The 59,931-nt window shown below is 34.6% G+C and overlaps 3 protein-coding genes across 3 annotated transcripts; 2 read left to right on the top strand and 1 right to left on the bottom strand.

The window, feature by feature from the left end:
- The first annotated feature begins 11,706 nt into the window (after positions 1 to 11,706).
- LOC121246141 (protein ECERIFERUM 26-like) lies at positions 11,707 to 14,900 on the top strand. The gene is made up of 2 exons (XM_041144157.1): positions 11,707 to 12,264; positions 13,753 to 14,900. Exons 1-2 carry the CDS (start codon positions 11,824 to 11,826, stop codon positions 14,659 to 14,661), a joined length of 1,350 nt encoding a protein of 449 aa, XP_041000091.1. The 5' UTR covers positions 11,707 to 11,823; the 3' UTR covers positions 14,662 to 14,900.
- Positions 14,901 to 36,939: 22,039 nt separating this feature from the next.
- On the top strand, positions 36,940 to 37,668 carry LOC121247347. The gene has a single exon (XM_041145710.1). It carries the CDS (start codon positions 36,940 to 36,942, stop codon positions 37,666 to 37,668), a length of 729 nt encoding a protein of 242 aa, XP_041001644.1.
- Positions 37,669 to 44,780: 7,112 nt separating this feature from the next.
- On the bottom strand, positions 44,781 to 46,753 carry LOC121247542 (chaperone protein dnaJ 20, chloroplastic-like). The gene is made up of 2 exons (XM_041145897.1): positions 46,196 to 46,753; positions 44,781 to 45,507 (listed from the first exon to the last, which is right to left on the bottom strand). Exons 1-2 carry the CDS (start codon positions 46,673 to 46,675, stop codon positions 45,358 to 45,360), a joined length of 630 nt encoding a protein of 209 aa, XP_041001831.1. The 5' UTR covers positions 46,676 to 46,753; the 3' UTR covers positions 44,781 to 45,357.
- Between the last annotated feature and the right edge of the window lie 13,178 nt (positions 46,754 to 59,931).

Below are 59,931 nucleotides of genomic sequence, written 5' to 3' on the forward strand. Positions count from 1 at the left end.
TAAATTGTGAATGAATTATTACTCTATCACTACCTTTACTTATTGTATTGACATGTATTGATGTGTGTAATTGCTTGTGCAGAGAACAGTGCCACTATTTATGACTGTCAGTTGGACCGTTGGTCTATCAAATACCGCAAATGGTGACCCGCGGGCCAAAGTCTTTTAATATATGCAAATCATATATGAATAATTATATCAAAAGATAAATCAAGGCCCAGCTTTATCTATATATATACAAGAACAACGGAGAAGGAAGAGAGACTGGATAAGAAGAGAAGGAAAGAACAGATAAGAATCAGAAAAATTGCACAATAAAATTATATTATGCAACACAAGATAAGGAGGCGGTAGAACCAGCCAAATGCATATATGTTATGCAAAAATAGATAACGAAATTAGTAAACATATAAGCTTTTATTGAAATTACAAAGCTTAAAATGTACATGTACAAGGTAGTACTGATTTGCACTTACAGAATAAGGAGTTCTCAATATAGAGAGAAAAGGATAGAAGGGATTTCTCCGGAAGATGAGTTATGCCTTAGTATAATGTAAGGTTCTCCTTTTATAGCATAAGGAGTTTCTGTTTACAATGATTAAAGTAAAATAGTAAAAGTAAATCCGTGAGTGAACAGTGGGAACTGTTTAGGCACGGGCACAGGTATCATCATTATGTCTTACAGCTGTCTCTGTGGGCTGCTGCTTTCGGCTTAAGATGACAAATAATATGGTAGTCGGCTTTTATGTCTTCCAGCTGTCTCTATGGACTGCTGCTTTCGGCATATGTTTCGTGAGCAGATGAGAAATAGCAAGAAAGCCAAATATGAAATGGAAACTTTTTGTAAACATTTTGGCATTCCTACTATAGCTACATGAAAAAAGAAGCATAAGTATTCTAAACCACATGGTAGTATCAGGAGAAAACCCCATGATAAATTTTATAAGAAAACTTATAAAAAACTATTTTCTAAGCCATTTTCTAAGAAAAAGAAATCCAAAGATTCTTTTACCAGATGGCTATTTCTGAAGGCAAAATTAGACCCATCCAACGAGCCATTGAATTTGCTGACAAATTCTCTAATGTCATTACTGACAAAAAATAATTGCAGAGATTCTTAGAATCTCTCAATTATGTTGGTGATTTCTACAAGAATATGAGGAAACAATGTTGTCATTTGTTCAAACGACTCATTTCCAATCCTCCTCCTTGGACAGAAATACATACTAATATGGTAAGGAAAATTAAGGCACATGTCAAAACTCTTCCGTGCCTTGGTATCCCTATTTCAATTCTTTTAAAATTGTTGAGACAGATTCCTCTGACATTGGTTATGGTGGCATTCTGAAACAATCTGTTTCACCAGGCTCTTCTGAACAAATTGTTCGCTTCCATTCCAGAGTCTTAAACCCTGTACAAGAAAAATATAGTACTATTAAAAAAGAAATTTTATCTATAGTACTATGTATTTCTAAATTTCAATCTAATCTTCTTAATAAGAAGTTTTTAATGCGCATTGATTGCATGAGTGCTAAATTTATTTTAGAAAAAGATGTTGAAAACATAGCATCAAAACATATTTTCGCACGATGGCAAGCTATTTTAAGTGTTTTTGATTTTGACATTGAATTTATCAAAGGCACTAATAATTCTATTCCTGATTTTCTTACCCGTAAATTCTTGCAGAGATCCAACCATGAGCAAAAAAAAAAAAAAAAAAAAAGAAAAACAGAAAACAAATCCTCCCCCACCAATACCCAGTATAAAACTCATCAAGAATGAGTCTGGATCAACTCCTATGCCCAGTGCTCCCTCCACAGCATTGGATATTGCCAATAGGTTCACCCCTCTTGGTAAAATTGTGCAACCAGCGACCTTTGCGTCAACGGTTTCTATGACCTTTGATCCATATGCGAAAGCAATTGCATCAAAGGAAACTACTCCTATTACTTCTCATTTTTCCTTCCAAAAGGAAAATCTGAATATTTGCGCAAACCTTTTGTTTCCAATCTGTTCTATGTAGAACCAAACAGGTTTGCATACACAGATGTATTCAAACTTGCTTCCTCCTATTTTCCTCCCAATTTCCACTGGATACCTGAAGATTCCTCAAAAAATTTCCAGTATTATTCCAGTATTTTAATCCTCACCAATTCAATTGTCATAAAACCTATTTATGACAAAAATAATTCCACGAAATTGATTTACCACAGTGCTTATATCCTCCGAGTCATGACAGAGGCAGAATGGGAAACAAATCCCTATACTCCTAAAAGACTCTCAGACACAGCACTTTTTTTTACTTATTTTGATTATATTACTGCCTGGAACTGTTTCATGTTCTTCCAGGTACCTAATATGAGCCACTCCTGGTTCATTAATTTTGATTCGAGATTCAAATGAACTTTTTCTCTTTGGTTTCTCCAATGGTGGAACCAATTCGGTTTAATCCCCCAGAATTTCCCTGAGCAGCTTTTCCAAGCTTTCAAACATTATACCATGATTGTCGGCACCAAGCTAGATCGACACTCAGCTATGTTCCCTTATAAACTCCATTTCTGCAGAAACTACAAACTTCCGTGGATCTTTAAATGGAGTTATGAGATAAATGCTAATATCATATCCCGTGCTTATTTCACAAAATGGTGGGATAAATTTAGATATATTGAAAAAACAATCGACCAGATGATCAAGGACTTTCCACAAACTGTACCTAATTTGCAGGATAAAAAGAAATTCCCAGCCATCAAGACCGGATCACCCGCTCCTGGATATCCACTAATCCAGTTCCCTGTTTCACCAACAACATAACAGCGAGGAAAAGCCACCAGCTTATCTTCCAAGAAATCCTCAAAGTCTAAAAAGAATAATGACATTCTGGATAGACTTGATAAAAATGATTTAATTAAAATATTAGAAAAACAACTATCAAAGTCTTTGAGTAATAATTCTGAAGAAGACAATAATTCAGAAGCATCATCAGAGGCTTTATACAGCAATGTATTTGGTCACGATTCAGAAGATACCCCAAGGTTGACTGATGACTGATCTCAAAGAATTTGTCGACTTATGCCAAAAGCAGCAGTCCACAGAGACAGCTGGAAGACATAAAAACTGACTACCATATTATTTGTCATCTTATGCCGAAAGAAGCAGCCCACAAAGATAGCTGGAAGACATAATGATGATACATGTGCCCGTGCCAAAACAGTTCCCACTGTTCACTCACAGATTTACTTTTAATATTTTACTTTAATCATTTTAAACAGGAACTCTTTATGCTTTAAAAGGAGAACCTTACATTATGCTAAGGCAGAACTCATCTTCCGGAGAAATCCCTTCTATCCTTTTCTCCCTATATTGAGAACTCCTAATTTTGTAAGTGCACATCTGCACTACCTTGTACATGTACATTTTAAGCTTTGTAATTTCAATAAAAGCTTATATGTTTACTAATTTCCTTATCTATTTTTGCATAACATATATGCATTTGGCTGGTTCTACCGCCTCCTTATTTTGTGCTGCATAATATAATTTTATTGTGCAATTTCTCTGATTCTTGTTCTGTTCTTTCCTTCACTTCTTGTCCAGTCTCTCTTCCTTCTTCGCTGTTCTTGGTATCAGAGCCATCTGGTATCTAGTTGTTTTGTAATTACTTCTCTTCATTTCATTTGTTTTGTTTAACTTCATCAGCGATTTTCTATTTTGTCTGGTTCAGGATCGTCTTTTATGCATAGACCGAGAACCGTAGTAAGACCCGTTTGCCAGAGAGTGTTGAGGGCAGTTAGGTTCATAGGTTGAGTGGCAAGAGCGGTAAGTTCGCAGGACCCTGAGATGAAACTGACTGGTTAGATTTAGGACAAAATAAATAGAATGTTTAGATCTAATTCAACAATTAGTTCCAGGTCGGGTTTGCCGCCTGACATTGTTAATAAAGAAGACTGCACTTTTGAAGAGGCAGAACCCATTATGCTGGAATCTTGGAAGATTCCAAAATTGAATGTTAATACAATTTATCAGACCTCTTGGGTCGAAAAATCGTTTCATACTGCTTTTAATGTTCGAATTGTCGAACAAACTAATGCTTTTTTAAAATCACAAAAAAAATGTTATCTTTTCAGTAAGGAGAAGATAACTGAATTTTTAAACAAAGGATATAAATATATCCATTTTGGATCTGTTCAAATTGCTGCCAAACTTTTAACAAGGAAAGGCATCAATGCATCTGTTTTATTTTGTTTAAGGGATTCCAGATTCAATAATTTTGAAACAAGTATTCTTGGAATGATCCAATCCTCTTTAACAGATGGACCAGTTCATTTCAATTGTTATCCTGATTTAACTCTTTTGCTAGATGATGAGAATATTCTTAAAGCTTTGACTTTGAATATTTTAACATCGGGTTATGATATGATTGAGAGAAGTAAACCCTTTACTTTGATTTTTCGGATTTACTATCGTCTTTTAAAAACGAATTTAAATTCAAAAGCTATTGTAAAACCCAACCAGGGAAGCACTCTACTAATCTAGAGCTCAACCCAGGATGCGGATGTTCAAACCCCAAAGATATTTTTTGGAAAGATATTACTCTTCCCAAATGATGGACTTTGGAACAAGAAGTTCCTCCAATCCCTAAACACCCTGTTGAATGTAATCCTGATTACATCCGGTAGTACATGGATGAAACTGTTAAAATTAATTTTGATCAGTCTAGCACTTCAAGCCTAAGAAGAAATTCTTTTGCTAAGTCTAGATCTTCTTTTGATTCTGTTTCGAATATTCCAGAGAGAAGAGATCAATATCTCGAACAATTTCTGGAAGATTCTGTCCAAACAGCTCAGCCAGTTAATCCTGTTTTAAAACTGAACGGACTTCTACATCCTCTCTGGTTACTTCTATATTTTATTCCGCATAGGATGCTGAATCCTCTAAGGATAAAGCTGTAAATGATAAGCTGATAAAGAAGAAAATTCATCTTTATCACCAACGGCTTCGGATGGTAGCTTCTGTAGCTCCCCTTATTCATCATAGTTTAACTGTTTTAAACAGACCATTTGAATTTGACCTAGTAGCTCTTGTAGAAGAATACAAGCTTTCAAAAAACCATGATAGGAGAAAAGCCTACCATGCAAAGTATTCTGACAAAGAGAAACTTCGAGTCAAAAAAAAGTGGAAAGAAGAAATGAATAAGCAACAAAAGCATAATTTTTTCTTCGATTTTGTCGAAGACTATTATGTTTCTAACAATACTTTAAATGTTGTTAAAACTGATTTTGTCAAGAAAGAAGGAAAGATGGTAATCCAAGCTAGCCATCCACCTTTGGAGACTATATTCATTCCTTACAAAGGAATTGAAGTACTTGTTTCACCTTTCAAAATCCCTGAAACTGTTTCCAGAGACCCTAAAAAGGACAGGAATCTGAAAGAAACAAAAAAGGTTATTTCTCAAAATAACTTTATGAATCTTACTTTTCATACGATAGGACAACAATTTGATCAGATTGAAGAAAATGTAGAAAAATCTGATCCTAATCCTTTGGTTTTTACTAAAGATCAGATAAAGAAAACTTCTGAAAAACCTTTGATTATCTTACCAGAGAGTCGGGCCAAAATGGATTTTAAAACATCTCAAGCCAAAACTCTAGATAAGATAGATCAAATGCTTTCCGATCTGAAGAAAGAACAGCCTTCGACTAGTGCTTTAACTAGCAAAGAAGTAGAAGAAGTTCTTATAGAAACCACAGATGAGTCATCTAACGATCACTCTTCTGAAGAAAATGATCTTGATTTACTTGAAAAGAATTTTCAAGATCTTACTTTAAAACCTGAGATTGCCAGATTTTCTTCAAAATGACCCAAACCAATGAGTCTGACGAAGAACTGGTATTCCAGACCTACTCCTCCTGATTTACAATTTGAAGAAAAAAATTTTCAAAACCAATCTTCTTACTCTTCTGACAAGGTTTAAGAATGGAATATTGATGGATTTTCTGAATAAGAAATCATCAATACCATGAGTAAAATATCACTTGTTGCAAATGCTTATATTAACAACAATATCAGACAACCTGATATTGTTATGATTTTAACACAAGGATTTTACAGTATTTTACGCAATTGGTGGGATAAGCATCTCACTGCTAATACAAACGAAACCATTCAGAATGCTGTTAAGCGTAATGATGAAGGGTTACCTATTTTTGATGAAATTATTGGGTCAGCACAACCCGATGGTATTAATACCTTGATTTATACTATTTTAAAACATTTCATTGGGACACCATCAGACATAACTAGTCGCGTCAGCGATCAGTTGAATAATCTAAGATGTCATCAGATGTCAGATTATAAATGGTACCAAGATGTTTTTATTTCCAGAGTCATGCTTCACGATAATAGCCAGAAGTCATATTGGAAAGAAAAGTTTATTGATAGATTATCTCGTTTGCATACAAAGTGAAGGATGAACTCACTAGTACTTCTCGGTCTCTCAATTACGATGAATACACCTATGGTGATATTTGCAACGTAATTAAGAAACTTGGTATTAGTATGTGTAATGATCAAAGAATGCTTCGTGAGTAGATGAGAAAAAGTAAGAAAGCCAAATATGAAATGAGAACTTTTTGTAAACAATTTGGCTTTCCTACTATAGCTCCATCAAAAAGGAAACATAAGTATTCTAAACCTCATGGTGGTATCAGGAGAAAATCCCATGATGAATTTTATAAGAAAACTTATAAAAAATCATTTTCTAAGCCATTTTCTAAGAAAAAGAAATCCAAAAATTCTTCTCAAGAAAAATATTTTATTTGTGGCAAACCTGGACACTTTGCTAATAAATGTCCTAAGAAAGCCAAAAAACTAGAAAAGAAGCTTAATCAGTTAGATATTGATAAAAATGATAAAGAAGAACTATTTCAACTCCTTGAAATAGCCTCATCTTCATCATCTGATATCTTCGAATTCAGTTCTAATGATTCAGAATATCACTCTGAAACTGGATTACTTGATCATACTGGTCCAAAACTTGGTTGCAATTGTAATGATACTTGTTGTAAGCCTAAAGGCAAATCAGTTAATGTTTTGACTAAGGCTGAGGAACAAGAAAATCTTTTGCTAACCTTGATTTGTCAAATTACAAATCCTGAGTTTAAAGAAGAATATCTTCTTAAACTTAAGAAGACGATGGTTCATCAAGAACCAGAGCCTTCTAAGCAAAGGATTAGTTTTCAAGAAACGTTGGAGAGATTTCAAAAGAAAAAACCCAAGGAAATTTCTACTTCTGATTTACAACACGAAATAAATCTTGTTAAAAAAGAAATCATTGAACTCAGATCTGAGATTAATAATCTTAAATCTGAAAATGAGATTTTAAAATAAGAATTTTTAGTGTTCAAAATTGATAAACAACTTGATCAGGATATTCCTTCTGATAATGAGCAAATAAATGATTATGGTTCAAGCCAGCATAGGTCAGCTCCTAACAACCAGATTTGTTTGATCCACAATACTATTCATCCTAAATGGTTTTCTCGGGTTACTATTGTTGTTGCCCATGATTTCTAATTTTCTGTTGTTGTTATGATTGAATCCGAATCAGACCTGAATTGTATTCAAAAAAGACTCATTCCTAGCAAGTATTTTGAAAAATCTACTGAAAGATTGTTTTCGGTAAATGGACCTCAGATGAAGATCAATTATGAGCTACATAACGCTCATGTTTGCCAAAACAATATTTGTTTTCAAATTCCTTTTGTTTTAGTCAGAAATATGTCTGACAAAGTAATTTTAGGAATACCTTTTATTTCTTCTTTATACCCATTTTTTACTGAAAAAGATGGTATTACTACCGACCATTTTGGACAAAAGGTCAAGTTTAAATTTGCTTCTCGTTTTGAGATTGATCAAGATAAAAGTTTGAAATATTTGATTCTTGCAAAAGAAAAACATTTGAATTTCCTCCAACAAGAAATCAAATATAAAAAGATTTCTGAATAATTATATTCCCCTTTACTTCTTTCAAAGATTGATGATTTTAACAAGCGTCTTGTTATTGATGTTTATTCTGATTTACCCAATGCCTTTTGGTATAGAAAGAAACACATCGTTTCTCTCCCATGTATCAAAAGTTTTGATGAAAAAGATAATCCCACTAAAGCTAGGCCTATTCAAATGAATAGCCAGACTTTAGAATTCTGCCAAATCGAAATTACAGATCTTAAGAAAAAAGACATAATTAGAGATAGCAAGTCCCTTTGGTCTTGTTCTGCTTTTTATGTTCAGAAAAATGCTGAGCTAGAAAGAGGAACCCTTCGTCTAGTCATTAATTACAAACCCCTGAACAAAGTCTTAGAGTGGATTAGGTATCCTATTTCCAATAAAAATGACTTAATTCATAGGTTGAGTGATGCAGTTGTCTTCTTCAAATTTGACCTAAAATTGAGTTTTTGACAAATCCAAATAGCCGAGTCAGATAGGTATAAGACAACATTTGTTATACTTTTTGGTCACTACGAGTGGAACGTGATGTCATTTGGCCTAAAAAATGCACCTAGTGAATTCCAAAACATCATGAACGACATCTTTAACTCATTCACTGCTTTCACCATCGTCTACATAAATGATGTTCTTGTTTTTTCTAAATCTATTGATGAACACTAGAAACATTTGAAATCGTTTCTAGACATTATTAGATATATATATATATATATCTAAATCTATTGATGAATACTGGAAATATTTAAAATCATTTCTAAACATCATTAGAATCCATGGTCTTGTTGTTTCAGCAAAAAAGATCAAATTATTCCAAACCAAGATTAGATTCCTTGGTTATGATATTTCTGAAGGCAAAATCAGGCCCATCCAACGAGCCATTGAATTTGCTGACAAATTCCCTGATGTCAGACTCATTGGTTTGGGTCCTTTTGAAGAAAATCTGGCAATCTCAGGTTTTAAAGTAAGATCTTGAAAATTCTTTTCAAGTAAATCAAGATCTTTTTCTTCATAAGAGTGATTATTAGATGACTCATCTGTGGTTTCTATAAGAACTTCTTCTACTTCTTTGCTAGTTAAAGCACTAGTAGAAGACTGTTCTTTCTTCAGATCAGAAAGTATTTGATCTATCTTATCTAGAGTTTTGGCCTGAGATGTTTTAAAATCCATTTTGGCCCGACTCTCTGGTAAGATAATGAAAGGTTTTTCAGAAGTTTTCTTTATCTGATATTTAGTAAAAACCAAAGGATTTATATATTTAAGAGATCTTATCATCATTTATTCATGAGACAAATTTACATCCATAATCAGATACATACAGAGATATCCTCATATCAATCATTACCTCATAAACTAGTTAATGCATTTGGAGCTCTACTAATACACTATTTCCTTTTGTGACTAGTCTGATCTTCACTACTGCTAATACTCTCTACAGAAAAACGTCCAAGAGACAACATTTTGCGTAAACAGAAACTCAACCTCACATTTCTTAGAAAGAAAGGACCCAACCTCTACAGACAAACATCCAAAAGACGAACTCCTTTTTTTTTTTTATTAAACAATAAGGAAAACAGTGATATAGATGCGAAAAATGATGGATTACAGTTTGGATCACTTCCAGTAAATTTCAAACTCTGTAACGACACGTGAAGACAACACACTAGTCTCTTTTCAATTACAAAAATCAGATCTGAAATATCTAATGGTGGAGATTTGGGTGATCTGGAGCATGTGGCGAAAATAACTGTATGAAAGGGTGACACATGAGGACCATACGCAGTTGTGAGCAGCGTGTGAGGACCACGTGGGTGATTTTCACAAAACTGCCAATATCCTTCAAATGATTTGCGGCATGTGAGTCTTCTTGTGATGCGCGTATCTCTCAAGAGTTACCAAAAAATTGTAGATCTGTCTGTTTCGACCTTAAAGAAAACAAAATAAAGTAATAAAAGAGAATTACTTTGGTAGAAAAAAAGGGCAGATGAAGAAATGAGGAAATGAGAGAGAGCAAGAGGAGGAAACCGATGCCTCTGCCTCTTTCTCTTCCGGCAAAAATAAGTTCTGGAGGCTCTTTACTAGAGAGAGAAAAAAAGTTGACCCTAGAATCTCTTTTTTTCATATATCATCTTCGGCGGGCTTTATATATATATATATGTATATATATATATATGTATATATATATAATATGCGGCAAACAAAAAAAAAAAAAAAATCAATGACAGGTTTAGTTGTTAAATTAATTTTATTGATCAAGTAAGAAAAGAGCACCAAAATAGAGATGGTGATCAGCTATATTTGTAGGTTTTTTGGTATCAATCCTTTAGTGAAATTCTTATAATTATTAGAATAATTATATATAATGCTACTCCTGAGAATTTAGAAGTAATAATCGCATGACATTATTGATATGATGCAAGTATCGAAACTTGTTATATCGAATATTAAAAAAGATTAATGTAAATGTCTATGATATTAGCATAGGGAGAGCTGCTACGTAGTACGTACCCTGCCATCTGCTTTGTCTCTAATGTAAAGGTGTGTTGGGGGAAGCTATAGGCATCTTTGCATATTAAAGTATTTCTAACATTTTGTAAATGGTATTAGGGTGGTTTGATGCTTTATTGGCTTTAGAGAAATGAGAAAAAAAAATTAAAAATAAATAATTTTTAAAATAAGTGTTGTATTAAAGTTTGTAAAAATGAATAAATAAAATTAAAAAGATGTTTGAACATAATTTTTTAATATAATTTTTATTTTGAGATTAATAAAAGTTGTATTGATACTTGTAAATGTTGTATTGATTTTTATATTTGAATAATAATTAGATGAAAATTTTAGAATTTTAAATAGAAAAATATTTTATATTTAAGTAATGTTTGAGAATAAGTTAGGAAAAATTTTAGAAATTTTAGGAATGTTTGGTGTTATCCAAACATGTCCTATTTTGATGCTTAAAGTATCTCAATAAGTATGAAAAACAGGAAATCCACCGAGACTTTGACATGACAGTGAGTCTCGATAGGTATTTTTTTTTTTACTTAATGATTAAGAAAATATTTTTAATGATGTGAATTTTTTTAATGTTTAAGGGTATAAGAAAATGCATGAAAAAATGTTAAAAAAAAAAAAAAAAGAAGCCAAATGGTTTTCTCAGCAGAATTTCTTGGGTTACATCCTCCGTAGGTGTATCACAATCCGATAAATATTGTATTAGAGTTTGCGTAAGTTAATAGATAAAGTTAAGAAACTATTTGAATATAATTTCTATTTTAATGTTTGTAAAAGTTACATGAATTTTTGTGTTTGAGTAATTATTAGATTAAAAGTTTAAATTTAAAATAAAAAATATTTGATATTTAAGTAATATTTAAAAATAAAATTATAAAAATTCTTGAGAATTTTGGTGTCACTCAAACGTGCCCATCTCTCCCACTCCCTTCAAATATTTGAGCATAAAAATTATATAAAAATAAATTCGATTAAACTAACTTCGAGTCACTCTCCCACGCTCGAATATTTAAATCAAATTTCTGATTTAAATGGACAGTTCCGATAAAATTGAAGAGGAGAGAGGTAGCTCACGACGGACCAGTATTAAATGCAACAAGTAGCCAGCATAACTGCTTCAGTGTACAAACCAATCTTAATATCACACGCAACAAGAACCCATAAAATCTCCCACCGGTCACCGATAAAGACCCCTCAAGCCTTCAGCGGCTCAGCCCTACTTATACACCACAGGTTCAGGCCTCTAGCACCAAATTATCCTCTCTCTCTCTCTCTCTCTCTCTCTCTCTCTGAAGAAAGTGAGAATTAAGAATCATGGTCAACACCAAGGTGGAAGAAGAACATCATGTTTTGGTCTATGGCATTAGGCTTTCCTCGGTAGGGCCAGGAAGATCGACCGGTTCGGACGTTGTTCATGACCTAAGTGGCATGGACATAGCCATGAAGCTCCACTACGTAAAAGGGGTTTACTTCTTTAGCAGCCAGGCTGCCCAAGGTTTAACCATCGCGCGCATTAAGGAATCCCTTTTCCATTTATTCTGTGAATACTACTACTCCTGCGGTCGCCTCCGTAGAACGGAGTCCGGCCGGCCTTACATCAAGTGTAATGACTGTGGGGCTCGATTCATCGAAGCTCAATGTGACAAAACCGTCCACGAATGGCTACAGATGAAGGATTCGTCTGTGCAGAAGCTGCTAGTTTCCCAACAAGTCATTGGCCCTGACCTCTCTTTCTCTCCCACTACTCTCATACAGGTGTTACTTAATCTTTACATTTCTGGTTATATATTCTAGGGCGCGGTATCGTTTGGTTACGGTGGAGAAAAGAGAATTATATGAATAGTACTATTCTTATATTATATTTTTAAATATATTCTATTTTCAAACATAACTTAAATATACAATAATTTTAAATTTTTTTATCTAATTATTATAATTTTTTTAAACTTTCAAACAAAACATAAAATACAAAAAATACAAAATTTTTAAATTTTAAAAAATATCATATTAAAAATTTATATTCAAACAATTTTTTGACTTTATAATATTTTTAATATTTTCTCTTTTATCTTTTAAAACATAATAAATTATCTTAATTCAAATTATTTCACTATTATTTACAAACTTTTTCATTACTATACACTAATATTCTGATATATTCTAAGTGCCTATTTAAATACTTAGAATATCTCAATATATTTATGAATAGTCGTGAAATAGTTTAAATTAAGATATTTTATTGAGTTTTGAAAAATGAGAGATAAAAATTTGAATAAAAATATTATAAAGTTATAAAATTGTTTGAATATAATTTTTATTTTAAAATTTTAAAAATTAATATTATTTTTTGTATTTTGTTTGGAAGTTCAGTAAAATTGTAATGATTAGATGAAAAAATTGAAGATTTAAAATTGAAAGTATTTTGTGTTTGAGTGATATTTGAGAATGAATTAATATTTGAGAATATCTGAGAATATAATATGAGAACAATTATGTTGTCAAACGGATGTACGGCCCGGTTTGTATTCGCAACCCATCTCAACTCAGTTTAACTCATCTCAACTCATATCACTACTATTCATCAACTTTAACTCACAAATCTCACTACTATTCACAACTCATCTCACTATTATTCACAATTCATCTCAACTCATCTTCAAATCTAAACGATACCAAGTCATGTCCAAACAAACCCTAGTAGCTTTTTTTTTCTTCACAAAAGGGGAGGCGGGGGCGACATAGCAACCCTCCCTAGCATGATCATAGTCGCCCTTCTCCATTATGAAATATCCGATTTGAGTCATAACTATTGTCTCAAAGACGAGCTTGTCACTATAGCACTCTCAAAGTATCCAATTGGTCCAAAACTCATCTTATAGCCCAAAGGTCAGATTTTAGTATCACAAATAATTTTAACTTATGTCCTGACTTGATTTCAAAACTATGAAATACCATCTCCTATAGTCAGTTAGCCATCTCAAAAAGCAGACTGCAAGTATTTTTTCTAAAACCATCCTTGCCCCCCTCTAGAAGATTCAAATCTCTTCTGGACCCGAAAGAACTAGTTCGAAAATCTAAAGTAAAATTTAATTTGACAAGGATGCATGGGTAGTGGGTACTGTCAGAGCGAGACATGAAAATATGAAAGGTGGTCCATAGTTGCTATAGTGTTTTTTGATATTCTTACAAAAACTTTCATGTTTTTATCATTATATATTACCATTATTATATCTCGAAGTGCAGGTAACCCATTTTAAATGTGGAGGGATATCTCTCGGCCTTAGTTGGGCTCACGTCCTTGGAGATGCATTGTCTGCTTCAAATTTCATAAACAAATGCGGCCAAATTATTGCCAGTATTGGGTCGATCAACATGCAGCCTAACTTTCATAGCTCATCAGGTACATCGTTCAAACATCAGATATCCAAAAGCCCGGCGCCACCACTTTCACACGGGCCACTTTCGGTGAAACAGGTCGATCCTGTCGGAGATCACTGGATAACTGCCAATAGCTGCGAAATGGATACATTTTCATTCCATGTAACTGCTGCCCAGTTAGCTACTTTGCAGTCAGAGATTTCTGGTCAAAACCAAACTGAAAAAATGCCAATTTTTGAGTCTCTTTGTGCCATTATATGGCACTCCATAGCCAAAGTTAGAAGAGGGTCGATTCAAGCAGAGATAGTGACAACCTGCAAAAATGATCCAAGTGCTAAATTGGCCATTAATGGGATTGTCACCAACACCCAAATTATAAGCACGGTTAAGGCAGACTTCCCTATAGCGGAGACTGACCCAAAAAGATTGGTGAATTTGCTAGTCAACGAAGCTGCGGACGAAAGAAGAGAGATTGAAGAACTGGTAGAGAAGGATAATGGGTTATCAGATTTCATTGTATATGGAGCACGTTTGACGTTTGTGGACTTGGAAGAGGTTGATTTGTATGGGTTTGAGTTGAACGGACATAAACCGGAATTCGTGTATTATACTGTCCAAGGCGTTGGAGATGAAGGGGCGGTTTTTGTGCTACCAGCGGGGCCGAAAGGTGCCGACGAAGGAAGGATAGTGACAATAACCTTACCGGAAAATCAAGTGCCGGAGCTGAAAGTTGAGTTGGTAAAGAACGGTCTTGGTGGCCATGACCTGGCCTAGGTGTGTTAATTTGGGTTCCCAGTTACTTATCAAGAAACAGTCGTATTCATTTGGCAGGTTACTGTGAAAACTCATATTCCTCTCACCAAGAATATAGAAAGAGTACTAGTAGTACTATTGTGTTTCGATCGTAAGGGTTTTGAAGGAGTGTTTTTGGTGTTTTGACGGTATTTCTTTTAATAAGAAGTGTTTTTGTATGGTACCATGCATGCACTTGTGTGTTCTTTAAATTGTAACTATTTTTTGAAGTTTTATTGAAAGGTGAAAATTGAAACAAAAAAGTCCCCATATTATAGTGTATGTTAATCATATTTGTGTAACTGTGTGTATATCATATTTGGTACTATTGAGATTTTATTGTCGGTACTTTTATTTTTTAGATTGTAATTTTAAATTTGTAGTTAGTTTTTTTACCTTTTATAAATATTGTTTATATTTTAATATTTATATAAAATCAATCATGTCAAACTCATTGAAACGGGTCTGTTCAACCTATTAATGTAAACGGATTGAAACGAGTTGGATCTAGCCATATCGTGTCAATCTATTTCATATTCAGTAACAGATCAAAATAAATTGTATCATGTCAACTCATTATCTTAATGAGTCGTATTAGAGTTTAAAATTTTGACATAAAATCTTTAACAAATCGTATTTAGATTGATTCATTAAATATAATATACATATCTTAATACGATCCATTATCACAATTTAACACCCCTCATAAATAATAACGTTTTCCTCCATCTTACTTGTGGTATCCCCCGGTCCGCCATCTATGTCAGGTGTATTTTATTCATCCATCGGAACGATAATCAATGGAGGACTTGATGAACTTTACTCTATCATGGTGGTAATAATTGCACATATACAGAAGGCTAGATCCCCTGCTCTCAAGGGTAGCTAGCTCGTGCATGCAACGGCCACATGTGGAGACGAGATCATGATCTCCCTCTCTAGCTAGTGGCCCACATCATGTCGATTTTTCCCTAAGATCAGATGAAGATCCATAGTAGTACCACACATATGTTCATCAAATTTTTTATAATTTTGAAATACATTATGGGACTCTTTTTAAAAAGTTGTCTAGGAAGGCATCTTTTAAAAATACATTTGAAGATCAACATCCAAACATATTTAGGAACTCCTTTCCAAATGTACTAAAGCTATCATTCCATCTTCCATTCCTAGCGAAGCTCAATTTTGGAGTTTATTTAATTTGGGAGCTGACTACTCCTCTTCTTCTGATAAAAATATAATATAATAATTAAATCTTATCTTTTCATATCAATTTAAATTTGGAATAAGTTGTGATTTCACATGGTATTAGAGTAGAAATCCTGAGTTCAAATCCTAACTCTACACTCCACTCTATTTAATTAAGTATTCCACGTGTTGATTCCACTCATTGAGGAGGGTCTAACCCACACGTGAGAGAGAGTGTTAAGAATATAATACAATAATTAAATACATATCTTCCAATCAGTTTAATCTTTTGGAACAAATAATGATTTTATATCTTCTCTTTCCCCTTCTATAAGATAGGTACAAGAGATATATTTCTTTTTCTCTTCATGTCTTCACTCACTTATGGCTATTTGATTTATATAAAGCTTATACACTTATTGTTAATATTGTTATCGTGCGTACAGCTTGTTCATGGTATCGTTTTATTGTTATTAATGAACATAGACACAAAGATCATAGAACCGCGATCGATCTTCAGACAAATTAACCAAGATCAAATACATGATTTCATTAACATGTATATATATATATATATATATATATATATTCTAATAATGATTTGCCTCTCCCATTTAAGGAAGATTTATTGCTGTTGCAATCACCCCTACCAGTATGAAAAGAAGCTACCACTTATTGAACACATCTCTCTCTCTCGAACCCATCTCCCTCAAAGCTCTCGTTACTGTTCTGGCTCGAGGGGGTGGGAGTTTCAGCTCCTCCCCCCTCCCTCCTTCTCTCCCCACCCCCGTCCCCTCTGTGTAGAGCTTCATTTTTGATTTTGTGTTTTGTAGGCTAAATAAGGGAGAATCGCGGATCTGGTACTTCCGGCGACCATAGATCAGCACGCGCCTCTCTATGGCATTGCCCAGCCACCGATCTTCAAGACTACCGAAGGCGGCCCCAAACGGAGCGGCGAGTTGCTCGCACGTGCAGCCAAAAGAATCGGAGGCGTTCGGCGAGTGGCTTCCTCGCGCCGCCGGGAGGCCCTCTGCCAAGGCCATGTGCGGCCCCGCTGGGGTCTGTGAGTCCGGAACCTCCTAGATCGGTCGTTGGTTTTCTCCCACGGTGGCGCGTGTACTACACGCGCCTCCACAGCCGCTTGGAGCTTTGTCTCTTCTGTAGTTACAGTTGTTTTCTTTTGTAATTTTCGTGTCCTGTGAAAAAGATAAAAAAATCCAAAAATTTTGTCCCTTCGAACCTTGGTCCGATAGGTGTGATCCTCCCTCTCCGCTTAGGCGGTGTATGGGGTTGGTGCACCCTACTTTGTGTAGTCGGGGTATGGATTTTGTCACCTGGTTACTGTTTACTCTGTCGGGGACAAAGATATGCACGACAGATCTCTTAGACTTAGGTCTTTAGAGTTCTGTCGTCTGGGTTAGACTATGCCAGTCACGAAAGTGTACTGGGGAGTTATTAACGTTTTAACTGACTTGTTTAAGTCAAAATTGTATGTCCTCTTTTATGAATGAAATGTGATCCCTTATTAAAAAAAAAAAAAAAAAAAGTATGAAAAGAAGCTACCAAAGAAAAATCAATTGAGGGTTGATTATGTTGAACCTTAAGTTAGTGAGCAAGTTAATGCCCATTTAAGTCGGCCTCAAGGGAAACTGCATCAACTCATATTATGACTGATTTCCCCATTAAATCATAAACTTATTCTATTATGAAAAAAGATGAAGTTTGAAATCATTTTAAGGTTTACGTACATCCTTAATTAGCTAGGCGCGGCGTTGCTCCATGGCATGCATGACTGGGTTAATTTGAAAGGGATCGATCGGAGAAATGAAACAAGAAAAAATAAATGTTTAATTAACTAAGAATGAATTCAATTTGATGATGAGCAGTACCAGTTGACCTAGCTAGCTAATTGTTAATAACTTGAGATACGGTTTGATGCATGTACATGTGTGCCATCAACAAAAACCATGATCATGTGATGAGACATTTGAGCTTCTTAAAAAGAGATAGTTGTCTCTTCATCTGAGCTGAATTGAATTAGGCGGTTCTTCGAGGTAGGTGGCTAATTTAAGCGGTACTTTTTTTCTTTGGTTTTTTTTTTTTTAATAAGAAAATAAATTTCATTAAATAAAAATTAAGACATTTGTCACGCCAGCTTGAAAACTTTAAGCGGTACTTCGAGGTAGGTAGCTTATTGGGAAGGGAAAAAAAAAGTAGGTAGCTTATTGAATTAGTTGACTCTTAAAAGAGACGGTTGTTGGTAGGTAGCTATTTGAGGAATTAATTCATTGAATTTAGCGGCATTCTTGAGCACGTAACTGCATTTAAACGTTTGAGTTATAAATAATAATATTTTATAAATTTTATTAAAATAAATTTAATATTTATAGGTTAAAATGAGTTTAATTTTTAAGATTAAAATATATGAAGTATATTAAGATGTGTTTAATTTTTTTATATAAAATTGAAAAAATAATGGGTCACATCAATAATTAGTTTGAAATGAGTTGAGTTCATATTTCAAATACAACCATAGCTATATTTGAATGTTGAAATGAGTTGAGAATAACAGTATTTTATAAATCTTATTGAAATGAGTTAAATTTTTTAAAATTGAGATGAGTTTAACTTTTTTTTAAGTTAAGATGTGTTTAATTTTTTTAAATTGAAATAGGTCTTAACTTTTTTTTAGATTTAGACTGGTGAGAGAGAAAGAGAGGTCAGGGCCAATGACTTGTTGAAAACAGAAGAGCTTAGCATATGTTGTAGAATCTTCCAAAATTATTACAACATATTGAATAAAAAAGGAAAGTGATTTTGTCATAGAATCCCAATTCTCTAGAAGTCGAGCTCGCGTGACACTAGTGGCGTAATCTGTTTTTGAAGTACGTCACCGATTTTTCTCAAAGTAATGCTCCGAAGAATTTTTCAAATAAGAAAGATATTGCTTTTATTCTATGAAGAGATTTTGGGACGAACTAACTTCCTATCGCAACAAATCTGACTTTTAGGGATGATATTATATATTAGTTTGAACGCGGGTTGTGGAGGAAAGTTGTATACAACTATGGTGGGAGGGTTTGATATCTCGTTCGAATGTTAATTTTACGTTCAAATAAGATGTGTAAACCGTTTGAATGCTCTGTTTTTTTTTTTTTAATAAACAGAACAATTTCATTCCAATTTCATAAAACATCCTTACATTACAGCATGATCAAGCCACATGGCATGACCTGCAAACTCAGGGATAGCACCTCCACCACATCTGAAAATCCAATACATTCTATACGTACCTAGCTAAACAATGAGCCACACCATTACCTTCTCGATGTACATGCTCGATGATCACTTCCTGAAAAAGGCACATTAGACTCTTTACCTCTATAATTAAATTACCGTTAAAAGATGGAGACTCCTGGTCAGCTTTCAATTCTTAAACAATCAGCAAACAGTCAGACTCAACAATTAATTTAGGGATTCCCAATGGAATGCACATTTGCAATCCTCGAAATACAGCAAGTAACTTAATGGTAGATGGTTCATTCACTGCAGGTTCAGAGACAGTTGCTGCCATCACCACCTTACCATTGCTATCACGTAAAACCATTCCAATTTCAGTCTTTTTATACTCTGTGAAGACCACTCCATCAACATTGAGCTTCAGAAAATTAGAAGGAGGTGATATCCATCTGCATAGGTTCTTCCCATCTGCTGCATTAGAAACCTTTAAAACTAAGAAAGATTTGTACAAGGAAATAGCCATATTTACTGCTACATAGGGAGTGATGTTCTCACTTTCCATCTTCAACTTATTCATTCGATACCACATGCCCCAACACAGCACAAACATGAGGGTAAAATCTGCTTCACTACCAGTAATTAACACACCTTTCACATTATCCGTAAAGCCTTTATCATGTTGGAGCCTTAAACCCATTGGACCAAACTGCCGCCACATCTCACTTAACTGAGGACAAAACAACAATGCATGAGTAACATCTTCATCCTTTTCTCCACAGAAACAACAGCCTCCTTCCACTTCAATTTTTTGATGCCTGAGATTTTTTAGTGTAGGCAAATATTCCTATAGGCTCACCATGCAAAAGTTTTAATCTTCCTTGACACATTCATCTTTCATAGCTTCTTGCACATGTGCCTATCTTGCACCTACCTGGATGGTTTAGCTATCTCCCTCAAACTCAAAGCTTGAAATAGCCTATAAGCACTTTTCACAGTAAAACATCCACTTACTTTCTCTGTCCATATCCATTTATCACTACAAGATATAAAAGGCAATCTAATCTTCAAGATTTCCTCATCTACCATTGGATCAAAGAGAGCTCTAACAATATCAAACCAATTTCTTGTGTCCTTACAGATAAGGCTATTCACAATTGCATCCTCTTGAGAAGCAGGAAGCCCATTCTCAGAACTCCTTAAGTTTTTATGACCTAGAACCCAATAATCCTTCCAAATAGAAATAGAGACTCCAGACCCTACCCGCCAACGACATCCCTCTAGTAACCATTTCTTTGCTACAAAGATCTCACTCAATGTGTAAGAATGATGCACCCCCAACTTCGCTTAAAAGAATGTACTATTGGGGAAATATTTAGTTTTATAAATCCTTTGCAGCAAAGACCCCTCATTTTGTAAAATTCACCATCCTTGCCTAGTCAAGAGAGCCATAAAAGGAGTGTAAACTTTTAAACCCTATCCCCCCTCTGAATTTTGAAGCACATAAATGCCGTCAGCTTAACCAATACATTTTTTGTTCATTTCCCCTACCAGAACCTAGACGTCATTCCTTCCAATTCCCTACATAAACCCAAAGGTAGCTTGAAGCATGACATAGCATATGTAGGTATCGATAAAGCTACTACCTTAATAAGGACTTCACTTCCTCCCTGTGATAATAATTTCTCTTTCCAGCTTTGCAGTTTATTCCATACTCTCTTTCTTATGTCAGCAAAAGTAAGAGATTTGGACCTCCCAACCAAGTTAGGCAGCCCAAGATACTTATCATATTGTTTGAAAGTCCTAACACCCCACAAATTCAACAACTCCCTCTCTGTTGCCCAGCATCCACATTCTTAGAAAAACCCACATCAGTTTTTCCTTATTAACCTTTTGTCCTGATGCCGCCTCATATTTCTCAAGCACCCCCTGAATATATCTGGTAGTTTGCACATCAGTTTTACAGAAAATTATGCTATCATCCGCAAACAACAAGTGGCTCACAATAGGAGCCCCTCGGCAAACCTTTATTCCCCTTACTAGTTGTTTACTCTCAGCATCATTTAACAAAGCAGTGAGACCATCAGTACATAGAAGGAAAAGGTAAGGGGAGAGAGGCTCCCCTTGCCTAAGCCCCCTAGTAGAAATAATAGGACTATGAGGCTATCCATTAATCAAAATAGAAAAGGACACAGTTGTCACACATTGCATAACCAACTGCACAAAACCATGAGCAAATCCTAGTTTAAGCATTATTTTTTCTAAAAAAACTCCACTCCAACCGGTCGTAGGACTTGCTCATATCCAATTTAAGAGACATATAACCTTTTTACCATACCTTTTGTGCCTTAGATAATTGACCAGCTCGTATGCTACTAGCACATTATCCGAAATCAGCTTACCCTTAACAAATGCACATTGAGAATCTGATATAACCGCAGGAAGATGAAGATTGAGCCTATTAACAATAACCTTAGAAACCAACTTATAAACCACATTACACAGATTTATTGGGCGAAAATAAAAGACTAAGTCACAAGTTTTTTTCTTTGGAATCAGGCTGATAAATGTATGATTAAGGTCTCTAGGAAAGTGGCCAACATTCAAAGTATGCAAGGTAGCAGTAGTCACAGAACTACCCACAATGGGCCAATATTTTTGCAAAAATAAGGGGGACTTACCATCAAGGCCTAGGGCTTTAGTAGGATGCATCTGCTGGAAGGCTGCTTTTACTTCATCTGCATGATAAGGCTTGGACAAATCTGAATTCATCTCTGGTGTCACCCTTTGATGCACACATGCCAAAACTTCCTCTTGGTGCCTCTGTGGAGTAGAAGTGAAAAGCTTAGAAAAGAAATCAACAAATAGTCTATCCCTCAGAGCACCTTCCCTTACAACACCCATTGCATCCTTCAAGTCTTTGATAAAATTCCTCTTTCTTCTGCCATTTGCTTGAGAATGAAAAATTCGTGTATTTTAATCACCTTCTTGAAGCCACTGGACCCGATATCTTTGCTTCCACATGACTTCCTCCCTCTCAGTCCATAACTGAACTTCTTGTCTAGCTTTAGTCACACCCATACCGTTAGGTTGCAAAGAATCCCGATCTTGAGCCTATTGTAAATTGCGCTTAGCCAGGTCCAACTTTCTGAAAACATTCCTAAATGATTGTTTTTCCCACTTAGATAAATGTTCCCCACACCTCTTCATTGACCTCATCACACCCTCCATTCTACCCCCGATCCTCACCATTATTCCACACTCGATCAATAATCTGATAACATTTCTCTTTACTCATCCACATAGCCTCAAACCAAAACTGTTTGGTTACCATTTTTTGACCCTCCACCTCTTCAGATTCAAACCACACAGGTAGGTGGTCTGAATGAGGTACCACACCATGCCTAACCACAAATTAAGAGTACAAAGCACATAATTGATTATTCCCTAAGAACCTGTCCGATAGCTCAGAAATGGCTCGAGTACCCTCTCTACCATTACACCATGTAAATTTTGGACCTCTAAACCCCAAATCACGCAAAGAACAGTCGAGTAGGACATTCTTAAATGCCTCCATTTGGGACACTGAGCATGGTCTACCCCCCCCCCCCCCCCCCCCAATCTCCTCTTTTCATTGAAGTGCAATAATTCATTAAAATCACCCCTACAAGCCACACCAAAACTTAGCCGTCTAATTAGATTCCAAGTCAAATGTCTATTTGCCACTTCAGGATTAACATAAACACCAGTGAATTTCCACTCGGACCTATCCCCATCCTTAATCAAAGCATTAATGTGATTCTTAGAAAAAGATTGAATACGAACACACAAATCCCCTTTACACAATAAAGCTAATCCACCACTTCTACCGACACAATCAACCGTAAAACAGTGAGCAAAGTGCAATCTACGCTTACAACGTTCCATAGCTCGCGCCTTAAGCTTAGTCTCCTGAAGAAAGACCAAATTGGGATCTTCTTTCATGATCAGATCACGTAAAGCTCGAATTCCCTATGGGTTCTTAGGCCCATGGGAATTCCAACACAGAGTTTTCATGGCTGACAGCAAGGCTGGACTCCAGCCTCTACCAATACTTCAATTCGAACCTCATGGAGCTGGTCGCCATCATCCTGTGAGAGAACCCCACACTTCTGCCTCTTCCCCTCTAAAGATGCAATCTCCAAAGAAGGAAATAGGGATGCCTTCCTCTTTACAGTATTACCTTAATCCGAAACAGAGCAATTCCATGACTGAGCGAACAATTTCCTGGGTCTTCCGTTTCCACTTCCCAAGTGCCTTACTAGAATGTTTAGAAGGCCCTAGCTCTACCTATAAGCCTCCCGTAGCGAAACCCGTAACCATACTATCAAGGCCCACAACCGCCCCCTACACACATGGCCACAAAGCCAGCATCTTGACTTAAGTGTTTGGCAAGGCCCACATTCAACTCGGTAATTCCTTCCTTAGCCCAGCCCACGATATCGGCATTCATCCCTGCCAACGATTCCAGCACCTTCTCCGAGCCATTATTATGAAACCCACTCACCAAGCCACCTGTAGGACTCAAACATTTCTTAGGATTACCCACAACAGACTCTCGGATACTCCGCTCAGCCAAATTACTTGCCTTAATGAAGGAGTTTGAAAATTCTAAAAAATTAGCAGCCAAAGGTTCTGAAACTACTGTTACTATAACTGCCTCCTAATCAGTGCGTGTTTTATGGGAAACAGGGGCCATCACCCCCTCCGCCGCAGATGATTGATGACGGCCTGACCCCTCAATGGATTTGCCTCCACGACCAAGTCCACACAACCATTGACCATAAGGAAAAGGACCCTGATGTGAGTCGTAGCTTCCCCTTTGATCACAGTCATGTTGAGCATGACCAATTCTTCTACACATGTAGCAAAAATCAGGTAATCTCTCATACAAGAATCTTACCCAATAAGGCACACTAGCACCAACACACAATTTCTTACCCCTTAGTAGATGCTTCATAATATCCATACGAACCTGAATCCACAAATACTCGCCCCATGCAAGCTCCCCCTCCAGTAGGTCAATTTCCTTTACAATACTTAGCACATTTCCAATCAATTTACCCACAGCTCATCATGGGCCATCAGAGGCAGGTCGTCAACTCATACTCATAGTCTCATTCGAATGCTCTATTTCATTCGAACAGTGATGAACAATATTTAAATGAAGTTGTTTTGGAAATTTATTGAAAACCATTGAAAAATTTGAAAAATAAGCATTAATATTGAGTTTATTAATTTTATATCTAAAAAATGAAAATTCTACAAGGCCCGAGTTACTATTTATGATAAATAAAGATTGATGATATGTGTCGGAGAAGTATCTAAGTAATTATTACATGAAACTTGAGTACGTAGCTTGAAAAAATGAAACAAGTAATGAGATGTTGAGATCAAACTAGCCACTTAAATAATTATTAAAACAACAAAGCTTATTAAGTGAAGATTATTTTCATTTGGATACGGAAAAATAAAATTAATTGGAAATATACATTAATATTTTTTTTATCAACTGCATAAAAAAGTACGTACAAGATTGAGTAAAATGTCACGTAAGCGTATATATATATAAATATATATATATCAATAATTTGCAAATATAATAATTTTTTCTTCCAAGAAACCCCCTTGTTTATATAGCAAAATGATAAGATAAAAAAAATACGATACAAAGTATCTAAAAGTAACAAGGTCCTTGCAAATGTTCTCATAAATATAAAACTAGTGAACTAGACATCGATTGCATCTCGCTGGTACTAGTTCCCGCAACATCTATATCAACACATGCATCCGTAGTAGCTTAATCATGCTTAGCATCATCCCGTGCGGCCGCTACATTGCGAGTCTTCCCCAAGTGGCCCTCACTCTTGTTGAAAGTGATCCTATTAAGCGACCCAATCTATAGTTGCCTCCACTCTGTTAAAAGCACATTCACCCCCAATTCAATGAGTAGGTTGGAGACCATTGATGTATATGGTAGACTACCACCAGTCAAATATGATGACTCTGATTAGATCCAAATGAGGAAGCATAGAGGTAGATCGATCGGCTGCCCTCGTACTATTCGTAACATAAATCGAGCTCGATCCATGCTGAAACCTATATTGTGCTTTCAAGGATCAATATTGTGTGAGATAATCAACTGCAACATGCACAAGAAATCTCAACAATCAACCTATTTAATGACCTTATTGCCATCATATTGAGGAGCAAAGGAGTCTAGCATCATTTGACGAAGTTAATCATCTGCTGGACCCTCATATGCTAGAGTCTGGTCCTCGAGATCATCATCATTGTGTGTCCCTACAACCAGAGGCAACGTATATAAGATATGCACCTACCTCACGGAGGATGTGGAGGAACCTAGTGATACTGTCTGATGAGAACATAATACTAACTCTCTGAATCGTGAATGTAACGGACTCTTCATTAGCCTCCATCTCTAATATAGCCCGATAGAATTAACCAACCAGGGGCGGCCCAATGCACACGGTGGCCTAAGGTAAGAATTTAAGATGAGAATAATTTTAAAAAAATTTAATATAATAATACAAATAAACAGACATTCTGATTCTATAGTATGCAATTTTTATTTATTTATTTTTTTTGTGTAAGTTTCAAAATCATAACACTTTTCTTTTTTAGATCATCAATATTATTTAAAGTTGAGATTTTTTAAATTTTCAAATTTTGTATTCTATTCTTATTTACTATGTATCTCAAATAACTACGCTTTTATGTTATAAGGTGTTTATTGGACATATTGATTTAATTTATTTACAACTCATAGCAAAATGTTAAAAGAATATATGAGGTGTGTTGATTACAATACTAAACTTTTTTAATATCTCTTTTTCTATAAATTTTATTTTTTAAAAGAATATAAATGGCTTGTGTCAATTTTTTTGAACAAACCAGGGGCTAGTTTCAATTTCAGTTTTTGAATAAACCACATTTGAGGCTTTTTGGTGGGGCTTAAGGACTAGGGGGCCTTAGGCAAGTTCCTTAATCGCCTTGCCTTTGAGCTGCCCCAGTAACCAACCATATGTGGATAGGCCACCGGCTTCTGTTCACAAATCAAGCCCCATCCTCTGTCATTAATGATGGACTCCAGACTCTTTCCCTCGCAAACGAAATCACGAAAGTCTTCTAGTATGATCTCTCGCCCAACTAATATAGGCCTCATCTTATCCCTAGCCTCCCTACCATGCTTCCTTTCAACGTATGCTATAAATCCATTGTTGAGGAAACAAAAATATGCATAGAAATCAATAAATTGTAATTGTAAGTATAAACTGAGCATTGTTCGAATAAACATGACAACCGTTTGAACGTAATTTAATAGTTTGAATGATAGAACACAACGTTTGAACTATATTGAGATACTGCTCGAATGGAGAGTTAATGCATTCAAATATCTAGTGAGTGCACTATTCAAACAAAACATAGCCTTCGAACCATAAGGCTTCATGTTTGAACAAGTTAGACCTAAGTTCGAAAGTATATAAATTTATTCGAACATCCACATCATATGGACAGTTTTCACGGGGAGGACATACAACTTGAACTATTATTTAAATGGTTCAAACTAAAATGAATATGTTCGAACTAATATCGTAATTGTTCGAAGTGGAAGTTAGGTGCCAGTTCGAACGGATGTTGTAACATTCAAATGAAAATAATTGTTGTTTGGCTATTCTAACTATTCGGATAATATGGTTACTGTTCAAATGAACAACCCTCATCAATCATCATCCATGGATGAGTCGATGAGGCCTGGTTTGTATTCGCAAGTTATCTCAACTCATCTCACTACTATTCATTATTATTCATCAACTTTAACTCACAAATCTCACTACTATTCACAACTTATCTCACTACTATTCACAACCCATCTCAACTCATTTCAACTCATCTTCGAATCCAAACGATACCTCAATGTCGATACACTAGCCAATGATTCATCAAGAATCATTGGTTTTGATCACACAAATTACTTCAATGGAGTGAAACATAGATCTCACTCCATCACTTCAATGGCCAAACACCATGTGTGGCGGCCAGAATACACAAAAAAATGGTCAGGCCTCACCATTCGGACCGAACCCTATTTACAACACGAAATATGCCAAATTCAAGCCTATTTACAACGTAAACTCAACGGATTAGGATTTCTAACCTGTCAAATGGTAGCCTTGATTCGTATATGCGGCAGAGAGTGGCGTTGTGAATGAAATGATTTGTTCGAAGTACGGCGTTTTAAATATCTCTCTTGACCCAGGTCTATTCGAACGTCTAATTTATGTGTTCAAATTTGATTTTATGAGTTCGAACACACATTTTGTGTTCAAACAGTATCTTTGTAAAATTGCCAACTTGCCAGAAAAAATTATGATTATATATTTATGTTGTGACCCAGGTCTATTCAAACAAATTTAGCATTAGTTCAAACGGTTTTAATTAGATCATGAAAAATACAATGGATTTTGTTTAAACAAAGATTAATGAGAATATAATAATTATATGAATAATGATATATTAATATCTTACAAATAATCTAAATTGAATATTTTGGCTTATTGAACACTTGTGGAAGAAATTAACAACTTCGGATATTGGTTAAGTTCCTTCCAAGATTTAATAATTATAGTATTTTTCCTATATAATATTATGTTAAAAAAAATAACAAATAACTTCATATTACATTTTCTCTTACCTTCATTTTTTACTCTCTTTACATTTATCAAACTTGCTATTCTAATATATATGCATATTAAAATTCAATTCCCTATATATATATATATGTATTAAATACATAAAATAAAAATGCATTTGGTTGCAAGACTGTGCCGAACTCAGTCTAAATTTAAGCTGAGTCTAACATTCAAACACCTAACTCTCAAATTACTAACTCATCTCAATTCAAAACCTCCTTATACGTGAAGCCCACAATCTTTTTCAATGTAACATATCTTTATACATGGGACTCACAACCTTTTTCAACTTCCCATAAAAAGAACTAAACTCATCTTAACATCAAAACTCACTTTAAACTCAATTTAGATGGGCTCCACATAACTTCATCTACTACTCAACTCACTACTATTCATAAAGAACTGAGCTCAGTTGAGTTCAACTCAACTTCCAAACACAACCTAAGTCTCTTAGTATAGCTATTGTATATCTATTTTAAACTATCGCTGAGGCTGAGGTTGAGATGTTATAATTCTAGTTGTTGTAAGGCCTCACTAAGGTTGAGGTGTTACAAGAGGTGTCTCCATAGAGAAAGTACGAAAAAAGAAGAAAATTAAAATTGATTTTCCTGATGATCACACCAGTTGTAACAGTCCTCCAGAAATTTAGTGGATGAATTTCTATAAACCTTAGGAATATGGTCCGAAAATATTTTACAAATCGAACAACCGCTTAGGTTTTATTCTGTCAGCATAGTTAGTTTTCTTACTCGCTATAGTGGCAAAGGTCCTTTCTTAATTATTTGGAGTATTTACAAGTACAAGTTTGATAAACAAATTGCACCATTAGTCCCAAATGATTATTTAGGATTTTACGGTGCATTGTCACATTTCACATTTCTAGAGTGATTAGTACCCGAGAACACCTTTTGACTTAATCGAGACACTTAGGAGTCTAATATTGGGTAAATACACCCGGGATGATATCATGTGGCACCAGGTTCAGACAATTGTCAAATCACTATCTGGATTGTCCAAAACAGCCTTAGGGAGTTTTTATTGGACACTTGGCAAGATCCTATCCACACTTGGTGAATAGTGTAGGACACTTGGCACAAGGATGAATCATGTGATTGAAATGTGATGGAATGGAAGACAAATCAAGCCATATGATCATGCCACCTAAGCTAAACACTATTTTATCCAAACAAACACTTTATGCCAACCAAAAAGGGTTTCAACCCTAGTGAGATCCCAAACCATTGATATCCAACTGAAACCCCAAATCTATGGAAAAAAACTAAAACCCTAATAGTTTCCCAAACCCCAAACCACTCGATTTTTGCTTAAGTGACTGATCACTTAATTAAATCACTTTTATATACTATTAACCACTCAAATCCATGTTATTGTACTCTCATTTATTGTTTTATACTTTGGTAATTTTATTGGGCCAAGAAAAGTTGGTATTGGGCTAGATCAAAAATGAAACCCTAAACCAAACCCCATTTATACCCTAACGTGAGGCCCATAAAAAACCACCAGCAATGCAAAGCATATTGAGGAAGTTACCCCCACCACCCAAGGCAGTCATATGGCTGACATGTCAGCCCAAATAGTGCATAGATGGGAGGCCAAAAAGCCACCAAAAACCGCCCCACCCCTCTCATCCGTAGCACCTGATACCATGGGCTGAGTAGCTCGTAGTTTTGCCCACTATTTTGGCTGCAAAACCCTCCATCAAGAGGTCACTCAACCATCTCCCATCATCCCTCTCTTCATGTAAAGGAAACATCTTGAATTTCCCTCCCCCTTTCATTGGTTTTCATTCACTTATTTTTTGAGAACTCAGGTGAGAGTTTCAGACAAAGTTTCTAGCAGTTCTTGCATTGCATTTTCCAACCCTTTGTAAGTCGATTTTCATGAACCTTCTTTGATATGATTTGTTAGTCTTTGAGTTTAATTTCCATTTATATATTTTTTAGAAATTTTCATGGAGTATTGATTGGTGAGAATTTGACTTGAACATGCAAAGGTCATACTTGGTGACAATTTGAATGATAGTGTGAAATCTTAATGTTTGGTGAAGTTTTTGTTAAGTTGGAGATAGATATTGATATGATGAAATTCTAACACATTTTTATACATTTCATGAGTTGATCCAAGGAATTTTATCATTTTTATTAAAAAGTTATATACATTTTCTTTGAAGTTGAAATTGGAACACACAAAACATTTTCCTTTGTGAGGTTGTGATGTTTGTTGGTTATAAAAACCTAGTCCAATGGCTATGAAATTCATATATGTTTTTCTTAAGACTTTCATTTATGTGTTAAGAATTTTTTTTTTTAAGAGAGTTGGTTTAATGATTTGTTGAAAGCATGTTTTCCATGTGATCCTAGATTAAATACCTAGATCAAATTTAGAACTTGAATATGAGATATATGGTTTTTTTTCTTTTCTCAAGAAAAGCATAGATTAAATTACATGGTTACAGAGATACAAGATTTCATAGGGTGGGAGTCCCCAACAATCGTCCCAAAACAAGCAAAAGCAACACCAGCAAATAAAAATAAAAAAGCGGGTTCTCGAATCAAAAAATTGACTCTAACCCATATCCCGCAAAGGGATGCCGCGTAAAAGCGGTTACAATTTTGATAAACCAATGTATGAGATATATGGTTTTATATCTTAAAAGTTTATTTCATGAAAAATTTAGATTCAGTGATTTTGATCTAAAGTCAAAACATGTAGTACTCGGTTTGAACTTAGTGTGCAGACAGATTTGTTTAGTGATTTTGGTTGTTCTTCAAGCATGATTATCACTTAAATTGGATTTATGATCATATTAAGAATGTGTTTATGGAAATTTGGAGTCCTTCAAGTTGATTTTAAAAGTGTTAGACTAAGAACATCTAGGATTTGTTCAAATTGACCAAACTTTAGGCATTGTTTAGATAGTAACATGAGATGAGATATTTTGTGAATTATAGTGAGATATTTGAGTTGAGATATGATGACATGAGCTAAATTGGTCTTTAAAAATTTGTGTGTTTGGATGTAATAGTGAGATAAAATGATTTTAACTTTTTTGGAGATTTGATAAAGTAGTGGGTCTCACCAATTATTTCAGAGTGTTTGTAATGATTGAGTATTATTTATAGATATATTTTCTATTAACTAATAACAATTAATAAATTAAATACCCATAAACATATTAAAATCACAAAATTAATATGATTATTTTTCCAAAATTTAGATTATTCAAGAATTCTAAAAAATTTCAATTTTTATTATAATATACATCATTCTAATTATCAATTAGAGATTAAGAAATTATGTACGTAATTTTTTAATAAACCTATTATTTCATTCGAATATTATAAATTTTGAGTGGGTCCTACCAAACGAGAGAGTGGGATGAGGGAGGAAAGAGCTGAGCCTCATGTCTCTGTGTTTTGGTCAGTGACTTGTCATCTCAATGAACACAAATGAAACACTATCGAACACGTTCAGATGAGATGAGATACACTTCAATACACATTTGGATATGCACAAATGCTCTACCCGTACGAAAACAAGGGGGCTTTGTGTTTCCCCTCTATATCCAAACCAAGCGTTAGTGTTTTGGCATTTTTCTTGGTACGAGGAGTTAATGATTTTTACAGAATGTATATTTTGATGTCTTAGAATGATTATAGAACATAGGATATGATTTTTTAAGTGTTGCATAAATCGGTTTAAGCATAAACATTGAAGTTTTGATGAATTGCAACTAAAATCAAGATTTTAGCTTTAATGTGTTTCAGCCAAAGCATGGCTTCCATAGTTATGTTTAGTTTTAAATTTTTTTTATTAGATATTTGGATTTAGGACAAAATAAATTTTGGTAATATTTAGAGTTAGGATGCAAATCCTTATTTTAGAGACAAAATTGTATTTTTCCACAAGTAAAAAAGTAAATTTGCAATTTGGCCATAAGTCAATAAGTTTTCATATTTTTAAGTATTTAGTGAGAGTTTCTAACCTTTAAAAATATCTTATCTCAGTTCACACTACTTCACACTACAGTTACATTACACTCATCATATAGGTGTAAAAAAATGGTAAACCAGTTAAATTGGACCGAACTGGAGTGTTCGGTCCGGTTTGTAATCGATCTGGTCTATAGCAGTTCTTAATAATCGAAACCGATTCTAAACCGGTTCAGTACCAATTCTCATATTCTGAAAACCGGCTTGAATCAAACCAGACTGGTCTATATATTTTTAATTTTAATTTTTTATATTATATAAAATATTATTTATACAATTATTTATATTATATTATATATATTATATGCTAAATTTCTAATTAATATAACATAAAATTAATCTTAAAAGTTTTATAGCGCATTTCATTTATGATATAACATAAATTAATCTTATATTTTTAATCTAACATTTGAATTTTGATATCAACATATAAATTTTAATTTTATATCTTTTTAGCCAAAAATTATGAAATGCGCGATATAGTTCAATCAATTGCTAAAAAATTTTTGGAATATGATTTTGTTTATCCGTAAAACCTAAAAACATTGAATGAAACCGAAACTAAAAACCCAAAAATTTCAGTTTTGGTGGTTAATTGGTCTGGCATCGATTCTACAAAATGTCCAAAACTGGACTGAGCTGGCCTAGTTATACCCCTACTCATTCATTATATGCTAGTCTCTTACTTTCCAATGATTTTTGTATGTACGTAAGCCATAAATGTCATATTCTTGTCACTTATGATTATTGTAGATGTTCTATTATGCCATGTCATATTAATTATTTCAAGTACACGCTTATCTATTACATGCCCTATTATGCCATGCCATCAGTCATATGTTTGTTATCACATGTCATGTCATGTCCCATACATAGAGTATGTCACGAAAAACATTTTCAAGTCAGTGGAGTATTTTTATTTTTATCATAACCCCAAGAGCTAGGATGGGTATTATCCTAGTGGAATACTGTTGTCCATGTCGGAGTGTTTAAACTAATGTAGAATTTTCTTGGTTGACAAAGTACTATCAACAGGCTTCAAATGAGACCTAAGTATCTGGTTGTCCTAGTGATATTAGGCACCCAAAACCAGTGGTGTCAACCACATGTATCAGTCTTTAATCAAGTTAATTATCATGACATACTCATAGCTGGCACAATGCTTATGATGTGATGCGGTATTGGCAGGAGCACACAGCTCAAGAGAACATGTGTAGTATCCACATGTTCATATTTAATTAAGCATGTATATATTGAATAAGATTCCAAGTTCATGTCTGATCATGTCATGCTATTTGCCAAGTCTTGCCACGCATATTCATGTTTATGTCATTACACATTCATGTCATTTTACTGTCATGCATGTATCTGTATATTGCTAGTAAGTTGGTAGTTAACTTGCTGAGATTTTTAATCAAATCTTACTTGGTAATCCCAACTACCATGGCCCCCAACATGATAAATTATATGTCAAGATCTGGAGAGTTAACTGAGCACAGACTGGATGAGGCCGATTAGGCCCCAACGCCATGACAAGGAGATTATTGCTTCAGTTCTCCAGTTTATAGATGGGATTTTGGCTATCATAGCCAAGTTGCTAGAGCAGCTCAGCAAGTTGGCACCGTAGTTATGTTATTCAGTACTATACTTATTTATGTTACAGTCATGATGTAACATTACAGTTATCAGTCTATTATGAAGTTATGAAACATATTATGTTTTTTGATATAGTTTCTAGTACAATCTTATTTATTTAAGAAAAAAAATGTATCTAATGCGTATATTACATATTGTTAGATGCATGTTAGGTGCATTGCATCTTTAACTGTCATAAACAGGGGCATGTAATTTTGTATTACATGTCCTGATGCTTTAGAGTCTGTCCGATCCCAAATGGAACTCGAGGGTGTCACACCAGTGGCCAAGAGGATCAGGTAGCTTGGCTTGCTTCATATGTTGGTACCTTTATCTAGACATATGTACCATGGCTACATCCTCCTGGGCCAAAGTTTTTCAAGATATTATGAAAGACCACTTAAAAACTCATTGCCTGGTAATAACTTAAAAAATAATTTTATTTAACTATTTCTTCATTTATAAGTAGTTTATTTTTGTTTTTATTTTTAATAATTTATTAAAGGATGAGTTTGAATTTAATTTTGGTAGGCAAGAGAAGCAACTAACGGTTAATGAGCTGATGAGTAATTCATTCTGGAGGTATAAAGGAAGATACCATACATACTATCAAAAGTTTAACACTTAACAGAGGCACGCCAAAACCTATTCCAAGACATGCGCCTAGACGAATGAAAGAAGTTTTGTGATATGTTTGAAAATCCAGCATATCAAGTAATTTAGTTGCTATGTTTCATTATAATATGTTAGCTGCATGGAACAAATAAGTAATAAGATTATTTATGTTCTTGTAGCAACGAAGTATTGTCAACAAAACAAATAGATCAAATTTAAAGATACACCATCATGTGGGTTCTAGATGTTTTCATCAACTATCAAAGAAATTAGTAATGTTATATTAGTCCATGCTAAATATTAATATATCAACATTTGTAATTGTACTTGTTACATATATTTTCCTTTTGTAGGTAGAAGATAGTCCTACTGACTATAATCTAACAAAATTGTATGCTAAATTGCATACAAATCGCGATGGTGTTTGGACCAGTCTCGAAGCAGAAATAAATTATGTAAATTTAATCCATTTGTATTGCTTAATAATATTTATGTTATTTATACTACATGTAATCATTTTTCTTTTTTATTTTTTTTAGGACAAGATGGTTGCACTTTGGCAAAATGTTGCGTCTGATGAATCATCTGATAATGATGGATGTTGAGATTTTTTCTCAAGTTCGTAAACCTTGTTTTGGATATTTGAGGGGTTAGGGACGTTTCGTGAAACCTTCCTACTCAACCTCATCCTTTCCTCAAAGTAGATTGAATTATAACACCTCTCTCAGGACTTAGAGGAAGCAACGAGAGTTGGAGGATCAATTATTACATCAATTAACAGATATAGAGGCGCGATTAAGAGAACGAAACAACAAGACTTACAGAGAGAGATGGAAATTCAATCCCAAAAAATGTTCGAATAGATGCACTTAATGATGTCACATAACTTTATGCCAACACCAACTCAGAACTTCTCTTAACTTCTATGATTTTTGGAATTATTGTATTGATTACAAGATGTTTTGCTGCAATATTTGAACAATTGTGATTATATCATTTATTATAATATAGTTTTAAATATAACTTTTAAATATAGTTTTCTTATTTTAAAATTTTCATTTATTATATCATTGATCACCATTCGAATATAAAATATTAAGTTCAAACAGTAATCATTAATTATTAACTTTCAAACATATTTATCGCTGTCATTCGAATGAGCAACATAAAAACCACTCGAATGAAAATGAAATCAATCCGACTTGAATGGATTACTACTTCGTTTGAACACATTGCATGTGTGAGCATTTGAATGAACATGATTCATTTGAACTAAATCCATCAATATTCGAACAAGTTATAACTATCCGAATGGTAATGCAACTACTCGAACATAACTCGCCGGTCTAAGCGTTAAAATGAAAAAATTTCATTCAAACTTTATTCATGAACGTTTGATCAGATTATTTATAGTCGAATAGAAACTGAAATTTCGAACAAAAATAAAGTGTTTGAACACTTCTATCATTTGAATAGATATAATCAAATTTGCGTCATTCAAATAAAATTACAATCTCGTTCGAACAGTTAATCGTAAGTTCGAACAACATCTATTGCATTCGAACAAGATTTTGGGATGAAATTGTTTTGTCCCAAAAAATAATTTGTGGGTCACTAAAAATACTTTTGGGGATGAAACTAATGTTTTTCATACCAAAAGATATTTTAGTGACTGGCTTTTAGGGACGAAATGGTGACTAAAAAATTTCATCCCAAAAAATATTTTGGGACAAAAATTGCAATTTTTGGGATGAAAAATTTTGTCCCAAAAAATGCAATCTTTTGTAGTGTACAATGATCTTTACACGTGTTGCCATCTAAGCATGCGTTGACCGAGAATGATCCGATTTTGTTATGGGATTGAATGATACTTAGGGCTAGTTTGGGATGTTGAGATGAGATGGAAAATTTCTCATCTTATCTCATGTCCTCTCAACATCCAAACATCACTCAAATATAAATACTTTCAATTTCAAATATTCAATTTTTCATATTATTTTTTAATATTATTTTTGTTTTGAAATTTGAAAAAGTTAAATTGTTTTTTAAGTTTTGTTTAAAAGTTTGGAAAAGTTGTAATGATTAGGTAATGATTAGATGAAAAATTGAAAAGTTGAGAATTTGAAATTGAAAAATATTTGTGTTTTAGTGGTGTTTATATGTTGAGATGAGATGGGTTGAAACCTTCTCAACATCCATATGGGGCTTAAAAAATTATATTATAATAATATTATAACTTTATAATATTTTTATTCAATTTTTTCTCTTCTATTTTTCAAAATTTTATAAAATATTATAATTCAAATTATTTCACTATTATTCACAAATTTATCATCACATCCCATATCATGCCAACATCCAAATGGGGCCAGTCTGCCATATGTAGTAAGATTTTTCTAATGAACCTAATGCCACCACCTGGAAAGGCATATTTATTTTATTCTTCAATAAGAAAAACAAAGAGAACTTGTTGTCACAAGGCTGCAACCCGATATTATAGCCATGGTAGGTATTAGATAATGGTCACAAAAGAGGGCGCGGAAAGGAAAGAACAAACAAATTAAGGGAGTGCCATTATTTTGACCACTACAAAGGGACCAATCACACCATTGAAAACTGTTATGTCCTGCATATATATATATATATATATATATATATATATATACCCTATGGTATAAAATCTAATAAATCGAAACCTATGAGTGAGAAAGCGTGAGGTTTCAGTGCCTTTGTTTCTATCAGAGGTTTAAGTCTCACCTTCTGTGAGCTTGTGTAAGTTTTTCTCTTTTCTGTTACTAGTCTTTGGGTGGTGGGACACAATGGAGGCAGAGGACTTGGCATCACAATGGGAGAGGTTACACCTTTCCAAAGAAGAAAGCGCCTGTTTCCATGTCAAGCAGGAGAACATAAACGGTGACGAAAAACGGGACAAATATTGTATGGTGGGAAAGGCTCTGACCGAGAAGGGAGTTAACAACGAAGGCTTTAGGATTACAATGTCTCAAATATGGAGGTTGGAAGGGTGGGTGACCTTCAAGGAACTTGGTGAACAATGTTTCTTAATCGAGTTTCAGAAGATAAGAGACAAAGAAAAGGTTCTAAGTGGACGTCCATGGTTCTTTGACAGACACCTCCTCACCATGATGGAGGTGGATGACAAGGAATCCATAGATGCATTGCAGTTTCGTTTCGAACCCTTCTGGATACAACTCCACAACCTTCCATTATCAGTCATGACAAAAGGTTTTGGAGAGCAGTTTGCTGAGGCCATAGGCCTTGTCATTAGAGTCGACGCAGAGGAAGATGGTCGTGCATGGGGAAGGTGTCTCAGAGTAAGGGTGGCAGTGGACCTCAACAAACCATTGTTACGAGGGAAATGGTTAAAGCTAGATGACAAGCAACACTGGGTCGCTTTTAAATACGAGAGACTGCAAAACTTCTGTTTTCATTGTGGTGTTCTTAATCACAAAGGAAAAGGGTGTTTGAGATCTCATAATGCTCAACAAGGAGATACACAACCCTCAACTCAGTTTGGTCCATGGCTTTGAGGACAACCCAGGAACACAAACATTTTTTATACCGTAGATATGGTGGTTCTAAGGGTGGAAGCAACCAACAGAGGGGTCAACAAGGTAGAGAGGGCACTTTGGTCCAAGAAGTCTCAATGCACAATGCAACAGAGGCCTATTCGAAAAAGGTGGCAGAGAAAAAGGAGAAGGTGACAGTGAAAAGTAAGGAAGGAGGAGCTCGTGCAGGCCCATATCAGCCATCAACAGAGGGCAAAGCGGGAGTAGGAAAGTCTAATGATCCATGCCTCGGGAATATGTTTAGAAGTCAGGAGGTAAGTCAACCCTCTGACCATGCACAGGCTACTTTCGTACAGAAGGGTGATAGGTGTTTAGAACCCTGTGTCCTCCAAGAGGATCATGGTCCTCACATGGGGATGGATGTTGCAGCCAACCTAATATCAGGGACATACAACCCTCATGGTCCTACGAGGGAAATAGTTTTTGAAGTGGGAAAGCGGGAAATTAATAAAGGCAGTATGGTAGCTCCTACTTTTGAGGTACATGGTTTTAAACCAAATGATCAAAAAAAGAGGGTGGCTCTGGATAACTTACATGGCAAAGACATTACCATGCCATTGGTTAATGTTAATGGTCTGAGTACTTTGAGGAAATGGAAAAGGAAAGCTCGTGAGTGTGACACTAACATAGAAGGCAAGGGTAACTCAATCTTGGCTGACATCTCAAACTATACTGCGCGGAACAAATATGCGAGGGGTTGTAAAAAGAGCTTACCTTTGCAGGAATCTATCGCAAAGAGGACAAAGAGATGCTATAACACTAAAGGAATTTCCATGTCTAAGGCAGAGGCTGGTCCCCAACCCTGCCATCATCAATGAGCATCTTAGTGTGGAACTGCCGAGGGCTTGGGAACCCTCGGACAGTTAATGTCCTTAGGAACTTAACTAAGGAAAAGTACCCCAACATAGTTTTCCTAGTGGAAACTAAATGCAGAAGGAATAGAATGGAAGTAGTAAGGAGGTGTTTGCAGATGGACAGGTGTTTTTCAGTGGATTGTGTAGGGTTTAGTGGGGGTATTGCTCTCTTGTGGAAAGAAGATTGGAATGTTAAAGTCATCAATTATACAAGATGGCACATTAGTGCTTTGATCCAAGAGGAAGGAAGTGGACCAACGTGGCAATTCACAGGTTTTTATGGACATCCTGACATAGGGAAGAGAAGTAGTAGTTGGCAATTGTTAAAGATGCTCAAACCAACTAGTTCTATAGCTTGGTTATGCGTTGGGGACTTTAATGAGATCCTTCATCAAAGTGACAAGATAGGTAGAGGCAGTAAACCATACAAACAGATTGAGGAGTTTAGATAAGCTGTGGAATGTTGTGGTCTTAATGATATTCACTCACATGGGCAGGAATTTACTTGGTCGGACAATAGAAATGGCAGGGATTTTACAAAAGAAAAAATTGATAGAGCCTTTGGAAATAAGGAATGGAATGATCTCTATATACATGGTGTATGCAATGTTCTTCCTGCAGTTAAGTCTGATCACTCTCCCTTGTCAATTAGTTTATATAATACTAATCAGGGGAGGAAAAAAAGAAAATGGTGTTTTAGATATGAGATGGCTTGGGAAATGAAGGAGGAATGCCAAAAGGTGGTGAGTGAAGCATGGCAGAAAGATTGTACAATAGATTGTCAGGCCAAAGTACTAAGGACTAAGCTTGAGTTATGCCAAAAGGATCTCTTGATATGGAGGCAGGCACTTAAGCAACAAGAAAATATGGTTATCAAAAAAGGGACACAAAGTATTGGGCATCTTCAGAACACTGGTACAGGAGAACACCTAGAAACTATGAAACAAATTCAAGAGGAGGTGGTATCTTCCATAACAGCAAATGATATCAAGTGGAAGCAGAGAGCAAAGCAACACTGGCTCAAACATGGGGACAGAAACACTCAATTTTTTCACATGCAGGCAAGCCAGAGAAGAAAGATCAATGCAGTCAAAAACATAGAGGATTCTCAGGGAAGATGTGTCACAAGATGGTCAGAAATTGGGGAGGTATTCACAGATTTTTTCTCCTCATTATTTACTACTTCCCACCCTTCATCTATTGAACATTGTTTGCATGCAATGGACACTAAACTAGATATGGATATGAAGGCTTGGCTCTTAAATCCCTTCACTAGGGAAGACATCACAGCAGCTGTGTTTCAAATGAACCCTTTAGGGTCGCCAGGTCCTGATGGGTTCCCTGCCCAATTTTATCAAAAACACTGGGAGGTAGTTGGCGAACATGTGTGCAGTTATGCTCTAAATTTTCTCAATCATGGTGGCTCTCTTAATGATTTTAATGATACATTCATTTCCCTTATCCCCAAAGTTCAAAGCCCCAAAAAAGTAGTTGATTATAGGCCTATCAGTCTCTGTAACGTACTATACAAGATTGTGTCTAAATCCATTGCTAATAGACTGAAAAATATACTACCCCAAATCATTGCCCCCAATCAGAGTGCATTTGTACCTGGAAGGCTCATATCAGATAACACCTTGGTTGCCTATGAGATACTACACTCTATGAACTCTAGAATGAAAGGCAAAAAAGGTTTCATGGCCCTTAAATTGGACATGAGCAAGGCCTATGATAGGGTAAAGTGGAAATTCATTGAAGCAATCATGATCAAGATGGACTTTCCTGTACATTGGATCCACATCATGCAGGCATGCCTCAATTTTGTTTCTTACTCAATTCTTGTAAATGGAAAACCTCAACAATGTTTCTTGCATTCCAGGGGCCTAAGACAAGGAGACCGCTTGTCCCCCTATTTATTTATCTTATGTGCAGAAGCTCTCACTTCTCTTCTAAATCAGGCTGAGGCATGTGGCAACTTAACTCTTGTTTCAATTGGTAGAGGCCCAATCACAGTGAATCACATTTTCTTTGCTGATGACAGCCTCTTGTTCTGTCAAGCAAAGCATGAGGAACTTCAGTGTGTGCTTAATATCCTTGAGCTTTACGAGAAAGGATTAGGACAGGTTTTAAACAAGGATAAGTCTGCCATTTTCTTTAGTAAGAACACTACCCAGGTAACTCAACAACAGATCTTGCAGTTAGCAGGTGTTCATTCCACTTCTAGTTTTGAGAGATACCTGGGCTTACCTGCTTTGGTGGGTAGAAAAAAGATAGCCTCATTCCATTCCCTAATTGACAGAACCTGGACTCGAGTCACTAATTGGAGGACTAAGTTTCTCTCTGCAGCAGGAAAGGAGATTTTGCTCAAAGCAGTCCTCCAAGCCATCCCCACCTATGCAATGGGAATGTTTCTGCTACCAGCATCTATTACCAGGAAGTTGAATCAGATTCTTAGGAAATTTTGGTGGGGATTCAATGAAGACTCCTCCAAATTTCAGTGGGTCAATTGGAAGCAACTAAGTGGCAGCAAGGAAGTTGGAGGACTTGGGTTTAGAGATCTAAGATGCTTTAATTTTGCTTTACTCTCAAAGTAGGGATGGAGGATCCTTCAAAATCCAACATCCCTAGTGGCACAAATATTAAAGCAAAAGTATTTTAACAAAGGAGATTTGCTTGAAGCAAAGCTGGGGATAGAGCCTTCCTTTGCATGGAGAGGAATATAGGATGGTTTAACACCGTTGAAGAAAGCTCTCATATGGAGGGTTGGAAATGGACAGAAGATAAACATATGGCAAGACAGATGGTTACCTTCATTACCTGCCCAAAAGATCTTGACTCCTCGAGAAGCAGATTGCTGGTGTGACAAAGTCAGTGACATCATTGACCCTCAACTGAAGCAATGGCAGGAATCTCTCCTCTCTGAACTTTTTACTCATCAGGAAATAGAGGGCATCAAAGCCATTTCCATTAGTTTAGGAGGGAGAGAAGACAAATTAATATGGCAGTTTACTCCTAATGGCATTTACACTGTAAAAAGTGGATATCATTTTAGCAAAAAAATGGAAAGAGAGCAAGATCGGGAATCATCAGGCAGAATAAGGGATTGCCTAGTGTGGAGGACCATTTGGAAACTAAAAGTACCCCCTGCCACCAAGGTGTTTATTTGGAGAGCATGCAATGAGGCGCTCCCCACTATGGCAAATCTGAAAAGGAGGAAGGTAGTAGAGGACAGCCTCTGCCCAATATGCAAACAGGAACCCGAGACTTCTGGCCATGCTTTATGGGGTTGCATTGGTGCAAAAGATGTGTGGTGTCAAGGTCCAAAGAAAGTGCAGAAACTATCTCTTCATAGTGATTTGATTTTCAATGTTTGGGCAGGCCTGGTTAGCACTCTTGATCTAGTGGAGCTGAATAAGGTTGCAGTCACAATGAGAGTGATATGGGTTAGAAGAAATGACTGTTTACATGGAAAAGGTTTTAAACATCCACAGGTAGTCACAGACCAGGTCAGAACAGAACTATCCTCTCATCAGGAGGCCTCCAAATAGGAAAATGGTTTTAATTCAAAGGCTCTGGCGAGGGCTCATAGATGGACAAAACCTGCAGTAGGGACTCTAAAAGTCAATTGGGATGCAGCTGTGCAATCGAGGGAAGAGAGGATTGGCATTGGTGTACTTATCAGAGACCATCAAGGTCTTGTGATAGGTGCCCTTCATGCTAATAGACCCTTGAAAGGCAATGCTTTTGATGCTGAAGCTTATGGGCTACTTATGGCAACTGTTTTTTGCAAGGACATTGGATTAAGGCAGATCTGCCTGAAAAGGAATTCAAAACAGGTAGTGAACCTACTGAACCAAAATAACGCTAATTGGAGCATGGGTGGATGTCTCATAACAGATGCCAAAGCTATCCTAAATTTGGCTGCTGCTTGGTCGACTTCACATGTTTACCGGGAGGCTAATACGGCAGCTCACATGCTAGCAAAGGCTGCACTCGTTTGCTTTGAAGATGTTTATAATATTGAGATATGTCCAACCTATATTCTTCCTTTGGTTACTAAGGAAATGAGTTAATCTGTTTCCTTTACTTTGTACTATCGAGTCTCTTGTAATTGTTTGTTGATGATTAATGAGATCAGTTTACTAAAAAAAAAAAAAAAAGTAGCATGGTGCCAACTTTTACTTCCGACCAAGATTATCAAATCATGCATAGCTCTCCTGAATGAGATGTCAATTCACAACCACAAGCATACGTTGCAGATTTGACCACTACTCCCACTGCCTCTCTACACACATTGGATGATAGACATAAGTTTTAGAAACAAAAACTTTTTTCGCTATCGAGATTCGTATCCTTTTCTTTAATGATAAAAGGCTGCATGAACATTTTCTATGTCAAGTTTCATTTTTGCGCACTAATAGATCTAAGGACCTAAATTGTTTATTCATATATATGCGATTCTAAATACAAATTTTATTGAATCGTTTTTAGAAAATCTAAAAAAAAAAAAACTTTTTGAATCACAATGGTAAGAGTTATATGATGAGAAAATAGCCGCTCCATCGTGTGACTTGATGAGAATAGAGTGTAAAGGGAATTACGGTACAAAATGTTAGTTACATCACAAGATAATGGCTGGCCTTAATGGAACTTCCATTTGCAAGGTGATATACAAAATTATGATAAAGTGAGTCTCTCTTAATGGATTGGTCTCTTTTGATTTTAAGACTGTAAAATATGCGAGTATTGCTAGAGCTAAAAAGTTCTTGGAATTGAAGAAGACAGCAACTCATGGACCAACCGCATTCAATCCAACTGTGCTCTGCTTTAAAATTTCTAGAGAAATAAATCGGGACCCAAATTTGTGTCGCGAATGGCATTTTTTTTTTTTTTTTAATTTAGTGATTAAAAAAATATTTTTTAATGATGTTATGAATTTTTTATTTTTTAAAAAAATATTTATGATGATTAAAAAAATACATAAAAAAAATACACTAATCGGAGTCTTTTAATGTATGTTTAGATATTGAAGTGAGTTGAGTTGAAATGATAAAATATTGTTAAAATATTATTTTTTAATATTATTATTATTTTATAATTTAAAAAAATTGAATTGTTTATTATATTTTATATTAAAATTTAAAAAAATTAAAACGATAAATTAAAATAAATTAAGAAGAATCGAAGATCCAAACTAATGATAGGTGTAGCGGAACTCAAATTTCTAATTGGGACTAATCCCAAAAAATACAGCGCCACATGTACAATCCTTTGTTGTCGAGTTTTGCTTATAATTATTGTAATAAAAATTTTATATGTAATTATTTGGTATATTTTATATACATTTTATTAATTTAATTAGTTACGTTATTTTTTAATATAAAATAATTATTTTAATCAATCATAAAATGTATAAAAAGTACATAAAATAATGGTATAACATAACTATTTTTTTCTCTTTCTCTCTCTCCGTGAGGTTTGTAACGAGCACTCTCACCGGCAAAAAGCAAAAAGCAAAAAACAAAAAACAAAAATCAAAAATCAAGTCACGTTTGCTTGAGCAAATTACCAATATTGCCAAGTGCACTTTTTGCTTTTACTAGCTTCCAGATATTTTTGTGCAGTGGAAACTGAAAAAGAAAGAAAGGAAGATACGCCAGATTACACGGATAAAGATCAAGCCAAAGGAATATTCTCGGATCGAAATTACTGGAAATCACTGCAGACAGTCAAACCCAGTTAAATGACAACTGGAAAGTGGAAATGAAGACAGCCATTAGCAGGAATCGCTGCAGGACCCCAAAAGTCTCTTGAGTGGGGACTTTCTCTACTCAAGCTGGCCGCATGACCCCACAAGAAAATCTTCATCGCGACCACCCAAAAAGATCTTTCAAGGAAAGAGTGACAAAATCATTACAATCAACATAGCTCTACACATATGAGAGAGTTTCATCGAGGATAACTGGGAGGACAAAAAGTTGGGAAGAAACTCTCTTGGCCTATCTCAAAACTTTGTTTGCTGGGATCGTTTGAGTAGGGTTAGCAATTGGTGTTGCTGCATTGAATTCGGCTCAATCCAATGCATTAGATATGTCAAAACCCCTCAATGCTATTCTTTTAATTTCATATTGAGTGAATTCACAAATTGTATGCCAAAACTACATTTGATGTGTGGTTTTGGTATGCTTTCCTCGCACAACAGCCATTTACAAACTGGCATGAAAAGTAACACAATTTTAATCACAGCCCAAAGGGTATCGGTCCTTTATACCAAAAGGCATGGCATTGGGAAGCAATATATCAACAATTTCTTATAACAAAAGTGGGAACCATTCACTCAAATTCACATTGCCCAGAATACAAGGCCTCAAACTTTGGCAATTTAAATCAAACTGAATGTAGAGGGAGCTGATGTCCGATCTTGCTGTTAACCACTAAACTGCTAACTTCTAGCAGCAAGCAGCATCCTCCATTACTAAGGCTTTTGACTTGGGCAACACAGAATGCTTGGAAATGATTCTGTTTTGAATGGAATATCCAACACAAAGCATCGTTAAAACGAGGGTAAATGCAGCTAAATATGCAGGAGTCGAATCCAACCCCAGAAACACTTGACAAAGGGAGATTTTAAAGATGGAAGGGAGAACAGCACCATGAAAAATTTGAAACATCAACATTGGAAACTTTTGCCCTGCCCCTGGTCAGGCTTCAGCATTAATCCGAGGAAATGCAAAGATTTAGTTTCCGCTTTCAACATTAACCATGTACACTCATAGCCAGTAGAAGAAAAACCCGTTTATAATTCATTTGCTAGCTCATCCCTTCGCCTTCGCATTCGAGCTCCCCAGGACAAATCTCCACCCGCATCCCTGTTCTGGCTTCTTCTCTTTAGCTTTGATAGCTGAGATTGCCAACGGTTCCTCCAATCATTTCTCTCTTCCATGCCCTGATCATCAAGAAAAAGCCGATATAAATACTGGGTAATAAAACAAAAACAAAAGAGAATTGGAAAAACTAAGAACAATTTTCCGAACAAAAGTTGGAGTAATGACTAATGAACATGAAGGAAAGCAATGGGAGAGAGAGAAAGCTCTTGAAAATACATCCTTTAGAATACATGGAGCAGCCTTTTCCCTTTTTAAGTACTCTACTAAGAAAAGAGGATGGCAAAACAATAAGACAGATCACAAATAAATCAGATCTGAGAACTTTAAACAACTTAACATAATTTATGAGTTATCATAAGCACTTTAAACAACTTAGCATAGCACTTCACCATGCTTAAAATATGACAGTGAATTGCAAAGATCTGATTCACTTTCTTGGGACTGAACCAGGAAGCTACTCTCAATACTCGAGAAACGCATGCATGTTTGGGTAGATTTAAAAGATTAAAAAGTATCGAAGATGACAGATAGAAGAATTAAAGAACAGCTTAAATTAAAAGAACATGACAAATGAGCTTAAAAACAAAATCCCACAACAGATGTGAATTACAGGAGATTTGTTTAGTCCATCAAAGTTGGGCGATTATCGAACATGAGGCAAAACTAATCTACTCTTAAAAGGGGAGATTCAAATTTATGTCCAAAACAGAGAGAGAGAGAGAGAGAGAGAGGCAGAGAAACACAAACCTCGTCGCTCTGGTATTGTGTTCGGGCGGAGAACGCGAGGTGGAGACCTCTCGCCAAGTCTCTATCATAGAGAGCTCTCCTTCTCGGATCCGACAAGATCTCGTAGGCCTCCTGGACCCGGATAAACCGCTTGGTATACTCCTCGACCCGACCGGGCGGGGACACGTCCGGGTGGTACATCCGGGCGAGCTTCTTGTAGGCCTGTTTGATCTCGACCAAGGATCCGGACTCGGGTATGCCCAGAAGGTCGTAGAAGCTCAACCCGGCAGCCTCGTCGGTCACGAACACATCGTTGATGGTGGCCCTGAGCGAGCATGCTGGTGTCCGGGGCGAAGGTATTACGAGTTTGGACGGGAATAAATTTACGGAGGAAGAGAGAAATCGGGAATTCGGACGGGGTATTGGAATAGACCGCGTGGCGTTGAGGTAGAAGAAACGACACTCGCTTCCGTGTATCGGAGTCAATCCATAGCAACGCATTTCTTTTGCGTCCGCCGGTGCCGGGCTATCTTGTGTTTAGTACACCTTCCTTTTTTTCCTTTGAATTTATGGAGAGGAAAAAAAAAAAAAAAAAAAAAAAAAAAAAACGGAATTTCTTGTTTTATATTATAATTTGATATACAAATTAAAAGTAAAATAAATTATTATTAAATTATTTTTTAATATATTTTTTTAAAATTTAAAAAAATAGAATTGTTTATTTTATTTTATTTAAAAATTAACAAAATATATAATGATTAAATGAGATAAAATAAATTTAATTAAGAGGTGTTATGAAAATAATTTCTATTTAAAAAGTGAATTTAAAGAAATGATTTGAAATGAAAATTGAATAAAATATTATTAAAATATTATTTTTTAATATTATTATTATTTTAAAAATTTTAAAAATTAAATTATTTATTATATTTTATATAAAAATTTAAAATAATTATAATAATTATATAGATAAAGAACTGTTGCTTCCAGCGCGCGTCACTCTTTCAATGGGCAGCCGGCGGATAGAAGGACGTATCCGTTTGCGTCAAGCACGAGGGGAGAAACGGGAGGGGATTGAAGGGCAGGTAAGAAATTGAGAGGGAGGGTCAAGGCCCAAGGGTGTGGATTTCGGTCCTTGTTTGGTAAGAGGAAAAGGGTGGACCCTAGTGTGCTTCCACGTTGGGATTAAAAATATATAAATGGGAGACAATTACAGGACACGAGCAGCCGTCGCTTTTATAAAGCCCTTTTTTTTTTTTTTTTTTTAATGAATGTAAACGTTCGGTCCAAACTTATAAATTAAAAGAAAAATTAAAAATATCAAATTGAAAGGAAAGACTGTTATCTAGATATGTCATATTTATAAACAATAATGTTAAGCCAAATGAAATAATTTTATGTGTTGGATATAAATATGATTTATCGGCGAGCAAGCGCCTAAAAGTCTCAGTCACGTAAGATTCACGTGACAAATGACGATTAATGAATTAACTTATTGGATGGCAAGTGGATGACAATTAAGAGGATGTTGGAAAAAAAGTTTCTCTTTTTTAATGTTACATTTGTCTATTTATACCTTAGAATAATAAAAAAAAAAAATCACATCCCTCAAACAATAATCCTTTTTTTTTTTTTTTCAAAATACAGAGTTTGTAATATTCTTTGGAGATGAAAGGGGTTGGACATCTATTAGAAGACAGAAATATTTGTAATTTTAATTGACCCATTTAGCTGCCAACGAAAAATGCTAGTTAGAAAAAAGAAATCAGATCAATCATTGTAAAGGACGTGTTTCACACCACTAACTACACGGTTGACCTGTGATAATAAAAGAGTGGCACTAGTTGCTCTGGGGAGCTTCTGATACTTAAGTCAGAAATATAATATGAGAATAAGTATATATAAAAGATAAAGTGAAGTACTTGTTACCTTTAGAATATCATTTATAGATATGCACAGGAGCATGTTCAGGGAGTCAATAGTCATCCATTCCCTATATTTATCTCTACTTATCCCTTAATTGGGGCGTAAAGAGATAAATGCTCTGATTTATAGGGATTATCCATCTCAGGATAACTGACTTCACCTTGGGGCATTATCACCTCGCGAATGGTATGGCTTGCTTAGTTGATATCATGCTCCCATGGGCTTTTAGGCCTAGGGCCCTGCAGGTCAACATATCAATCTGGGCCTGTTTATGGGCCTAGTATCCAGGGGACCTAATTATACCTTTAAACCATCAACAAACAAGAATGAAGATGCGCTTTAGTCCGGAACCATTCACCAACAGCAAAAGATCAACCGGCGTTATAATTCAAAGCTTAAATGAAATGTTCTATGTTGATAGAACAATAATACATCCATTATTCTTTAGACAAAACCAGGTATAGGGCCTACTAGATAATACGGAGTCTTCTCTCTAGCGCTTTTTAGAAAGCGACGGAGGACGAGTTAGTTATTCCTTCTATTTCGAGGAAGTAGGAAGGCGTCGTCTTTGTCTGCTACGGTGGTTGGAAGGAAGACATGATGGATGATCTGGAGGAGATTTGGGAACGATTGAAGCTGAATGAAGAAGAGACTAAACCGATAGAATTTTCCTCTAGTGAGCAAGAGGAGTGGAAAAATAAGAGGGAAAGAAGTTTGTGGGGAAAGTCTGTTTGGAGAGAAATGTGGGAATGGAAGTGGTGCGATCGACCATGGAGAAAATTTGGAGAGTGGCCGATGATTTTTAATGAAGTTGGGGCTAAATGTTTTGTAATTACGTTTGTGAACAACGAAGACAAGGATCGAGTGCTCGATGGCTGCCCATGGTTGTTCGACAACTATTTGTTCCTACTGAAATCCTTCGATAGATCTACTTAGATCCATAGAATGGATTTTACTAGAGAGGCATTCTGGATTCAGATGCACCATCTTCCATTGGGTGAGATGAACAAACAGATGGGGGAGTTACTGGGTGGATCGATTGGGAAGGTCATTGAAGTGGATGTGCAAGAAGATAATGTAGCCTAGGGTCAATGCCTAAGGGTTAGAGTGGAGTGTGATCTGTTGAAAGTTGTGGCAAAGGGAAGATCGATGATGATTAATGGGACAGTTATGTGGATACCTTTCAAATATGAAAAGCTTCCTAAAATGTGCTTTCATTTGGGGTGTATTTTACATAGCAAACAAGGTTGTAAGCCCCGGGGGGGGGGGGGGGGGGGGGGGATGATGGGGTGTGGCACAATTTGGATCATGGTTGAGAGCTCTGCCAATGAACTAAAAAAGAGTGGAGAGGGGAGGGAAAAAGAGTGGTGAAACTACAAAGGATAGTGAGAAGCCAAGGGTGGAGGGGGGAGTAGAAGTGAGTGGTGGGAAAGTGATAGATGAAGGGCTCGAGGGGAAGTTGTGGTGAGGAACCTAGTTTCAACAAGTTGAGAACAGGTGACTACTGAACATGTTGTAAGTGGAAGAAAAGTAAATGGGGATGGGGCAGAATCTACTCTTGCAGTGAGTCAAACAGTGAGTAGAAAGTCTAAGGGAGTGGAGGTAGTTGGAAGAGGAGAGCTCGAGGGAGATCTCCTGCAGGTGAGTCCCATGCATGTATGACTATGCATGAGAGATGTTGCTAGCATGGTGACTGATGAGCAATGTTTGATGAGCAAGAAAAAGATCAAGAGAGTGGAAGATGATTTTGTGGCGGAGGCTGTTATGCAGGGTGTGGGGATTCAAACTTGGTTCTCTCATTTAGAGACCATAACTTATGTTATATGGTCCAAATGACCTTGATATGCCTGATATATACATCAATCATAAAAGAATTATTAACTTAATTTGTTGTACATTCATTATTTTGTGAATTTTAAATGTAGAAATATTTTTAAGAAAGAAAGTTATTAGAATTTATGATTGTTCAATATATATTAAAATTGCTTATATGTCGTTAGTTATTTTTTATTAAAATGATTATTTTTTGTCAAGTTAAATTTATTCTTATTACAAATATTCATTCTGTTCGCAAATAATTTATTATCAATACCTTTTTTTTTTCTTTTTTCTTTTTCATATCCTCACGTTTGTCTATCTACTAGATTTTCACTCAAAAATAAAAAGATTAAAAACCTCGTACTCCCACATCAGTCATCTAAACATGACACGTGTCTCGTCGCCTTGTTGATCTCCACTCTCTATTTTATCTGACTATGCTCGTCCCACTCTTATCGCTGAAGCCTACTCCCAGTCCTTCCTATGTGCTCTATCCTCGTACGTTACTGTTTTTCCTAAAATGAAATATTTTCATATGTTTATGATTGAGGATGATAAAATAGAGACGTTTGACTATTTTTCTACTAGAGTCTACCTATGCAAGTTACAACAATTTACCAAATCAACAGGTCCCGCAACATTTTAGACTGATACATCAATCGTCTTAACAACGGTCTCTTCTATATATAATATTTAGCCTAGTTTATTTTTACGACTCATCTCATCTCATCTCATCTCATCTAATTATTACAATTTTTTTAAAATTTTACACAAAATAAAATAAACAATTCAACTTTTTCAAATCTTAAAACAAAAAGAATATTAAAAAAATGTATTTTAACAATATTTTATTCAACTTTAAACTTTAAGGCCTCATTTGTTTTTACAACTCTTATCAACTCATCTCATCTAATCATTACAAATTTCTCAAATTTTCACACAAAATAAAATAAACAATTCAACTTTTTCAAATCTCAAAACAAAAATAATATTAAAAATATATATTCTAACAATATTTTATTCAATTTTTAATTTTAATCTCAACTCATCTCATATCATTTACGAAAATAAATGAGACTTTAATCTTAACTTATCTCATTTATGAAAACAAAGGAGGTCGTAAGTGAAATATTATAAACTCGACACCAAACCATGAATTTTACTTCACATTAATTCTAATTTTTTTTTATATATTGTAATGTGATTTAGGGGTGGTACCCGTACCATACAGTGCAGTACCAAACCATGAATTTTACTTCACATTAATTCTAATTTTTTTTATATATTGTAATGTGATTTAGGGGTGGTACCTACATCATACGGTGCGGGGCACCCCCTCCTGCCCTCAGCCCTGCACCATGTGGAGAGAAGCTTTTCAACCCCGCCCCCCGCCCCCGGGAGGCAGGGGTGGGGTTGAAACCGCACCATGCCTTGCCCCTCACTCAACTCAATGACCCATTAGGTCTATAAATTTTTTTTTTTTGGTCTAAAAAATATAATTAAAATTATAAATTAAAATTTATATATTCAAAAAGAATCTAAACTCATTAGACTATTGTAAGTATCACATTACTTACGTATAATTATTGTATTGCATTGACCTCCTATATAAAGGTTGGCCTAGAAAGTCAAGGCCAAAGCAATTCATTAACTTAAATTCAACTTAAAGTTTCTAACAAATTGTATATATTTATATGCAATATATTTATATAAATTATTTATATAAATATTAAAAATATTATTTTTTATATCAAATAAGGGAGGGTGCGGGGTGGGGCCATGCTGGGGTCAGCTCGCCCCCCACCCCTGCTAGGGATCTCTCATGCGGGGCGGGGGCCCTCCGCATGGGCAGTGCAGGGTAGCGGGGGACGGACCCTCGCTGCCCACCCCTAGTGATTATTGTTGACAGCTATCACCCTTTCCTCTTCAGGGAAGGAAATAAAAAATAAAAAACAAATCATAGATTTGACTATTGTTAGATTTTATTAAAATTATAAAATTATGTTGGATAATTATGTTGGATATTTTAAAATTATAAAATAAATGTAATATTTCATTTATTTTATTTTAAATAAAATCTTGTATATTGATGAAGAACGTCAACTTAATAAAATATATGAAAAAATAAATCATAGATGGAAAACTAGTCGTTTTCTAGTCGGTAATTAGCATTTGTTAGGTAGCAAGAAAATTAGCCCTTTGCTAACCATTATGCTTATTTTTCACATTCTACTTTTTTCTTTCTTTGTATTGTAATGTATTATTGTTGACAGCTCTCACCCCTTCCTATTCTATTAGGGAAGGAAAAAAAAATAAAAAACAAAACATAGCAATTGTTGACAGCTATCACCCCTTCCTCGAAGGAAAAAAAATCAAAAACAAAACATAGCATTTGACTATTAGATAAACCGGGTTAGTTTCATGGAAGTGAAAGGCTAAACTACTTTGTTTGTATCAAAGTTTTAAATTTAGTATTGTACTGTCGGTACAGCCAAAATATACCATTTCAATGGTATAGTTGGTATGGAGAAGGATAAAATTTCATACTAGTAAGAATTTTGGCCGTCGGTCCGTACCGGTCGATATTTCGACCTTTATTTTTTTTTCTTTTTTTTTTTAATTTTTTCAAACTGTAAGCTCATTTTTTAACCCCCAAATTCATACCAGACTATTTATAAGTTATATATATAATTTATTCATACATAGACTATTATTTTGAAATATAATTTTTTTTATATATAATTTATTTGTATATAGACTATTCGAAAACGGTACTGATATCGAAATATCTCGTTTCAATGTCTTAACCAAAACGGTCACAGGTACAGTATTCAAAACATTGGTTTGTATAGAAAACTAAAGAATTTTTAATTACCTGAAAGTTATAGGTTGTTCTAATTGTAATGTCTTCTCTCTTATTTAATCCACATTATTAATACTACATTTAGGCCAGATTTGAAACATTTGAGATCATCTCTTCTCATGTCATCTCCATATTTAAATACTATTTAAATATAAGTATTTTTTAATTTTTAATTTTTAAATTTTTCATCTAATCATTACAATTTTTTTAAACTTCCAAACAAAATACTAAAATCAATTCAATTTTTTTAAATTCTAAAATAAAAATAATATTAAAAGTTTATGTTCTAACCCTCTTTTGATTTTATAATTTTTTTATTCAACTTTTTATCTCTCATCTCTCAAAATCTCATAAAAATCTTAATTTAAATTATTTTATTATTATTTATAAATTATTTTATTACTATTTATAAATTTATTATCTTGATTTTAACTGTAAAATATCTTAATAAAAATAGAGTTGGTACCACTGACCTCAATTGAAGAGATCGCATGTTTGTATTATAAGAAGAAAAACCAGCACTCGAATGCAGACTTCCGACTTGGGCCCAATCAAATTGACATATTTCTTTAAGTATTATCCAACAAACTGTATAACTGATATAAGATAGCTATGATGGCTACTGTTGACTTTTCTGTCATCAAGCTTATTCTAATGAGTAATATTATTCTATTCTATTTTATCTATTTTTAATTATTTAGTAAATATTGCACTTTGTCCTCTTTGAATTATCTCATATTTTTTCACATAAAAATTTAATTGAATGAAAGTTTAAAAGCAATAGTATTGATAGTTGCAAAATAGTTATATATAGAATGTATGCAGCTTAAAGAAGACACCGCCACTTGAGCTGGATGAAATGGCTCAACGTGCATAGGAATTAATATTGAATGTAGCATCATCAAGCATGACCCATGCAATAGTTATTTATTGAATAAGAAAATAATGCAATCGGTCAAATGATGCCGTCATTTCTCAGGCCAGCTATCACTTTCTTTTCATGTATTCTCTCGTATTTAGCTGTAGGATTTATCAAAAATTCGACTTTTTATTTACTCCATTCTAAAGTTGGAATCGGTGTATTTTAACCAAAAAAGTCAGAGTCGGAGGTGGCGATATACTGACTCTGGCCCCGCTTCGACTCCGATTGTCCGACTCCGACTTCGATATTATACATATTTTATAAAAATATATATATTTTATATATTAATCATATATATTTTATATAACTATAACTTATATTGTTAATTAAATTCAATAATATACTAGTATGAGCAAATTATTATAAAATAATATGCTTATAATATAATATAAATAGACTAAATTAACTAATAATAGTTTAGTATATGTAAATACCATACTATTAACTATTACCACCATGTAATGCTAATGAATATATAATAACAACTAATGTATAAAAATTAATGTATAATAACATGTAATACTAATTATATAATAACTAATGTATAGTAACATTTAATACTAATGTATTATGTATAAACACAAACATATAAATTTATAATCACATGTAATACTAATATATAATAACTAAAGTATAATAACATGTACTATTAAGGCATAATAATCAATGTATAATAACATGTAATACTAATGTATAAACATTAACATATAATAACATATAATACTAATGTATAATAACATTAATTTGTACAATGATTTATTTTTTCAGTTTTGGTTATGTTTTAATAAAATTGAAATTGAAAAAATATTTTATAAAAAAAAACTCAAATCTAGAAACCCAAATCAGATTAGTGAGAACCCACGATTGTCAAATTGAAATTTCAAATGGGGTAAGAAAAAAAACCCATATCCAACTCCGCTCCGACACGACGGAGTCGGAGTCAGAGGTAGGGCACTCCAACTCCGACATTATCGATGCTCAACCCTATTTGGCAAAATCAGTGGGAGCATAGAAACTAGAGATGTGATTGTTGTAAAATGCACTCCTATACTTCAAAAATATTTATAGTTTATTTTATGATTATCTTAATGATAACATGAAACAACAAGCAAATAATCATCTACCTCATCAGAGAAACACCGCTGAAGAATTGAAGACATCAGAATAGGTAACCTTATGTTACTTTCTTGATTTGATTTTTGGTTAGGTTATGTGGTATATTTTCAAGTTTTAAATTTTACACAGAAATAAATGAAAGTTCGCATATATTTTCACAAGTCATATAAATAAGTAATTTTATAAAAGACCGATGCATAAAAGAGTGATTGAAATCTATTAATCAATGTAAAGTCTGTAATTTCGTCTAAATTTTTTAAAATGTATAAAAAGTCGAATGTAAATGGGTGTTGGAGACAAAACTCTGACTTTAAAAACAATGTTGAACGATATAATGTCAGACTTGTAATTAAGGATTTCACTCAGAAATGAGCATTGATTAGAAAGAAGTTTCTAGTAATCCTGAAAGAACTCATTAAGGATCACTATGGCCTTAGTAACTCATTATGGTATAAAGTTACATCAAATAGATGTGAAAATAATTATAGAGTAAAATTCTGAAGTCTACAAGAAACAAATAAAATGATTACTTAGAAAATGTAACAAAATTTTTAAAAATTAATATCTAAAATTTGATAATAAAAATACAGTTTTTGGATTTAAGAAAGATGTTTATTGTTAATGTATATACCTTAAGATCAGTGGGAGTATATTTGTATTGATGGTCATGCATGTATATGACTTTTTGACTAGTATGAACAGTGGTTTGTAGTATGACATTAAAATTATGTCTCTAAATAACTTTAAAAGTGAAATTTATGAATGAGACATCATTCGTAATTGGGATTGAATTTTCATACCAAGATAATGACTATTAGGATTGTTTTAGTATAGATGCATAGAGTTTTGAGAGATTTTACATGAAGAATTTTCGTTCAATAGATGTTTTAAAAATAAAATATGATATGCTCAGTATTTTACAGTATCCTCAAATTGATTAGGTTGTTAAGAAGATTCTGTATATGATTGTTATAATAAATCTGATGATTGCACAAACTTATATAAGGTTGAATATCAGTTTTTCAGTTTGCATTCTTGATTGTTACCAAAGTAACCCAATGATGTTTGACCCAAAAGCCATGAAAAGAGTGCAATGTTATTTGCAAGAAATTAAAGACTATATTGTTGTCTTAAGAAGAACTGATACTCTTAAAGTAATTGGATATTTAGACCCTATTTTGTAAGATTACTCTAATTATAGAAAATTTAGTTATGATTATGTATTTTGCTATCTAGTAGAATTATTTTATGAAAAAGTATGAGGCAAATCTCTTACTACTTCATGTGCAATAGTGATTGAGTTTGTGGTATGCTTTGAGGCCATAATGTATGGGATCTGACTGAGAAAATTTATTTTAGGACTTAGAATTGTCGATTCATAGCCAAGACGCTAAGAAAATATTCCAATAATTTCTCAGAATATTTTTCTCTGAATTGTTTCGAATCCTATATAAAAGTTGTTTCAAATCACTGTGGGAGAGCTTCAATACACTAGAAATTTGAAGAATCTCGTCACTCAATACTATTTTGAAGACAATTATTGGAGGATATTTACATATAGAGATAAGCAGCCCCTATCCAAAATAGAGGTTAACCAAAACGTCAAAAAAATGTTCTGATAAGTTACTGGAGTGTTTCGCTGCCACTAGGGTTCAAGGAAGTTAGAGACTCATCACCCATCACAATCCAATCATGCAAACTACTAGAAGAAGGTGAAATTTCAAGAATTTCATAATTGGGTTCATGGAGTCTAGAGGTTGAAGACGAAATTGGTAGGTTAGAAGAATTTAATTTTCGCCCCTTTAACCACATTGTCGTTTAGTTTGTCACGTAAAACCGATGCCATATTACCCGTGTGAACAATAGCAGTCTTGGTCCAAATGATGCCAGCTTCATTTTACCCGTGTGAACAATACCAGTCTTGGTTCCAAATGACGCCATATTGCAGGAGGACAGAAACAACATTGTTCCAAGAACTATTAAAGTTGCATGCAAGAAGACGCATGGTGCCATTTTAAACATAAAGCCTCTAGACACAAATGACATCATTCATACTGGGCCCAAGGTCTACCATATAGCCAGTAAATGTATCTTGCCTTTGGCCCACTTTGCTTAAACCCATCAGTGGATCCAAGAATCAATCTATGCCCAAAAAGATCCGATTTGTAATACTCAAGCCAAGCTATGACCCGCCGCAGACTCAGATTGTCGCATACCGAGACTTCCAACGAGCTGCATACTAAGCTGATCTGCAAGCTAAGATCTAATTCTTTGCACCTTACCCAAAATTGAACTACCCAACCCTTTTTCTAACCTGATTCGTACAAATTTGAGCGTTTTCGATTGTTCTAAGTTATTTTAAACCCAATTGAGCTCATTCAAAAACCATTTTAATGTTGCTTCAGCATTGGATTTTAATACATATATTGCTAGAGGTTATCGTCATAGGTGCTTTGAAAAAGGAGAATCTTTAAAATGAGTTCGTGGCACCATCTAATCAAGGCATTATTCACTATATCCTTCTTATTTGAAAATAATAAGAAGGGCCCGACAAACACCTTGTATCAAGTATAAGACCAATTATTAGTAACTTTATTATTTAAGTTATATTTTACAGTTTAAAAAACCACATTATTATTATTGTAATAGTTTACATTTATTACTATTTTGATTATATTTGTTGTTATTAAGATTTTATTTTCGATGGTACCAAAGAAAATTATTAATTCTTGAGGAATTGAAAGTGTAACAACTTGGCCCAATAATTCTAAGGTTGGAATATTGATAATTTTTATTGAACCATATTAGATAAACCTATAAGCGATAAATTATTGAGGTTGATTAAAAGTTTTAATTAAGCTCAACAATTAGGTTAAATCTCATTTATTATTTATTGAACGAGTTAAACTTCTTTTAGAATTTAAAGATCGGCCATTAGAAATTTATTTCAATTTAAAATCATACTGATTGAAGTTCCCTACGCAGTCTCAATTACTACCAATCCTACATTGAATGAACTACTAGATCATATTTTTAAATTCAAACGCTCTTCTTGAATGATCATGATCGAATCCAACTTGAACTATAACTCGTCAGCACTCTATCCCAAATCTCTCTAGAAATATATTCCCTTTCACATATTATTTGAAAAAATCATAAACCTTCATAAGTATAGCAGCCGAAGCCAAGATACCCAGTCTCGCACCTTGCGTGTCCCATGTTCAACACACCAACAACCAACTACCTCATTCATCTCACAACATCCCTCACGCTTTCTCTCTCTTTCTAGTTCACATGATCAATTCATGCCGAAACTGTTGGATTAACGCTGTGAGATAAGTAGTTTGATTATAAATTAGGATCGACATACGTTAGCTAGTTATATATATGATTATTAAAGTCAGTTCTTTTGAAACTAGTGTTTATGTATCACACATGTCATGATATTTGCAAGCACATCATTCATCATGTTTCATTATGCATATTATAGTTATGTATGTATTATGCATCTCATGCATCTCACATTACATAAAACACGTAAGCTTTCATAAGATCAAATATAAAATAAACTTAGAACAGTTAATTAGATAGTCATTCAGATGCATAGTACCAATGTAGTTTCAGCGTGGATGTGCAAATCACGGACTCAAGTGTGATGTACCAAAATACTATCAGTGGCTCCCCTTGCAGCCGCGGGACGTAGGGCTGGTGCAAAACCTTACACACATGGTTAAATATGTTGACCAGTCAAGTTAGTCAGATAAATCAAATCAGTCAGTTAATTCAGATAAATCAGTCATGCATAGCATAAGCATCAATATGATCAATCATGATTTTAAGCTCAGCATGAAATATTTTATGAAAATCTTATGTTAAGTATGTTTACATTATGATGGGTTTCTTAATGAGTCATCGACTCATTTTAATTTATTTTTATGTTTTGAAACTACCCCAGGTCAGAATATTTATAAAGGTATAATTGCATGATGAGATTTAGTCCAGAGAGGCATGAGAGTGGCTTAGACCATGTATAGAAATTTTAAGTTATGATTTTTATGGCATTGATTTTAAGAAATTTTAATAAATGATTTTGTGCACTCTCTCTTATGATCTCGGTATTTTTAATAAAGAATGATTTTATTTGTTATATAGAATCTTTGTATTGGGCACAAGTATAAGAAAATTTTTTTTTAGTCAAGTTCAGTAGTAGCACTTTGGTTTCTCCAAGAATTTCTAAAAGTGATTTTATTCTTAAATATGAGGAGTGGGTATTACAGTAAGGCTAAATGAAAGGAATTTCTGAGACTGGAAAAAATATATAAATCTTCTTCTAACACAAAAATTATATACATTAACAACTCCAAAAGCCACTTGAAAAATGTTGAAAATTCCTAAAGTGGCATGAGTACTAGAGAAAAATGGGAGGAAGATAATGCTTGGCCAAGAGCTTTGATCTTGCATTACATGAATGATGACATCATTTGTCTCTTTGAAGAACATGAAACTACCACAGAAGTCATGAAAGCACTTGAAAGTAAGTATGCCTTGAGATCTGATAGTTCTATGCAATTATCATTAGATAAGTGTAATAGAACTTGCAAGGAAGAGAATGATGTGTAAGAAATCATCTACAAACAAATATAATTGATTGCAAAAGGATTGTTTGAAGCTAGTCATCCACAACCATACTTAATATCCTTCTTTTTTCTTGAGAGCACATTGCTACTTCCTTAACACATAGGAAGGAAATAACTAACTTTTCTTTCAATAATATTGGTGCTAGAAGAAGAAATAATGAAGATGAGAAAGAGAGAAAATGAGCTCTCTAATCTTCTAATTGCATAAGCCTCATAGTTGAATTAGCAATTTAAGAAAAAAATACGACCATAGAAAAAGAACAATCAATAAAAAGGATTGAAAAAGATCCCCAAATATCGTTTGGTTCAAAATTTGTTTAGTATGAATATAGATGGGAAAGGTAATCTACATTGCTTTGCAAGAGGACAAACAATACACAAATATTAAGTTTAGTAGTAAAACTTAATAGTAATATATGGTTCATTATTATGTAAAAACTAAAATACAGAAGGTGAAGTGTGCTCTAAATGATAA

The sequence above is a fragment of the Juglans microcarpa x Juglans regia genome, chromosome 1S, assembly GCF_004785595.1.
Source record: "Juglans microcarpa x Juglans regia isolate MS1-56 chromosome 1S, Jm3101_v1.0, whole genome shotgun sequence".
Taxonomy (NCBI): domain Eukaryota; kingdom Viridiplantae; phylum Streptophyta; class Magnoliopsida; order Fagales; family Juglandaceae; genus Juglans; species Juglans microcarpa x Juglans regia.

What these genes read in the sequence shown, in the direction of transcription:
- LOC121247347 (XM_041145710.1), top strand. Translation starts at nt 36,940, where the DNA reads ATGGAGGCAGAGGACTTGGCATCACAATGGGAGAGGTTACACCTTTCC.
- LOC121247542 (XM_041145897.1), bottom strand. Translation starts at nt 46,675, where the DNA reads ATGCGTTGCTATGGATTGACTCCGATACACGGAAGCGAGTGTCGTTTC. An exon ending in CACAATACCAGAGCGACGAG is followed by an intron (nt 45,508 to 46,195) that starts GTTTGTGTTTCT and finishes CTTGATGATCAG; the next exon opens with GGCATGGAAGAGAGAAATGA.
- LOC121246141 (XM_041144157.1), top strand. Translation starts at nt 11,824, where the DNA reads ATGGTCAACACCAAGGTGGAAGAAGAACATCATGTTTTGGTCTATGGC. An exon ending in CTCCCACTACTCTCATACAG is followed by an intron (nt 12,265 to 13,752) that starts GTGTTACTTAAT and finishes CTCGAAGTGCAG; the next exon opens with GTAACCCATTTTAAATGTGG.